This window comes from Lasioglossum baleicum, unplaced genomic scaffold, assembly GCF_051020765.1.
Source record: "Lasioglossum baleicum unplaced genomic scaffold, iyLasBale1 scaffold0046, whole genome shotgun sequence".
NCBI lineage: Eukaryota > Metazoa > Arthropoda > Insecta > Hymenoptera > Halictidae > Lasioglossum > Lasioglossum baleicum.
In genome coordinates, this window is record NW_027469106.1 from 866,015 (window position 1) to 937,332 (window position 71,318).

The following is a 71,318-nucleotide window of genomic DNA, read 5'->3' on the forward strand; positions in this document are numbered from 1 at the left end:
GGTTTTTTGGGATGCGCATGGCTAGTCGAGCAAAAACACGTGCGAGAGGATGCATCCCGCAGGCTAGTCGAGCAAAAACACGTGCGAGAGGATGCATCCCGCAGGCTAGTCGAGTAAAAACACGTGCGAGAGGATGCATCCCGCAGGCTAGTCGAGCACAAACACGTGCGAGGTTTTGTGGGATGCGCATGCGCAGGTTTTGTGGGATGCGCATGCGCAGGTTTTTTGGGATGCGCATGGCTAGTCGAGCAAAAACACGTGCGAGAGGATGCATCCCGCAGGCTAGTCGAGCAAAAACACGTGCGAGGTTTTGTGGGATGCGCATGCGCAGGTCTTGTGGGATGCGCATGCGCAGATTTTTTGGGATGCGCATGCGCAGGTTTTTTGGGATGCGCATGGCTAGTCGAGTAAAAACACGTGCGAGAGGATGCATCCCGCAGGCTAGTCGAGTAAAAACACGTGCGAGAGGATGCATCCCGCAGGCTAGTCGAGTAAAAACACGTGCGAGGTTTTGTGGGATGCGCATGCGCAGATTTTTTGGGATGCGCATGCGCAGGTTTTTTGGGATGCGCATGGCTAGTCGAGCAAAAACACGTGCGAGAGGATGCATCCCGCAGGCTAGCCGAGCAAAAACACGTGCGAGAGGATGCATCCCGCAGGCTAGTCGAGTAAAAACACGTGCGAGGTTTTGTGGGATGCGCATGCGCAGGTTTTGTGGGATGCGCATGCGCAGGTTTTTTGGGATGCGCATGTGCAGGTTTTTTGGGATGCGCATGGCTAGTCGAGCAAAAACACGTGCGAGAGGATGCATCCCGCAGGCTAGTCGAGCAAAAACACGTGCGAGAGGATGCATCCCGCAGGCTAGTCGAGTAAAAACACGTGCGAGAGGATGCATCCCGCAGGCTAGTCGAGCACAAACACGTGCGAGGTTTTGTGGGATGCGCATGCGCAGGTTTTGTGGGATGCGCATGCGCAGGTTTTGTGGGATGCGCATGCGCAGGTTTTTTGGGATGCGCATGGCTAGTCGAGCAAAAACACGTGCGAGAGGATGCATCCCGCAGGCTAGTCGAGCAAAAACACGTGCGAGAGGATGCATCCCGCAGGCTAGTCGAGCAAAAACACGTGCGAGAGGATGCATCCCGCAGGCTAGTCGAGTAAAAACACGTGCGAAAGGATGCATCCCGCAGGCTAGTCGAGCACAAACACGTGCGAAGTTTTGTGGGATGCGCATGCGCAGGTTTTTTGGGATGCGCATGGCTAGTCGAGCAAAAACACGTGCGAGAGCATGCATCCCGCAGGCTAGTCGAGTAAAAACACGTGCGAGACGATGCATCCCGCAGGCTAGTCGAGTAAAAACACGTGCGAGAGGATGCATCCCGCAGGCTAGTCGAGTAGAAACACGTGCGAGGTTTTGTGGGATGCGCATGCGCAGGTTTTGTGGGATGCGCATGGCTAGTCGAGCAAAAACACGTGCGAGAGGATGCATCCCGCAGGGTAGTCGAGTAAAAACACGTGCGAGAGGATGCATCCCGCAGGCTAGTCGAGTGAAAACACGTGCGAGAGGATGCATCCCGCAGGCTAGTCGAGCAAAAACACGTGCGAGAGGATGCATCCCGCAGGCTAGTCTAGCAAAAACACGTGCGAGAGGATGCATCCCGCAGGCTAGTCTAGCAAAAACACGTGCGAGAGGATGCATCCCGCAGGCTAGTCGAGCAAAAACACGTGCGAGAGGATGCATCCCGCAGGCTAGTCGAGTAAAAACACGTGCGAAAGGATGCATCCCGCAGTCTAGTCGAGCACAAACACGTGCGAGGTTTTGTGGGATGCGCATGCGCAGGTTTTGTGGGATGCGCATGCGCAGATTTTTTGGGATGCGCATGCGCAGGTTTTGTGGGATGCGCATGCGCAGGTTTTGTGGGATGCGCATGCGCAGGTTTTTTGGGATGCGCATGTGCAGGTTTTTTGGGATGCGCATGGCTAGTCGAGCAAAAACACGTGCGAGAGGATGCATCCCGCAGGCTAGTCGAGTAAAAACACGTTCGAGGTTTTGTGGGATGCGCATGCGCAGGTTTTGTGGGATGCGCATGCGCAGGTTTTTTGGGATGCGCATGCGCAGGTTTTTTTGGATGCGCATGGCTAGTCGAGCAAAAACACGTGCGAGAGGATGCATCCCGCAGGCTAGTCGAGTAAAAACACGTGCGAGAGGATGCATCCCGCAGGCTAGTCGAGTAAAAACACGTGCGAGAGGATGCATCCCGCAGGCTAGTCGAGCAAAAACACGTGCGAGGTTTTGTGGGATGCGCATGCGCAGGTCTTGTGGGATGCGCATGCGCAGATTTTTTGGGATGCGCATGCGCAGGTTTTTTGGGATGCGCATGGCTAGTCGAGCAAAAACACGTGCGAGAGGATGCATCCCGCAGGGTAGTCGAGTAAAAACACGTGCGAGAGGATGCATCCCGCAGGCTAGCCGAGTAAAAACACGTGCGGGAGGATGCATCCCGCAGGCTAGTCGAGCAAAAACACGTGCGAGAGGATGCATCCCGCAGGCTAGTCTAGCAAAAACACGTGCGAGAGGATGCATCCCGCAGGCTAGTCGAGCACAAACACGTGCGAGAGGATGCATCCCGCAGGCTAGTCGAGTAAAAACACGTGCGAGACGATGCATCCCGCAGGCTAGTCGAGTAAAAACACGTGCGAGAGGATGCATCCCGCAGGCTAGTCGAGTAAAAACACGTGCGAGAGGATGCATCCCGCAGGCTAGTCGAGTAAAAACACGTGCGAGGTTTTTTGGGATGCGCATGCGCAGGTTTTTTGGGATGCGCATGGCTAGTCGAGCAAAAACACGTGCGAGAGGATGCATCCCGCAGGCTAGCCGAGCAAAAACACGTGCGAGAGGATGCATCCCGCAGGCTAGTCGAGTGAAAACACGTGCGAGGTCTTGTGGGATGCGCATGCGCAGGTTTTGTGGGATGCGCATGCGCAGGTTTTTTGGGATGCGCAAGTGCAGGTTTTTTGGGATGCGCATGCGCAGGTTTTTTGGGATGCGCATGTGCAGGTTTTTTGGGATGCGCATGGCTAGTCGAGCAAAAACACGTGCGAGAGGATGCATCCCGCAGGCTAGTCGAGCAAAAACACGTGCGAGAGGATGCATCCCGCAGGCTAGTCGAGCACAAACACGTGCGAGGTTTTGTGGGATGCGCATGCGCAGGTTTTTTGGGATGCGCATGGCTAGTCGAGCAAAAACACGTGCGAGAGGATGCATCCCGCAGGCTAGTCGAGCAAAAACACGTGCGAGAGGATGCATCCCGCAGGCTAGTCGAGTAAAAACACGTGCGAAAGGATGCATCCCCCAGGCTAGTCGAGCACAAACACGTGCGAGGTTTTGTGGGATGCGCATGCGCAGGTTTTGTGGGATGCGCATGCGCAGATTTTTTGGGATGCGCATGCGCAGGTTTTTTGGGATGCGCATGGCTAGTCGAGCAAAAACACGTGCGAGAGCATGCATCCCGCAGGCTAGTCGAGTAAAAACACGTGCGAGACGATGCATCCCGCAGGCTAGTCGAGTAAAAACACGTGCGAGAGGATGCATCCCGCAGGCTAGTCGAGTAGAAACACGTGCGAGGTTTTGTGGGATGCGCATGCGCAGGTTTTGTGGGATGCGCATGGCTAGTCGAGCAAAAACACGTGCGAGAGGATGCATCCCGCAGGGTAGTCGAGTAAAAACACGTGCGAGAGGATGCATCCCGCAGGCTAGTCGAGTGAAAACACGTGCGAGAGGATGCATCCCGCAGGCTAGTCGAGCAAAAACACGTGCGAGAGGATGCATCCCGCAGGCTAGTCGAGTAAAAACACGTGCGAGAGGATGCATCCCGCAGGCTAGTCGAGTAAAAACACGTGCGAGAGGATGCATCCCGCAGGCTAGTCGAGCAAAAACACGTGCGAGGTTTTGTGGGATGCGCATGCGCAGGTCTTGTGGGATGCGCATGCGCAGATTTTTTGGGATGCGCATGCGCAGGTTTTTTGGGATGCGCATGGCTAGTCGAGCAAAAACACGTGCGAGAGGATGCATCCCGCAGGGTAGTCGAGTAAAAACACGTGCGAGAGGATGCATCCCGCAGGCTAGTCGAGTAAAAACACGTGCGAGAGGATGCATCCCGCAGGCTAGTCGAGCAAAAACACGTGCGAGAGGATGCATCCCGCAGGCTAGTCTAGCAAAAACACGTGCGAGAGGATGCATCCCGCAGGCTAGTCGAGCACAAACACGTGCGAGAGGATGCATCCCGCAGGCTAGTCGAGTAAAAACACGTGCGAGACGATGCATCCCGCAGGCTAGTCGAGTAAAAACACGTGCGAGAGGATGCATCCCGCAGGCTAGTCGAGTAAAAACACGTGCGAGAGGATGCATCCCGCAGGCTAGTCGAGTAAAAACACGTGCGAGGTTTTTTGGGATGCGCATGCGCAGGTTTTTTGGGATGCGCATGGCTAGTCGAGCAAAAACACGTGCGAGAGGATGCATCCCGCAGGCTAGCCGAGCAAAAACACGTGCGAGAGGATGCATCCCGCAGGCTAGTCGAGTGAAAACACGTGCGAGGTCTTGTGGGATGCGCATGCGCAGGTTTTGTGGGATGCGCATGCGCAGGTTTTTTGGGATGCGCATGTGCAGGTTTTTTGGGATGCGCATGCGCAGGTTTTTTGGGATGCGCATGTGCAGGTTTTTTGGGATGCGCATGGCTAGTCGAGCAAAAACACGTGCGAGAGGATGCATCCCGCAGGCTAGTCGAGCAAAAACACGTGCGAGAGGATGCATCCCGCAGGCTAGTCGAGCACAAACACGTGCGAGGTTTTGTGGGATGCGCATGCGCAGGTTTTTTGGGATGCGCATGGCTAGTCGAGCAAAAACACGTGCGAGAGGATGCATCCCGCAGGCTAGTCGAGCAAAAACACGTGCGAGAGGATGCATCCCGCAGGCTAGTCGAGTAAAAACACGTGCGAAAGGATGCATCCCGCAGGCTAGTCGAGCACAAACACGTGCGAGGTTTTGTGGGATGCGCATGCGCAGGTTTTGTGGGATGCGCATGCGCAGATTTTTTGGGATGCGCATGCGCAGGTTTTTTGGGATGCGCATGGCTAGTCGAGCAAAAACACGTGCGAGAGCATGCATCCCGCAGGCTAGTCGAGTAAAAACACGTGCGAGACGATGCATCCCGCAGGCTAGTCGAGTAAAAACACGTGCGAGAGGATGCATCCCGCAGGCTAGTCGAGTAGAAACACGTGCGAGGTTTTGTGGGATGCGCATGCGCAGGTTTTGTGGGATGCGCATGGCTAGTCGAGCAAAAACACGTGCGAGAGGATGCATCCCGCAGGGTAGTCGAGTAAAAACACGTGCGAGAGGATGCATCCCGCAGGCTAGTCGAGTGAAAACACGTGCGAGAGGATGCATCCCGCAGGCTAGTCTAGCAAAAACACGTGCGAGAGGATGCATCCCTCAGGCTAGTCGAGCAAAAACACGTGCGAGAGGATGCATCCCGCAGGCTAGTCGAGTAAAAACACGTGCGAAAGGATGCATCCCGCAGTCTAGTCGAGCACAAACACGTGCGAGGTTTTGTGGGATGCGCATGCGCAGGTTTTGTGGGATGCGCATGCGCAGATTTTTTGGGATGCGCATGCGCAGGTTTTGTGGGATGCGCATGCGCAGGTTTTGTGGGATGCGCATGCGCAGGTTTTTTGGGATGCGCATGTGCAGGTTTTTTGGGATGCGCATGGCTAGTCGAGCAAAAACACGTGCGAGAGGATGCATCCCGCAGGCTAGTCGAGTAAAAACACGTTCGAGGTTTTGTGGGATGCGCATGCGCAGGTTTTGTGGGATGCGCATGCGCAGGTTTTTTGGGATGCGCATGCGCAGGTTTTTTTGGATGCGCATGGCTAGTCGAGCAAAAACACGTGCGAGAGGATGCATCCCGCAGGGTAGTCGAGTAAAAACACGTGCGAGAGGATGCATCCCGCAGGCTAGTCGAGTAAAAACACGTGCGAGAGGATGCATCCCGCAGGCTAGTCGAGCAAAAACACGTGCGAGGTTTTGTGGGATGCGCATGCGCAGGTCTTGTGGGATGCGCATGTGCAGATTTTTTGGGATGCGCATGCGCAGGTTTTTTGGGATGCGCATGGCTAGTCGAGCAAAAACACGTGCGAGAGGATGCGTCCCGCAGGGTAGTCGAGTAAAAACACGTGCGAGAGGATGCATCCCGCAGGCTAGTCGAGTAAAAACACGTGCGAGAGGATGCATCCCGCAGGCTAGTCGAGCAAAAACACGTGCGAGAGGATGCATCCCGCAGGCTAGTCGAGTAAAAACACGTGCGAGAGGATGCATCCCGCAGGCTAGTCGAGTAAAAACACGTGCGAGAGGATGCATCCCGCAGGCTAGTCGAGCAAAAACACGTGCGAGGTTTTGTGGGATGCGCATGCGCAGGTCTTGTGGGATGCGCATGCGCAGATTTTTTGGGATGCGCATGCGCAGGTTTTTTGGGATGCGCATGGCTAGTCGAGCAAAAACACGTGCGAGAGGATGCATCCCGCAGGGTAGTCGAGTAAAAACACGTGCGAGAGGATGCATCCCGCAGGCTAGTCGAGTAAAAACACGTGCGAGAGGATGCATCCCGCAGGCTAGTCGAGCAAAAACACGTGCGAGAGGATGCATCCCGCAGGCTAGTCTAGCAAAAACACGTGCGAGAGGATGCATCCCGCAGGCTAGTCGAGCACAAACACGTGCGAGAGGATGCATCCCGCAGGCTAGTCGAGTAAAAACACGTGCGAGACGATGCATCCCGCAGGCTAGTCGAGTAAAAACACGTGCGAGAGGATGCATCCCGCAGGCTAGTCGAGTAAAAACACGTGCGAGAGGATGCATCCCGCAGGCTAGTCGAGTAAAAACACGTGCGAGGTTTTTTGGGATGCGCATGCGCAGGTTTTTTGGGATGCGCATGGCTAGTCGAGCAAAAACACGTGCGAGAGGATGCATCCCGCAGGCTAGCCGAGCAAAAACACGTGCGAGAGGATGCATCCCGCAGGCTAGTCGAGTGAAAACACGTGCGAGGTCTTGTGGGATGCGCATGCGCAGGTTTTGTGGGATGCGCATGCGCAGGTTTTTTGGGATGCGCATGTGCAGGTTTTTTGGGATGCGCATGCGCAGGTTTTTTGGGATGCGCATGTGCAGGTTTTTTGGGATGCGCATGGCTAGTCGAGCAAAAACACGTGCGAGAGGATGCATCCCGCAGGCTAGTCGAGCAAAAACACGTGCGAGAGGATGCATCCCGCAGGCTAGTCGAGCACAAACACGTGCGAGGTTTTGTGGGATGCGCATGCGCAGGTTTTTTGGGATGCGCATGGCTAGTCGAGCAAAAACACGTGCGAGAGGATGCATCCCGCAGGCTAGTCGAGCAAAAACACGTGCGAGAGGATGCATCCCGCAGGCTAGTCGAGTAAAAACACGTGCGAAAGGATGCATCCCGCAGGCTAGTCGAGCACAAACACGTGCGAGGTTTTGTGGGATGCGCATGCGCAGGTTTTGTGGGATGCGCATGCGCAGATTTTTTGGGATGCGCATGCGCAGGTTTTTTGGGATGCGCATGGCTAGTCGAGCAAAAACACGTGCGAGAGCATGCATCCCGCAGGCTAGTCGAGTAAAAACACGTGCGAGACGATGCATCCCGCAGGCTAGTCGAGTAAAAACACGTGCGAGAGGATGCATCCCGCAGGCTAGTCGAGTAGAAACACGTGCGAGGTTTTGTGGGATGCGCATGCGCAGGTTTTGTGGGATGCGCATGGCTAGTCGAGCAAAAACACGTGCGAGAGGATGCATCCCGCAGGGTAGTCGAGTAAAAACACGTGCGAGAGGATGCATCCCGCAGGCTAGTCGAGTGAAAACACGTGCGAGAGGATGCATCCCGCAGGCTAGTCTAGCAAAAACACGTGCGAGAGGATGCATCCCGCAGGCTAGTCGAGCAAAAACACGTGCGAGAGGATGCATCCCGCAGGCTAGTCGAGTAAAAACACGTGCGAAAGGATGCATCCCGCAGTCTAGTCGAGCACAAACACGTGCGAGGTTTTGTGGGATGCGCATGCGCAGGTTTTGTGGGATGCGCATGCGCAGATTTTTTGGGATGCGCATGCGCAGGTTTTGTGGGATGCGCATGCGCAGGTTTTGTGGGATGCGCATGCGCAGGTTTTTTGGGATGCGCATGTGCAGGTTTTTTGGGATGCGCATGGCTAGTCGAGCAAAAACACGTGCGAGAGGATGCATCCCGCAGGCTAGTCGAGTAAAAACACGTTCGAGGTTTTGTGGGATGCGCATGCGCAGGTTTTGTGGGATGCGCATGCGCAGGTTTTTTGGGATGCGCATGCGCAGGTTTTTTTGGATGCGCATGGCTAGTCGAGCAAAAACACGTGCGAGAGGATGCATCCCGCAGGGTAGTCGAGTAAAAACACGTGCGAGAGGATGCATCCCGCAGGCTAGTCGAGTAAAAACACGTGCGAGAGGATGCATCCCGCAGGCTAGTCGAGCAAAAACACGTGCGAGGTTTTGTGGGATGCGCATGCGCAGGTCTTGTGGGATGCGCATGTGCAGATTTTTTGGGATGCGCATGCGCAGGTTTTTTGGGATGCGCATGGCTAGTCGAGCAAAAACACGTGCGAGAGGATGCGTCCCGCAGGGTAGTCGAGTAAAAACACGTGCGAGAGGATGCATCCCGCAGGCTAGTCGAGTAAAAACACGTGCGAGAGGATGCATCCCGCAGGCTAGTCGAGCAAAAACACGTGCGAGAGGATGCATCCCGCAGGCTAGTCTAGCAAAAACACGTGCGAGAGGATGCATCCCGCAGGCTAGTCGAGCACAAACACGTGCGAGAGGATGCATCCCGCAGGCTAGTCGAGTAAAAACACGTGCGAGACGATGCATCCCGCAGGCTAGTCGAGTAAAAACACGTGCGAGAGGATGCATCCCGCAGGCTAGTCGAGTAAAAACACGTGCGAGAGGATGCATCCCGCAGGCTAGTCGAGTAAAAACACGTGCGAGGTTTTTTGGGATGCGCATGCGCAGGTTTTTTGGGATGCGCATGGCTAGTCGAGCAAAAACACGTGCGAGAGGATGCATCCCGCAGGCTAGCCGAGCAAAAACACGTGCGAGAGGATGCATCCCGCAGGCTAGTCGAGTAAAAACACGTGCGAGGTCTTGTGGGATGCGCATGCGCAGGTTTTGTGGGATGCGCATGCGCAGGTTTTTTGGGATGCGCATGTGCAGGTTTTTTGGGATGCGCATGGCTAGTCGAGCAAAAACACGTGCGAGAGGATGCATCCCGCAGGCTAGTCGAGCAAAAACACGTGCGAGAGGATGCATCCCGCAGGCTAGTCGAGTAAAAACACGTGCGAGAGGATGCATCCCGCAGGCTAGTCGAGCACAAACACGTGCGAGGTTTTGTGGGATGCGCATGCGCAGGTTTTTTGGGATGCGCATGGCTAGTCGAGCAAAAACACGTGCGAGAGGATGCATCCCGCAGGCTAGTCGAGCAAAAACACGTGCGAGAGGATGCATCCCGCAGGCTAGTCGAGTAAAAACACGTGCGAAAGGATGCATCCCGCAGGCTAGTCGAGCACAAACACGTGCGAGGTTTTGTGGGATGCGCATGCGCAGGTTTTGTGGGATGCGCATGCGCAGATTTTTTGGGATGCGCATGCGCAGGTTTTTTGGGATGCGCATGCGCAGGTTTTTTGGGATGCGCATGGCTAGTCGAGCAAAAACACGTGCGAGAGGATGCATCCCGCAGGCTAGTCGAGTAAAAACACGTGCGAGAGGATGCATCCCGCAGGCTAGTCGAGTAAAAACACGTGCGAGGTTTTTTGGGATGCGCATGCGCAGGTTTTTTGGGATGCGCATGGCTAGTCGAGCAAAAACACGTGCGAGAGGATGCATCCCGCAGGCTAGCCGAGCAAAAACACGTGCGAGAGGATGCATCCCGCAGGCTAGTCGAGTGAAAACACGTGCGAGGTCTTGTGGGATGCGCATGCGCAGGTTTTGTGGGATGCGCATGCGCAGGTTTTTTGGGATGCGCATGTGCAGGTTTTTTGGGATGCGCATGCGCAGGTTTTTTGGGATGCGCATGTGCAGGTTTTTTGGGATGCGCATGGCTAGTCGAGCAAAAACACGTGCGAGAGGATGCATCCCGCAGGCTAGTCGAGCAAAAACACGTGCGAGAGGATGCATCCCGCAGGCTAGTCGAGCACAAACACGTGCGAGGTTTTGTGGGATGCGCATGCGCAGGTTTTTTGGGATGCGCATGGCTAGTCGAGCAAAAACACGTGCGAGAGGATGCATCCCGCAGGCTAGTCGAGCAAAAACACGTGCGAGAGGATGCATCCCGCAGGCTAGTCGAGTAAAAACACGTGCGAAAGGATGCATCCCGCAGGCTAGTCGAGCACAAACACGTGCGAGGTTTTGTGGGATGCGCATGCGCAGGTTTTGTGGGATGCGCATGCGCAGATTTTTTGGGATGCGCATGCGCAGGTTTTTTGGGATGCGCATGGCTAGTCGAGCAAAAACACGTGCGAGAGCATGCATCCCGCAGGCTAGTCGAGTAAAAACACGTGCGAGACGATGCATCCCGCAGGCTAGTCGAGTAAAAACACGTGCGAGAGGATGCATCCCGCAGGCTAGTCGAGTAGAAACACGTGCGAGGTTTTGTGGGATGCGCATGCGCAGGTTTTGTGGGATGCGCATGGCTAGTCGAGCAAAAACACGTGCGAGAGGATGCATCCCGCAGGGTAGTCGAGTAAAAACACGTGCGAGAGGATGCATCCCGCAGGCTAGTCGAGTGAAAACACGTGCGAGAGGATGCATCCCGCAGGCTAGTCTAGCAAAAACACGTGCGAGAGGATGCATCCCGCAGGCTAGTCGAGCAAAAACACGTGCGAGAGGATGCATCCCGCAGGCTAGTCGAGTAAAAACACGTGCGAAAGGATGCATCCCGCAGTCTAGTCGAGCACAAACACGTGCGAGGTTTTGTGGGATGCGCATGCGCAGGTTTTGTGGGATGCGCATGCGCAGATTTTTTGGGATGCGCATGCGCAGGTTTTGTGGGATGCGCATGCGCAGGTTTTGTGGGATGCGCATGCGCAGGTTTTTTGGGATGCGCATGTGCAGGTTTTTTGGGATGCGCATGGCTAGTCGAGCAAAAACACGTGCGAGAGGATGCATCCCGCAGGCTAGTCGAGTAAAAACACGTTCGAGGTTTTGTGGGATGCGCATGCGCAGGTTTTGTGGGATGCGCATGCGCAGGTTTTTTGGGATGCGCATGCGCAGGTTTTTTTGGATGCGCATGGCTAGTCGAGCAAAAACACGTGCGAGAGGATGCATCCCGCAGGGTAGTCGAGTAAAAACACGTGCGAGAGGATGCATCCCGCAGGCTAGTCGAGTAAAAACACGTGCGAGAGGATGCATCCCGCAGGCTAGTCGAGCAAAAACACGTGCGAGGTTTTGTGGGATGCGCATGCGCAGGTCTTGTGGGATGCGCATGTGCAGATTTTTTGGGATGCGCATGCGCAGGTTTTTTGGGATGCGCATGGCTAGTCGAGCAAAAACACGTGCGAGAGGATGCGTCCCGCAGGGTAGTCGAGTAAAAACACGTGCGAGAGGATGCATCCCGCAGGCTAGTCGAGTAAAAACACGTGCGAGAGGATGCATCCCGCAGGCTAGTCGAGCAAAAACACGTGCGAGAGGATGCATCCCGCAGGCTAGTCTAGCAAAAACACGTGCGAGAGGATGCATCCCGCAGGCTAGTCGAGCACAAACACGTGCGAGAGGATGCATCCCGCAGGCTAGTCGAGTAAAAACACGTGCGAGACGATGCATCCCGCAGGCTAGTCGAGTAAAAACACGTGCGAGAGGATGCATCCCGCAGGCTAGTCGAGTAAAAACACGTGCGAGAGGATGCATCCCGCAGGCTAGTCGAGTAAAAACACGTGCGAGGTTTTTTGGGATGCGCATGCGCAGGTTTTTTGGGATGCGCATGGCTAGTCGAGCAAAAACACGTGCGAGAGGATGCATCCCGCAGGCTAGCCGAGCAAAAACACGTGCGAGAGGATGCATCCCGCAGGCTAGTCGAGTAAAAACACGTGCGAGGTCTTGTGGGATGCGCATGCGCAGGTTTTGTGGGATGCGCATGCGCAGGTTTTTTGGGATGCGCATGTGCAGGTTTTTTGGGATGCGCATGGCTAGTCGAGCAAAAACACGTGCGAGAGGATGCATCCCGCAGGCTAGTCGAGCAAAAACACGTGCGAGAGGATGCATCCCGCAGGCTAGTCGAGTAAAAACACGTGCGAGAGGATGCATCCCGCAGGCTAGTCGAGCACAAACACGTGCGAGGTTTTGTGGGATGCGCATGCGCAGGTTTTTTGGGATGCGCATGGCTAGTCGAGCAAAAACACGTGCGAGAGGATGCATCCCGCAGGCTAGTCGAGCAAAAACACGTGCGAGAGGATGCATCCCGCAGGCTAGTCGAGTAAAAACACGTGCGAAAGGATGCATCCCGCAGGCTAGTCGAGCACAAACACGTGCGAGGTTTTGTGGGATGCGCATGCGCAGGTTTTGTGGGATGCGCATGCGCAGATTTTTTGGGATGCGCATGCGCAGGTTTTTTGGGATGCGCATGCGCAGGTTTTTTGGGATGCGCATGGCTAGTCGAGCAAAAACACGTGCGAGAGCATGCATCCCGCAGGCTAGTCGAGTAAAAACACGTGCGAGACGATGCATCCCGCAGGCTAGTCGAGTAAAAACACGTGCGAGAGGATGCATCCCGCAGGCTAGTCGAGTAGAAACACGTGCGAGGTTTTGTGGGATGCGCATGCGCAGGTTTTGTGGGATGCGCATGGCTAGTCGAGCAAAAACACGTGCGAGAGGATGCATCCCGCAGGGTAGTCGAGTAAAAACACGTGCGAGAGGATGCATCCCGCAGGCTAGTCGAGTGAAAACACGTGCGAGAGGATGCATCCCGCAGGCTAGTCGAGCAAAAGCACGTGCGAGAGGATGCATCCCGCAGGCTAGTCTAGCAAAAACACGTGCGAGAGGATGCATCCCGCAGGCTAGTCTAGCTAAAACACGTGCGAGAGGATGCATCCCGCAGGCTAGTCGAGCAAAAACACGTGCGAGAGGATGCATCCCGCAGGCTAGTCGAGTAAAAACACGTGCGAAAGGATGCATCCCGCAGTCTAGTCGAGCACAAACACGTGCGAGGTTTTGTGGGATGCGCATGCGCAGATTTTTTGGGATGCGCATGCGCAGGTTTTGTGGGATGCGCATGCGCAGGTTTTGTGGGATGCGCATGCGCAGGTTTTTTGGGATGCGCATGTGCAGGTTTTTTGGGATGCGCATGGCTAGTCGAGCAAAAACACGTGCGAGAGGATGCATCCCGCAGGCTAGTGGAGCAAAAACACGTGCGAGAGGATGCATCCCGCAGGCTAGTCGAGCAAAAACACGTGCGAGAGGATGCATCCCGCAGGCTAGTCTAGCAAAAACACGTGCGAGACGATGCATCCCGCAGGCTAGTCGAGTAAAAACACGTGCGAGAGGATGCATCCCGCAGGCTAGTCGAGTAGAAACACGTGCGAGGTTTTGTGGGATGGGCATGCGCAGGTTTTGTGGGATGCGCATGGCTAGTCGAGCAAAAACACGTGCGAGAGGATGCATCCCGCAGGGTAGTCGAGTAAAAACACGTGCGAGAGGATGCATCCCGCAGGCTAGTCGAGTGAAAACACGTGCGAGAGGATGCATCCCGCAGGCTAGTCGAGCAAAAACACGTGCGAGAGGATGCATCCCGCAGGCTAGTCGAGCAAAAACACGTGCGAGAGGATGCATCCCGCAGGCTAGTCGAGTAAAAACACGTGCGAAAGGATGCATCCCGCAGTCTAGTCGAGCACAAACACGTGCGAGGTTTTGTGGGATGCGCATGCGCAGATTTTTTGGGATGCGCATGCGCAGGTTTTGTGGGATGCGCATGCGCAGGTTTTGTGGGATGCGCATGCGCAGGTTTTTTGGGATGCGCATGTGCAGGTTTTTTGGGATGCGCATGGCTAGTCGAGCAAAAACACGTGCGAGAGGATGCATCCCGCAGGCTAGTCGAGCAAAAACACGTGCGAGGTTTTGTGGGATGCGCATGCGCAGGTTTTGTGGGATGCGCATGCGCAGGTTTTGTGGGATGCGCATGCGCAGGTTTTTTGGGATGCGCATGGCTAGTCGAGCAAAAACACGTGCGAGAGGATGCATCCCGCAGGCTAGTCGAGTAAAAACACGTGCGAGACGATGCATCCCGCAGGCTAGTCGAGTAAAAACACGTGCGAGAGGATCATCCCGCAGGCTAGTCGAGTAAAAACACGTGCGAGGTTTTGTGGGATGCGCATGCGCAGGTTTTTTGGGATGCGCATGCGCAGGTTTTTTGAGATGCGCATGCGCAGGTTTTTTGGGATGCGCATGGCTAGTCGAGCAAAAACACGTGCGAGAGGATGCATCCCGCAGGCTAGCCGAGCAAAAACACGTGCGAGAGGATGCATCCCGCAGGCTAGTCGAGTAAAAACACGTGCGAGGTTTTGTGGGATGCGCATGTGCAGGTTTTTTGGGATGCGCATGGCTAGTCGAGCAAAAACACGTGCGAGAGGATGCATCCCGCAGGCTAGTCGAGCAAAAACACGTGCGAGAGGATGCATCCCGCAGGCTAGTCGAGTAAAAACACGTGCGAGAGGATGCATCCCGCAGGCTAGTCTAGCAAAAACACGTGCGAGAGGATGCATCCCGCAGGCTAGTCTAGCAAAAACACGTGCGAGAGGATGCATCCCGCAGGCTAGTGGAGCAAAAACACGTGCGAGAGGATGCATCCCGCAGGCTAGTCGAGCAAAAACACGTGCGAGAGGATGCATCCCGCAGGCTAGTCGAGTAAAAACACGTGCGAGAGGATGCATCCCGCAGGCTAGTCGAGTAAAAACACGTGCGAGGTTTTGTGGGATGCGCATGCGCAGGTTTTGTGGGATGCGCATGCGCAGGTTTTTTGGGATGCAGATGCGCAGGTTTTTTGGGATGCGCATGGCTAGTCGAGCAAAAACACGTGCGAGAGGATGCATCCCGCAGGCTAGTCGAGCAAAAACACGTGCGAGGTTTTGTGGGATGCGCATGCGCAGGTCTTGTGGGATGCGCATGCGCAGATTTTTTGAGATGCGCATGCGCAGGTTTTTTGGGATGCGCATGGCTAGTCGAGCAAAAACACGTGCGAGAGGATGCATCCCGCAGGCTAGCCGAGCAAAAACACGTGCGAGAGGATGCATCCCGCAGGCTAGTCAAGTAAAAACACGTGCGAGGTTTTGTGGGATGCGCATGCGCAGGTTTTGTGGGATGCGCATGTGCAGGTTTTTTGGGATGCGCATGGCTAGTCGAGCAAAAACACGTGCGAGAGGATGCATCCCGCAGGCTAGTCGAGCAAAAACACGTGCGAGAGGATGCATCCCGCAGGCTAGTCGAGTAAAAACACGTGCGAGAGGATGCATCCCGCAGGCTAGTCTAGCAAAAACACGTGCGAGAGGATGCATCCCGCAGGCTAGTCTAGCAAAAACACGTGCGAGAGGATGCATCCCGCAGGCTAGTCGAGCAAAAACACGTGCGAGAGGATGCATCCCGCAGGCTAGTCGAGTAAAAACACGTGCGAAAGGATGCATCCCGCAGTCTAGTCGAGCACAAACACGTGCGAGGTTTTGTGGGATGCGCATGCGCAGATTTTTTGGGATGCGCATGCGCAGGTTTTGTGGGATGCGCATGCGCAGGTTTTGTGGGATGCGCATGCGCAGGTTTTTTGGGATGCGCATGTGCAGGTTTTTTGGGATGCGCATGGCTAGTCGAGCAAAAACACGTGCGAGACGATGCATCCCGCAGGCTAGTGGAGCAAAAACACGTGCGAGAGGATGCATCCCGCAGGCTAGTCGAGCAAAAACACGTGCGAGAGGATGCATCCCGCAGGCTAGTCTAGCAAAAACACGTGCGAGAGGATGCATCCCGCAGGCTAGTCTAGCAAAAACACGTGCGAGAGGATGGATCCCGCAGGCTAGTCGAGCAAAAACACGTGCGAGAGGATGCATCCCGCAGGCTAGTCGAGTAAAAACACGTGCGAAAGGATGCATCCCGCAGTCTAGTCGAGCACAAACACGTGCGAGGTTTTGTGGGATGCGCATGCGCAGGTTTTGTGGGATGCGCATGCGCAGATTTTTTGGGATGCGCATGCGCAGGTTTTGTGGGATGCGCATGCGCAGGTTTTGTGGGATGCGCATGCACAGGTTTTTTGGGATGCGCATGGCTAGTCGAGCAAAAACACGTGCGAGAGGATGCATCCCGCAGGCTAGTGGAGCAAAAACACGTGCGAGAGGATGCATCCCGCAGGCTAGTCGAGCAAAAACACGTGCGAGAGGATGCATCCCGCAGGCTAGTCGAGTAAAAACACGTGCGAGAGGATGCATCCCGCAGGCTAGTCGAGCACAAACACGTGCGAGAGGATGCATCCCGCAGGCTAGTCGAGCAAAAACACGTGCGAGAGGATGCATCCCGCAGGCTAGTCGAGTAAAAACACGTGCGAAAGGATGCATCCCGCAGTCTAGTCGAGCACAAACACGTGCGAGGTTTTGTGGGATGCGCATGCGCAGGTTTTGTGGGATGCGCATGCGCAGATTTTTTGGGATGCGCATGCGCAGGTTTTTGGGATGCGCATGGCTAGTCGAGCAAAAACACGTGCGAGAGGATGCATCCCGCAGGCTAGTCGAGCAAAAACACGTGCGAGGTTTTGTGGGATGCGCATGCGCAGGTCTTGTGGGATGCGCATGCGCAGGTCTTGTGGGATGCGCATGCGCAGATTTTTTGAGATGCGCATGCGCAGGTTTTTTGGGATGCGCATGGCTAGTCGAGCAAAAACACGTGCGAGAGGATGCATCCCGCAGGCTAGTCGAGTAAAAACACGTGCGAGACGATGCATCCCGCAGGCTAGTCGAGTAAAAACACGTGCGAGAGGATCATCCCGCAGGCTAGTCGAGTAAAAACACGTGCGAGGTTTTGTGGGATGCGCATGCGCAGGTTTTTTGGGATGCGCATGGCTAGTCGAGCAAAAACACGTGCGAGAGGATGCATCCCGCAGGCTAGTCGAGTAAAAACACGTGCGAGGTTTTGTGGGATGCGCATGCGCAGGTTTTGTGGGATGCGCATGCGCAGGTTTTTTGGGATGCAGATGCGCAGGTTTTTTGGGATGCGCATGGCTAGTCGAGCAAAAACACGTGCGAGAGGATGCATCCCGCAGGCTAGTCGAGCAAAAACACGTGCGAGGTTTTGTGGGATGCGCATGCGCAGGTCTTGTGGGATGCGCATGCGCAGATTTTTTGAGATGCGCATGCGCAGGTTTTTTGGGATGCGCATGGCTAGTCGAGCAAAAACACGTGCGAGAGGATGCATCCCGCAGGCTAGCCGAGCAAAAACACGTGCGAGAGGATGCATCCCGCAGGCTAGTCGAGTAAAAACACGTGCGAGGTTTTGTGGGATGCGCATGCGCAGGTTTTGTGGGATGCGCATGTGCAGGTTTTTTGGGATGCGCATGGCTAGTCGAGCAAAAACACGTGCGAGAGGATGCATCCCGCAGGCTAGTCGAGCAAAAACACGTGCGAGAGGATGCATCCCGCAGGCTAGTCGAGTAAAAACACGTGCGAGAGGATGCATCCCGCAGGCTAGTCGAGCACAAACACGTGCGAGGTTTTGTGGGATGCGCATGCGCAGGTTTTGTGGGATGTGCATGCGCAGATTTTTTGGGATGCGCATGCGCAGGTTTTTTGGGATGCGCATGGCTAGACGAGCAAAAACACGTGCGAGAGGATGCATCCCGCAGGCTAGTCGAGCAAAAACACGTGCGAGAGGATGCATCCCGCATGCTAGTCGAGTAAAAACACGTGCGAGGTTTTGTGGGATGCGCATACGCAGGTTTTGTGGGATGCGCATGCGCAGGTTTTTTGGGATGCGCATGCGCAGGTTTTTTGGGATGCGCATGGCAAGTCGAGCAAAAACACGTGCGAGAGGATGCATCCCGCAGGGTAGTCGAGTAAAAACACGTGCGAGAGGATGCATCCCGCAGGCTAGTCGAGTAAAAACACGTGCGAGAGGATGCATCCCGCAGGCTAGTCGAGTAAAAACACGTTCGAGGTTTTGTGGGATGCGCATGCGCAGGTTTTGTGGGATGCGCATGTGCAGGTTTTTTGGGATGCGCATGGCTAGTCGAGCAAAAACACGTGCGAGAGGATGCATCCCGCAGGCTAGTCGAGCAAAAACACGTGCGAGAGGATGCATCCCGCAGGCTAGTCGAGTAAAAACGCGTGCGAGAGGATGCATCCCGCAGGCTAGTCGAGCACAAACACGTGCGAGGTTTTGTGGGATGCGCATGCGCAGGTTTTGTGGGATGTGCATGCGCAGATTTTTTGGGATGCGCATGCGCAGGTTTTTTGGGATGCGCATGGCTAGACGAGCAAAAACACGTGCGAGAGGATGCATCCCGCAGGCTAGTCGAGCAAAAACACGTGCGAGAGGATGCATCCCGCATGCTAGTCGAGTAAAAACACGTGCGAGGTTTTGTGGGATGCGCATACGCAGGTTTTGTGGGATGCGCATGCGCAGGTTTTTTGGGATGCGCATGCGCAGGTTTTTTTGGATGCGCATGGCTAGTCGAGCAAAAACACGTGCGAGAGGATGCATCCCGCAGGGTAGTCGAGTAAAAACACGTGCGAGAGAATGCATCCCGCAGGCTAGTCGAGTAAATACACGTTCGAGGTTTTGTGGGATGCGCATGCGCAGGTTTTGTGGGATGCGCATGCGCAGGTTTTTTGGGATGCGCATGCGCAGGTTTTTTTTGGATGCGCATGACTAGTCGAGCAAAAACACGTGCGAGAGGATGCATCCCGCAGGGTAGTCGAGTAAAAACACGTGCGAGAGGATGCATCCCGCAGGCTAGTCGAGTAAAAACACGTGCGAGAGGATGCATCCCGCAGGCTAGTCGATCAAAAACACGTGCGAGAGGATGCATCCCGCAGGCTAGTCGAGCAAAAACACGTGCGAGAGGATGCATCCCGCAGGCTAGTCGAGTAAAAACACGTGCGAGAGGATGCATCCCACAGGCTAGTCGAGCACAAACACGTGCGAGAGAATGCATCCCGCAGGCTAGTCGAGCAAAAACACGTGCGAGAGGATGCATCCCGCAGGCTAGTCGAGTAAAAACACGTGCGAGAGGATGCATCCCGCAGGCTAGTCGAGTAAAAACACGTGCGAGGTTTTGTGGGATGCGCATGCGCAGGTTTTGTGGGATGCGCATGTGCAGGTTTTTTGGGATGCGCATGGCTAGTCGAGCAAAAACACGTGCGAGAGGATGCATCCCGCAGGCTAGTCGAGCAAAAACACGTGCGAGAGGATGCATCCCGCAGGCTAGTCGAGTAAAAACACGTGCGAGAGGATGCATCCCGCAGGCTAGTCTAGCAAAAACACGTGCGAGAGGATGCATCCCGCAGGCTAGTCTAGCAAAAACACGTGCGAGAGGATGCATCCCGCAGGCTAGTCGAGCAAAAACACGTGCGAGAGGATGCATCCCGCAGGCTAGTCGAGTAAAAACACGTGCGAAAGGATGCATCCCGCAGTCTAGTCGAGCACAAACACGTGCGAGGTTTTGTGGGATGCGCATGCGCAGATTTTTTGGGATGCGCATGCGCAGGTTTTGTGGGATGCGCATGCGCAGGTTTTGTGGGATGCGCATGCGCAGGTTTTTTGGGATGCGCATGTGCAGGTTTTTTGGGATGCGCATGGCTAGTCGAGCAAAAACACGTGCGAGACGATGCATCCCGCAGGCTAGTGGAGCAAAAACACGTGCGAGAGGATGCATCCCGCAGGCTAGTCGAGCAAAAACACGTGCGAGAGGATGCATCCCGCAGGCTAGTCTAGCAAAAACACGTGCGAGAGGATGCATCCCGCAGGCTAGTCTAGCAAAAACACGTGCGAGAGGATGCATCCCGCAGGCTAGTCGAGCAAAAACACGTGCGAGAGGATGCATCCCGCAGGCTAGTCGAGTAAAAACACGTGCGAAAGGATGCATCCCGCAGTCTAGTCGAGCACAAACACGTGCGAGGTTTTGTGGGATGCGCATGCGCAGGTTTTGTGGGATGCGCATGCGCAGATTTTTTGGGATGCGCATGCGCAGGTTTTGTGGGATGCGCATGCGCAGGTTTTGTGGGATGCGCATGCGCAGGTTTTTTGGGATGCGCATGGCTAGTCGAGCAAAAACACGTGCGAGAGGATGCATCCCGCAGGCTAGTGGAGCAAAAACACGTGCGAGAGGATGCATCCCGCAGGCTAGTCGAGCAAAAACACGTGCGAGAGGATGCATCCCGCAGGCTAGTCGAGTAAAAACACGTGCGAGAGGATGCATCCCGCAGGCTAGTCGAGCACAAACACGTGCGAGAGGATGCATCCCGCAGGCTAGTCGAGCAAAAACACGTGCGAGAGGATGCATCCCGCAGGCTAGTCGAGTAAAAACACGTGCGAAAGGATGCATCCCGCAGTCTAGTCGAGCACAAACACGTGCGAGGTTTTGTGGGATGCGCATGCGCAGGTTTTGTGGGATGCGCATGCGCAGATTTTTTGGGATGCGCATGCGCAGGTTTTTGGGATGCGCATGGCTAGTCGAGCAAAAACACGTGCGAGAGGATGCATCCCGCAGGCTAGTCGAGCAAAAACACGTGCGAGGTTTTGTGGCATGCGCATGCGCAGGTCTTGTGGGATGCGCATGCGCAGATTTTTTGAGATGCGCATGCGCAGATTTTTTGAGATGCGCATGCGCAGGTTTTTTGGGATGCGCATGGCTAGTCGAGCAAAAACACGTGCGAGAGGATGCATCCCGCAGGCTAGTCGAGTAAAAACACGTGCGAGACGATGCATCCCGCAGGCTAGTCGAGTAAAAACACGTACGAGAGGATCATCCCGCAGGCTAGTCGAGTAAAAACACGTGCGAGGTTTTGTGGGATGCGCATGCGCAGGTTTTTTGGGATGCGCATGGCTAGTCGAGCAAAAACACGTGCGAGAGGATGCATCCCGCAGGCTAGTCGAGTAAAAACACGTGCGAGGTTTTGTGGGATGCGCATGCGCAGGTTTTGTGGGATGCGCATGCGCAGGTTTTTTGGGATGCAGATGCGCAGGTTTTTTGGGATGCGCATGGCTAGTCGAGCAAAAACACGTGCGAGAGGATGCATCCCGCAGGCTAGTCGAGCAAAAACACGTGCGAGGTTTTGTGGGATGCGCATGCGCAGGTCTTGTGGGATGCGCATGCGCAGATTTTTTGAGATGCGCATGCGCAGGTTTTTTGGGATGCGCATGGCTAGTCGAGCAAAAACACGTGCGAGAGGATGCATCCCGCAGGCTAGCCGAGCAAAAACACGTGCGAGAGGATGCATCCCGCAGGCTAGTCGAGTAAAAACACGTGCGAGGTTTTGTGGGATGCGCATGCGCAGGTTTTGTGGGATGCGCATGTGCAGGTTTTTTGGGATGCGCATGGCTAGTCGAGCAAAAACACGTGCGAGAGGATGCATCCCGCAGGCTAGTCGAGCAAAAACACGTGCGAGAGGATGCATCCCGCAGGCTAGTCGAGTAAAAACACGTGCGAGAGGATGCATCCCGCAGGCTAGTCGAGCACAAACACGTGCGAGGTTTTGTGGGATGCGCATGCGCAGGTTTTGTGGGATGTGCATGCGCAGATTTTTTGGGATGCGCATGCGCAGGTTTTTTGGGATGCGCATGGCTAGACGAGCAAAAACACGTGCGAGAGGATGCATCCCGCAGGCTAGTCGAGCAAAAACACGTGCGAGAGGATGCATCCCGCATGCTAGTCGAGTAAAAACACGTGCGAGGTTTTGTGGGATGCGCATACGCAGGTTTTGTGGGATGCGCATGCGCAGGTTTTTTGGGATGCGCATGCGCAGGTTTTTTTGGATGCGCATGGCTAGTCGAGCAAAAACACGTGCGAGAGGATGCATCCCGCAGGGTAGTCGAGTAAAAACACGTGCGAGAGAATGCATCCCGCAGGCTAGTCGAGTAAATACACGTTCGAGGTTTTGTGGGATGCGCATGCGCAGGTTTTGTGGGATGCGCATGCATAGGTTTTTTGGGATGCGCATGCGCAGGTTTTTTTTGGATGCGCATGACTAGTCGAGCAAAAACACGTGCGAGAGGATGCATCCCGCAGGGTAGTCGAGTAAAAACACGTGCGAGAGGATGCATCCCGCAGGCTAGTCGAGTAAAAACACGTGCGAGAGGATGCATCCCGCAGGCTAGTCGATCAAAAACACGTGCGAGAGGATGCATCCCGCAGGCTAGTCGAGCAAAAACACGTGCGAGAGGATGCATCCCGCAGGCTAGTCGAGTAAAAACACGTGCGAGAGGATGCATCCCGCAGGCTAGTCGAGCACAAACACGTGCGAGAGAATGCATCCCGCAGGCTAGTCGAGCAAAAACACGTGCGAGAGGATGCATCCCGCAGGCTAGTCGAGTAAAAACACGTGCGAGAGGATGCATCCCGCAGGCTAGTCGAGTAAAAACACGTTCGAGGTTTTGTGGGATGCGCATGCGCAGGTTTTGTGGGATGCGCATGCGCAGGTTTTGTGGGATGCGCATGCGCAGGTTTTTTGGGATGCGCATGCGCAGGTTTTTTTGGATGCGCATGGCTAGTCGAGCAAAAACACGTGCGAGAGGATGCATCCCGCAGGGTAGTCGAGTAAAAACACGTGCGAGAGGATGCATCCCGCAGGCTAGTCGAGTAAAAACACGTTCGAGGTTTTGTGGGATGCGCATGCGCAGGTTTTGTGGGATGCGCATGCGCAGGTTTTTTGGGATGCGCATGCGCAGGTTTTTTTGGATGCGCATGGCTAGTCGAGCAAAAACACGTGCGAGAGGATGCATCCCGCAGGGTAGTCGAGTAAAAACACGTGCGAGAGGATGCATCCCGCAGGCTAGTCGAGTAAAAACACGTGCGAGAGGATGCATCCCGCAGGCTAGTCGATCAAAAACACGTGCGAGAGGATGCATCCCGCAGGCTAGTCGAGCAAAAACACGTGCGAGAGGATGCATCCCGCAGGCTAGTCGAGTAAAAACACGTGCGAGAGGATGCATCCCGCAGGCTAGTCGAGCTCAAACACGTGCGAGAGGATGCATCCCGCAGGCTAGTCGAGCAAAAACACGTGCGAGAGGATGCATCACGCAGGATAGTCGAGTAAAAACACGTGCGAAAGGATGCATCCCGTAGTCTAGTCGAGCACAAACACGTGCGAGGTTTTGTGGGATGCGCATGCGCAGGTTTTGTGGGATGCGCATGCGCAGATTTTTTGGGATGCGCATGCGCAGGTTTTTTGGGATGCGCATGGCTAGTCGAGCAAAAACACGTGCGAGAGGATGCATCCCGCAGGCTAGTCGAGCAAAAACACGTGCGAGGTTTTGTGGGATGCGCATGCGCAGGTCTTGTGGGATGCGCATGCGCAGATTTTTTGGGATGCGCATGCGCAGGTTTTTTGGGATGCGCATGCGCAGGTTTTTTGGGATGCGCATGGCTAGTCGAGCAAAAACACGTGCGAGAGGATGCATCCCGCAGGCTAGCCGAGCAAAAACACGTGCGAGAGGATGCATCCCGCAGGCTAGTCGAGTAAAAACACGTGCGAGGTTTTGTGGGATGCGCATGCGCAGGTTTTGTGGGATGCGCATGCGCAGGTTTTTTGGGATGCGCATGTGCAGGTTTTTTGGGATGCGCATGGCTAGTCGAGCAAAAACACGTGCGAGAGGATGCATCCCGCAGGCTAGTCGAGCAAAAACACGTGCGAGAGGATGCATCCCGCAGGCTAGTCGAGTAAAAAAACGTGCGAGAGGATGCATCCCGCAGGCTAGTCGAGCACAAACACGTGCGAGGTTTTGTGGGATGCGCATGCGCAGGTTTTGTGGGATGCGCATGCGCAGGTTTTGTGGGATGCGCATGCGCAGGTTTTGTGGGATGCGCATGCGCAGATTTTTTGGGATGCGCATGCGCAGGTTTTTTGGGATGCGCATGGCTAGTCGAGCAAAAACACGTGCGAGAGCATGCATCCCGCAGGCTAGTCGAGTAAAAACACGTGCGAGACGATGCATCCCGCAGGCTAGTCGAGTAAAAACACGTGCGAGAGGATGCATCCCGCAGGCTAGTCGAGTAGAAACACTTGCGAGGTTTTGTGGGATGCGCATGCGCAGGTTTTGTGGGATGCGCATGGCTAGTCGAGCAAAAACACGTGCGAGAGGATGCATCCCGCAGGGTAGTCGAGTAAAAACACGTGCGAGAGGATGCATCCCGCAGGCTAGTCGAGTGAAAACACGTGCGAGAGGATGCATCCCGCAGGCTAGTCGAGCAAAAACACGTGCGAGAGGATGCATCCCGCAGGCTAGTCGAGTAAAAACACGTTCGAGGTTTTGTGGGATGCGCATGCGCAGGTTTTGTGGGATGCGCATGCGCAGGTTTTTTGGGATGCGCATGCGCAGTTTTTTTTGGATGCGCATGGCTAGTCGAGCAAAAACACGTGCGAGAGGATGCATCCCGCAGGGTAGTCGAGTAAAAACACGTGCGAGAGGATGCATCCCGCAGGCTAGTCGAGTAAAAACACGTTCGAGGTTTTGTGGGATGCGCATGCGCAGGTTTTGTGGGATGCGCATGCGCAGGTTTTTTGGGATGCGCATGCGCAGGTTTTTTTGGATGCGCATGGCTAGTCGAGCAAAAACACGTGCGAGAGGATGCATCCCGCAGGGTAGTCGAGTAAAAACACGTGCGAGAGGATGCATCCCGCAGGCTAGTCGAGTAAAAACACGTGCGAGAGGATGCATCCCGCAGGCTAGTCGATCAAAAACACGTGCGAGAGGATGCATCCCGCAGGCTAGTCGAGCAAAAACACGTGCGAGAGGATGCATCCCGCAGGCTAGTCGAGTAAAAACACGTGCGAGAGGATGCATCCCGCAGGCTAGTCGAGCACAAACACGTGCGAGAGGATGCATCCCGCAGGCTAGTCGAGCAAAAACACGTGCGAGAGGATGCATCCCGCAGGCTAGTCGAGTAAAAACACGTGCGAAAGGATGCATCCCGTAGTCTAGTCGAGCACAAACACGAGCGAGGTTTTGTGGGATGCGCATGCGCAGGTTTTGTGGGATGCGCATGCGCAGATTTTTTGGGATGCGCATGCGCAGGTTTTTTGGGATGCGCATGGCTAGTCGAGCAAAAACACGTGCGAGAGGATGCATCCCGCAGGCTAGTCGAGCAAAAACACGTGCGAGGTTTTGTGGGATGCGCATGCGCAGGTCTTGTGGGATGCGCATGCGCAGATTTTTTGGGATGCGCATGCGCAGGTTTTTTGGGATGCGCATGCGCAGGTTTTTTGGGATGCGCATGCGCAGGTTTTTTGGGATGCGCATGGCTAGTCGAGCAAAAACACGTGCGAGAGGATGCATCCCGCAGGCTAGCCGAGCAAAAACACGTGCGAGAGGATGCATCCCGCAGGCTAGTCGAGTAAAAACACGTGCGAGGTTTTGTGGGATGCGCATGCGCAGGTTTTTTGGGATGCGCATGTGCAGGTTTTTTGGGATGCGCATGGCTAGTCGAGCAAAAACACGTGCGAGAGGATGCATCCCGCAGGCTAGTCGAGCAAAAACACGTGCGACAGGATGCATCCCGCAGGCTAGTCGAGTAAAAACACGTGCGAGGTTTTGTGGGATGCGCATACGCAGGTTTTGTGGGATGCGCATGCGCAGGTTTTTTGGGATGCGCATGCGCAGGTTTTTTGGGATGCGCATGGCAAGTCGAGCAAAAACACGTGCGAGAGGATGCATCCCGCAGGGTAGTCGAGTAAAAACACGTGCGAGAGGATGCATCCCGCAGGCTCGTCGAGTAAAAACACGTGCGAGACGATGCATCCCGCAGGCTAGTCGAGTAAAAACACGTGCGAGAGGATGCATCCCGCAGGCTAGTCGAGTAGAAACACGTGCGAGGTTTTGTGGGATGCGCATGCGCAGGTTTTGTGGGATGCGCATGCGCAGATTTTTTGGGATGCGCATGCGCAGGTTTTTTGGGATGCGCATGGCTAGTCGAGCAAAAACACGTGCGAGAGCATGCATCCCGCAGGCTCGTCGAGTAAAAACACGTGCGAGACGATGCATCCCGCAGGCTAGTCGAGTAAAAACACGTGCGAGAGGATGCATCCCGCAGGCTAGTCGAGTAGAAACACGTGCGAGGTTTTGTGGGATGCGCATGCGCAGGTTTTGTGGGATGCGCATGGCTAGTCGAGCAAAAACACGTGCGAGAGGATGCATCCCGCAGGGTAGTCGAGTAAAAACACGTGCGAGAGGATGCATCCCGCAGGCTAGTCGAGTGAAAACACGTGCGAGAGGATGCATCCCGCAGGCTAGTCGAGCAAAAACACGTGCGAGAGGATGCATCCCGCAGGCTAGTCTAGCAAAAACACGTGCGAGAGGATGCATCCCGCAGGCTAGTCTAGCAAAAACACGTGCGAGAGGATGCATCCCGCAGGCTAGTCGAGCAAAAACACGTGCGAGAGGATGCATCCCGCAGGCTAGTCGAGTAAAAACACGTGCGAAAGGATGCATCCCGCAGTCTAGTCGAGCACAAACACGTGCGAGGTTTTGTGGGATGCGCATGCGCAGGTTTTGTGGGATGCGCATGCGCAGGTTTTGTGGGATGCGCATGCGCAGGTTTTTTGGGATGCGCATGTGCAGGTTTTTTGGGATGCGCATGGCTAGTCGAGCAAAAACACGTGCGAGAGGATGCATCCCGCAGGGTAGTCGAGTAAAAACACGTGCGAGAGGATGCATCCCGCAGGCTAGTCGAGTGAAAACACGTGCGAGAGGATGCATCCCGCAGGCTAGTCGAGCAAAAACACGTGCGAGAGGATGCATCCCGCAGGCTAGTCTAGCAAAAACACGTGCGAGAGGATGCATCCCGCAGGCTAGTCTAGCAAAAACACGTGCGAGAGGATGCATCCCGCAGGCTAGTCGAGCAAAAACACGTGCGAGAGGATGCATCCCGCAGGCTAGTCGAGTAAAAACACGTGCGAAAGGATGCATCCCGCAGTCTAGTCGAGCACAAACACGTGCGAGGTTTTGTGGGATGCGCATGCGCAGGTTTTGTGGGATGCGCATGCGCAGGTTTTTTGGGATGCGCATGTGCAGGTTTTTTGGGATGCGCATGGCTAGTCGAGCAAAAACACGTGCGAGAGGATGCATCCCGCAGGCTAGTCGAGTAAAAACACGTGCGAGAGGATGCATCCCGCAGGCTAGTCGAGTAAAAACACGTGCGAGGTTTTGTGGGATGCGCATGCGCAGGTTTTTTGGGATGCGCATGTGCAGGATTTTTGGGATGCGCATGGCTAGTCGAGCAAAAACACGTGCGAGAGGATGCATCCCGCAGGCTAGTCGAGTAAAAACACGTGCGAGAGAATGCATCCCGCAGGCTAGTCGAGTAAAAACACGTGCGAGGATTTGTGGGATGCGCATGCGCAGGTTTTGTGGGATGCGCATGCGCAGGTTTTGTGGGATGCGCATGCGCAGGTTTTTTGGGATGCGCATGGCTAGTCGAGCAAAAACACGTGCGAGAGGATGCATCCCGCAGGCTAGTCGAGCACAAACACGTGCGAGAGGATGCATCCCGCAGGCTAGTCGAGCAAAAATACGTGCGAGAGGATGCATCCCGCAGGCTAGTCGAGTAAAAACACGTGCGAGACGATGCATCCCGCAGCCTAGTCGAGTAAAAACACGTGCGAGAGGATGCATCCCGCAGGCTAGTCGAGTAAAAACACGTGCGAGAGGATGCATCCCGCAGGCTAGTCGAGTAAAAACACGTGCGAGAGGATGCATCCCGCAGGCTAGTCGAGTAAAAACACGTGCGAGGTTTTGTGGGATGCGCATACGCAGGTTTTGTGGGATGCGCATGCGCAGGTTTTTTGGGATGCGCATGCGCAGGTTTTTTGGGATGCGCATGGCAAGTCGAGCAAAAACACGTGCGAGAGGATGCATGCCGCAGGGTAGTCGAGTAAAAACACGTGCGAGAGGATGCATCCCGCAGGCTAGTCGAGTAAAAACACGTGCGAGTGGATGCATCCCGCAGGCTAGTCGAGTAAAAACACGTTCGAGGTTTTGTGGGATGCGCATGCGCAGGTTTTGTGGGATGCGCATGCGCAGATTTTTTGGGATGCGCATGCGCAGGTTTTGTGGGATGCGCATGCGCAGGTTTTGTGGGATGCGCATGCGCAGGTTTTTTGGGATGCGCATGGCTAGTCGAGCAAAAACACGTGCGAGAGGATGCATCCCGCAGGCTAGTGGAGCAAAAACACGTGCGAGAGGATGCATCCCGCAGGCTAGTCGAGCAAAAACACGTGCGAGAGGATGCATCCCGCAGGCTAGTCGAGTAAAAACACGTGCGAGAGGATGCATCCCGCAGGCTAGTCGAGCACAAACACGTGCGAGAGGATGCATCCCGCAGGCTAGTCGAGCAAAAACACGTGCGAGAGGATGCATCCCGCAGGCTAGTCGAGTAAAAACACGTGCGAAAGGATGCATCCCGCAGTCTAGTCGAGCACAAACACGTGCGAGGTTTTGTGGGATGCGCATGCGCAGGTTTTGTGGGATGCGCATGCGCAGATTTTTTGGGATGCGCATGCGCAGGTTTTTGGGATGCGCATGGCTAGTCGAGCAAAAACACGTGCGAGAGGATGCATCCCGCAGGCTAGTCGAGTAAAAACACGTGCGAGACGATGCATCCCGCAGGCTAGTCGAGTAAAAACACGTGCGAGAGGATCATCCCGCAGGCTAGTCGAGTAAAAACACGTGCGAGGTTTTGTGGGATGCGCATGCGCAGGTTTTTTGGGATGCGCATGCGCAGGTTTTTTGGGATGCGCATGGCTAGTCGAGCAAAAACACGTGCGAGAGGATGCATCCCGCAGGCTAGCCGAGCAAAAATACGTGCGAGAGGATGCATCCCGCAGGCTAGTCGAGTAAAAACACGTGCTAGGTTTTGTGGGATGCGCATGCGCAGGTTTTGTGGGATGCGCATGCGCAGGTTTTTTGGGATGCAGATGCGCAGGTTTTTTGGGATGCGCATGGCTAGTCGAGCAAAAATACGTGCGAGAGGATGCATCCCGCAGGCTAGTGGAGCAAAAACACGTGCGAGAGGATGCATCCCGCAGGCTAGTCGAGCAAAAACACGTGCGAGAGGATGCATCCCGCAGGCTAGTCTAGCAAAAACACGTGCGAGAGGATGCATCCCGCAGGCTAGTCTAGCAAAAACACGTGCGAGAGGATGCATCCCGCAGGCAAGTCGAGCAAAAACACGTGCGAGAGGATGCATCAAGCAGGCTAGTCGAGTAAAAACACGTGCGAAAGGATGCATCCCGCAGTCTAGTCGAGCACAAACACGTGCGAGGTTTTGTGGGATGCGCATGCGCAGGTTTTGTGGGATGCGCATGCGCAGATTTTTTGGGATGCGCATGCGCAGGTTTTGTGGGATGCGCATGCGCAGGTTTTGTGGGATGCGCATGCGCAGGTTTTGTGGGATGCGCATGCGCAGGTTTTTTGGGATGCGCATGGCTAGTCGAGCAAAAACACGTGCGAGAGGATGCATCCCGCAGGCTAGTGGAGCAAAAACACGTGCGAGAGGATGCATCCCGCAGGCTAGTCGAGCAAAAACACGTGCGAGAGGATGCATCCCGCAGGCTAGTCGAGTAAAAACACGTGCGAGAGGATGCATCCCGCAGGCTAGTCGAGTAAAAACACGTGCGAGGTTTTGTGGGATGCGCATGCGCAGGTTTTGTGGGATGCGCATGCGCAGGTTTTTTGGGATGCAGATGCGCAGGTTTTTTGGGATGCGCATGGCTAGTCGAGCAAAAACACGTGCGAGAGGATGCATCCCGCAGGCTAGTCGAGCAAAAACACGTGCGAGGTTTTGTGGGATGCGCATGCGCAGATTTTTTGAGATGCGCATGCGCAGGTTTTTTGGGATGCGCATGGCTAGTCGAGCAAAAACACGTGCGAGAGGATGCATCCCGCAGGCTAGCCGAGCAAAAACACGTGCGAGAGGATGCATCCCGCAGGCTAGTCGAGTAAAAACACGTGCGAGGTTTTGTGGGATGCGCATGTGCAGGTTTTGTGGGATGCGCATGTGCAGGTTTTTTGGGATGCGCATGGCTAGTCGAGCAAAAACACGTGCGAGAGGATGCATCCCGCAGGCTAGTCGAGCAAAAACACGTGCGAGAGGATGCATCCCGCAGGCTAGTCGAGTAAAAACACGTGCGAGAGGATGCATCCCGCAGGCTAGTCTAGCAAAAACACGTGCGAGAGGATGCATCCCGCAGGCTAGTCTAGCAAAAACACGTGCGAGAGGATGCATCCCGCAGGCTAGTCGAGCAAAAACACGTGCGAGAGGATGCATCCCGCAGGCTAGTCGAGTAAAAACACGTGCGAAAGGATGCATCCCGCAGTCTAGTCGAGCACAAACACGTGCGAGGTTTTGTGGGATGCGCATGCGCAGATTTTTTGGGATGCGCATGCGCAGGTTTTGTGGGATGCGCATGCGCAGGTTTTGTGGGATGCGCATGCGCAGGTTTTTTGGGATGCGCATGTGCAGGTTTTTTGGGATGCGCATGGCTAGTCGAGCAAAAACACGTGCGAGACGATGCATCCCGCAGGCTAGTGGAGCAAAAACACGTGCGAGAGGATGCATCCCGCAGGCTAGTCGAGCAAAAACACGTGCGAGAGGATGCATCCCGCAGGCTAGTCTAGCAAAAACACGTGCGAGAGGATGCATCCCGCAGGCTAGTCTAGCAAAAACACGTGCGAGAGGATGCATCCCGCAGGCTAGTCGAGCAAAAACACGTGCGAGAGGATGCATCCCGCAGGCTAGTCGAGTAAAAACACGTGCGAAAGGATGCATCCCGCAGTCTAGTCGAGCACAAACACGTGCGAGGTTTTGTGGGATGCGCATGCGCAGGTTTTGTGGGATGCGCATGCGCAGATTTTTTGGGATGCGCATGCGCAGGTTTTGTGGGATGCGCATGCGCAGGTTTTGTGGGATGCGCATGCGCAGGTTTTTTGGGATGCGCATGGCTAGTCGAGCAAAAACACGTGCGAGAGGATGCATCCCGCAGGCTAGTGGAGCAAAAACACGTGCGAGAGGATGCATCCCGCAGGCTAGTCGAGTAAAAACACGTGCGAGAGGATGCATCCCGCAGGCTAGTCGAGTAAAAACACGTGCGAGAGGATGCATCCCGCAGGCTAGTCGAGCACAAACACGTGCGAGAGGATGCATCCCGCAGGCTAGTCGAGCAAAAACACGTGCGAGAGGATGCATCCCGCAGGCTAGTCGAGTAAAAACACGTGCGAAAGGATGCATCCCGCAGTCTAGTCGAGCACAAACACGTGCGAGGTTTTGTGGGATGCGCATGCGCAGGTTTTGTGGGATGCGCATGCGCAGATTTTTTGGGATGCGCATGCGCAGGTTTTTGGGATGCGCATGGCTAGTCGAGCAAAAACACGTGCGAGAGGATGCATCCCGCAGGCTAGTCGAGCAAAAACACGTGCGAGGTTTTGTCGGATGCGCATGCGCAGGTCTTGTGGGATGCGCATGCGCAGATTTTTTGAGATGCGCATGCGCAGGTTTTTTGGGATGCGCATGGCTAGTCGAGCAAAAACACGTGCGAGAGGATGCATCCCGCAGGCTAGTCGAGTAAAAACACGTGCGAGACGATGCATCCCGCAGGCTAGTCGAGTAAAAACACGTGCGAGAGGATCATCCCGCAGGCTAGTCGAGTAAAAACACGTGCGAGGTTTTGTGGGATGCGCATGCGCAGGTTTTTTGGGATGCGCATGGCTAGTCGAGCAAAAACACGTGCGAGAGGATGCATCCCGCAGGCTAGTCGAGTAAAAACACGTGCGAGGTTTTGTGGGATGCGCATGCGCAGGTTTTGTGGGATGCGCATGCGCAGGTTTTTTGGGATGCAGATGCGCAGGTTTTTTGGGATGCGCATGGCTAGTCGAGCAAAAACACGTGCGAGAGGATGCATCCCGCAGGCTAGTCGAGCAAAAACACGTGCGAGGTTTTGTGGGATGCGCATGCGCAGGTCTTGTGGGATGCGCATGCGCAGATTTTTTGAGATGCGCATGCGCAGGTTTTTTGGGATGCGCATGGCTAGTCGAGCAAAAACACGTGCGAGAGGATGCATCCCGCAGGCTAGCCGAGCAAAAACACGTGCGAGAGGATGCATCCCGCAGGCTAGTCGAGTAAAAACACGTGCGAGGTTTTGTGGGATGCGCATGCGCAGGTTTTGTGGGATGCGCATGTGCAGGTTTTTTGGGATGCGCATGGCTAGTCGAGCAAAAACACGTGCGAGAGGATGCATCCCGCAGGCTAGTCGAGCAAAAACACGTGCGAGAGGATGCATCCCGCAGGCTAGTCGAGTAAAAACACGTGCGAGAGGATGCATCCCGCAGGCTAGTCGAGCACAAACACGTGCGAGGTTTTGTGGGATGCGCATGCGCAGGTTTTGTGGGATGTGCATGCGCAGGTTTTTTGGGATGCGCATGGCTAGACGAGCAAAAACACGTGCGAGAGGATGCATCCCGCAGGCTAGTCGAGTAAAAACACGTGCGAGTGGATGCATCCCGCAGGCTAGTCGAGTAAAAACACGTTCGAGGTTTTGTGGGATGCGCATGCGCAGGTTTTGTGGGATGCGCATGCGCAGATTTTTTGGGATGCGCATGCGCAGGTTTTGTGGGATGCGCATGCGCAGGTTTTTTGGGATGCGCATGGCTAGTCGAGCAAAAACACGTGCGAGAGGATGCATCCCGCAGGCTAGTGGAGCAAAAACACGTGCGAGAGGATGCATCCCGCAGGCTAGTCGAGCAAAAACACGTGCGAGAGGATGCATCCCGCAGGCTAGTCGAGTAAAAACACGTGCGAGAGGATGCATCCCGCAGGCTAGTCGAGCACAAACACGTGCGAGAGGATGCATCCCGCAGGCTAGTCGAGCAAAAACACGTGCGAGAGGATGCATCCCGCAGGCTAGTCGAGTAAAAACACGTGCGAAAGGATGCATCCCGCAGTCTAGTCGAGCACAAACACGTGCGAGGTTTTGTGGGATGCGCATGCGCAGGTTTTGTGGGATGCGCATGCGCAGATTTTTTGGGATGCGCATGCGCAGGTTTTTGGGATGCGCATGGCTAGTCGAGCAAAAACACGTGCGAGAGGATGCATCCCGCAGGCTAGTCGAGCAAAAACACGTGCGAGGTTTTGTGGGATGCGCATGCGCAGGTTTTGTGGGATGCGCATGCGCAGATTTTTTGAGATGCGCATGCGCAGGTTTTTTGGGATGCGCATGGCTAGTCGAGCAAAAACACGTGCGAGAGGATGCATCCCGCAGGCTAGTCGAGTAAAAACACGTGCGAGACGATGCATCCCGCAGGCTAGTCGAGTAAAAACACGTGCGAGAGGATCATCCCGCAGGCTAGTCGAGTAAAAACACGTGCGAGGTTTTGTGGGATGCGCATGCGCAGGTTTTTTGGGATGCGCATGCGCAGGTTTTTTGGGATGCGCATGGCTAGTCGAGCAAAAACACGTGCGAGAGGATGCATCCCGCAGGCTAGCCGAGCAAAAATACGTGCGAGAGGATGCATCCCGCAGGCTAGTCGAGTAAAAACACGTGCTAGGTTTTGTGGGATGCGCATGCGCAGGTTTTGTGGGATGCGCATGCGCAGGTTTTTTGGGATGCAGATGCGCAGGTTTTTTGGGATGCGCATGGCTAGTCGAGCAAAAATACGTGCGAGAGGATGCATCCCGCAGCCTAGTGGAGCAAAAACACGTGCGAGAGGATGCATCCCGCAGGCTAGTCTAGCAAAAACACGTGCGAGAGGATGCATCCCGCAGGCTAGTCTAGCAAAAACACGTGCGAGAGGATGCATCCCGCAGGCTAGTCGAGCAAAAACACGTGCGAGAGGATGCATCCCGCAGGCTAGTCGAGTAAAAACACGTGCGAAAGGATGCATCCCGCAGTCTAGTCGAGCACAAACACGTGCGAGGTTTTGTGGGATGCGCATGCGCAGGTTTTGTGGGATGCGCATGCGCAGATTTTTTGGGATGCGCATGCGCAGGTTTTGTGGGATGCGCATGCGCAGGTTTTGTGGGATGCGCATGCGCAGGTTTTGTGGGATGCGCATGCGCAGGTTTTTTGGGATGCGCATGGCTAGTCGAGCAAAAACACGTGCGAGAGGATGCATCCCGCAGGCTAGTGGAGCAAAAACACGTGCGAGAGGATGCATCCCGCAGGCTAGTCGAGCAAAAACACGTGCGAGAGGATGCATCCCGCAGGCTAGTCGAGTAAAAACACGTGCGAGAGGATGCATCCCGCAGGCTAGTCGAGTAAAAACACGTGCGAGGTTTTGTGGGATGCGCATGCGCAGGTTTTGTGGGATGCGCATGCGCAGGTTTTTTGGGATGCAGATGCGCAGGTTTTTTGGGATGCGCATGGCTAGTCGAGCAAAAACACGTGCGAGAGGATGCATCCCGCAGGCTAGTCGAGCAAAAACACGTGCGAGGTTTTGTGGGATGCGCATGCGCAGGTCTTGTGGGATGCGCATGCGCAGATTTTTTGAGATGCGCATGCGCAGGTTTTTTGGGATGCGCATGGCTAGTCGAGCAAAAACACGTGCGAGAGGATGCATCCCGCAGGCTAGCCGAGCAAAAACACGTGCGAGAGGATGCATCCCGCAGGCTAGTCGAGTAAAAACACGTGCGAGGTTTTGTGGGATGCGCATGCGCAGGTTTTGTGGGATGCGCATGTGCAGGTTTTTTGGGATGCGCATGGCTAGTCGAGCAAAAACACGTGCGAGAGGATGCATCCCGCAGGCTAGTCGAGCAAAAACACGTGCGAGAGGATGCATCCCGCAGGCTAGTCGAGTAAAAACACGTGCGAGAGGATGCATCCCGCAGGCTAGTCTAGCAAAAACACGTGCGAGAGGATGCATCCCGCAGGCTAGTCTAGCAAAAACACGTGCGAGAGGATGCATCCCGCAGGCTAGTCGAGCAAAAACACGTGCGAGAGGATGCATCCCGCAGGCTAGTCGAGTAAAAACACGTGCGAAAGGATGCATCCCGCAGTCTAGTCGAGCACAAACACGTGCGAGGTTTTGTGGGATGCGCATGCGCAGATTTTTTGGGATGCGCATGCGCAGGTTTTGTGGGATGCGCATGCGCAGGTTTTGTGGGATGCGCATGCGCAGGTTTTTTGGGATGCGCATGTGCAGGTTTTTTGGGATGCGCATGGCTAGTCGAGCAAAAACACGTGCGAGACGATGCATCCCGCAGGCTAGTGGAGCAAAAACACGTGCGAGAGGATGCATCCCGCAGGCTAGTCGAGCAAAAACACGTGCGAGAGGATGCATCCCGCAGGCTAGTCTAGCAAAAACACGTGCGAGAGGATGCATCCCGCAGGCTAGTCTAGCAAAAACACGTGCGAGAGGATGCATCCCGCAGGCTAGTCGAGCAAAAACACGTGCGAGAGGATGCATCCCGCAGGCTAGTCGAGTAAAAACACGTGCGAAAGGATGCATCCCGCAGTCTAGTCGAGCACAAACACGTGCGAGGTTTTGTGGGATGCGCATGCGCAGGTTTTGTGGGATGCGCATGCGCAGATTTTTTGGGATGCGCATGCGCAGGTTTTGTGGGATGCGCATGCGCAGGTTTTGTGGGATGCGCATGCGCAGGTTTTTTGGGATGCGCATGGCTAGTCGAGCAAAAACGCGTGCGAGAGGATGCATCCCGCAGGCTAGTGGAGCAAAAACATGTGCGAGAGGATGCATCCCGCAGGCTAGTCGAGCAAAAACACGTGCGAGGTTTTGTGGGATGCGCATGCGCAGGTCTTGTGGGATGCGCATGCGCAGATTTTTTGAGATGCGCATGCGCAGGTTTTTTGGGATGCGCATGGCTAGTCGAGCAAAAACACGTGCGAGAGGATGCATCCCGCAGGCTAGTCGAGTAAAAACACGTGCGAGACGATGCATCCCGCAGGCTAGTCGAGTAAGAACACGTGCGAGAGGATCATCCCGCAGGCTAGTCGAGTAAAAACACGTGCGAGGTTTTGTGGGATGCGCATGCGCAGGTTTTTTGGGATGCGCATGGCTAGTCGAGCAAAAACACGTGCGAGAGGATGCATCCCGCAGGCTAGTCGAGTAAAAACACGTGCGAGGTTTTGTGGGATGCGCATGCGCAGGTTTTGTGGGATGCGCATGCGCAGGTTTTTTGGGATGCAGATGCGCAGGTTTTTTGGGATGCGCATGGCTAGTCGAGCAAAAACACGTGCGAGAGGATGCATCCCGCAGGCTAGTCGAGCAAAAACACGTGCGAGGTTTTGTGGGATGCGCATGCGCAGGTCTTGTGGGATGCGCATGCGCAGATTTTTTGAGATGCGCATGCGCAGGTTTTTTGGGATGCGCATGGCTAGTCGAGCAAAAACACGTGCGAGAGGATGCATCCCGCAGGCTAGCCGAGCAAAAACACGTGCGAGAGGATGCATCCCGCAGGCTAGTCGAGTAAAAACACGTGCGAGGTTTTGTGGGATGCGCATGCGCAGGTTTTGTGGATGCGCATGTGCAGGTTTTTTGGGATGCGCATGGCTAGTCGAGCAAAAACACGTGCGAGAGGATGCATCCCGCAGGCTAGTCGAGCAAAAACACGTGCGAGAGGATGCATCCCGCAGGCTAGTCGAGTAAAAACACGTGCGAGAGGATGCATCCCGCAGGCTAGTCGAGCACAAACACGTGCGAGGTTTTGTGGGATGCGCATGCGCAGGTTTTGTGGGATGTGCATGCGCAGATTTTTTGGGATGCGCATGCGCAGGTTTTTTGGGATGCGCATGGCTAGACGAGCAAAAACACGTGCGAGAGGATGCATCCCGCAGGCTAGTCGAGCAAAAACACGTGCGAGAGGATGCATCCCGCATGCTAGTCGAGTAAAAACACGTGCGAGGTTTTGTGGGATGCGCATACGCAGGTTTTGTGGGATGCGCATGCGCAGGTTTTTTGGGATGCGCATGCGCAGGTTTTTTGGGATGCGCATGGCAAGTCGAGCAAAAACACGTGCGAGAGGATGCATCCCGCAGGGTAGTCGAGTAAAAACACGTGCGAGAGGATGCATCCCGCAGGCTAGTCGAGTAAAAACACGTGCGAGAGGATGCATCCCGCAGGCTAGTCGAGTAAAAACACGTTCGAGGTTTTGTGGGATGCGCATGCGCAGGTTTTGTGGGATGCGCATGTGCAGGTTTTTTGGGATGCGCATGGCTAGTCGAGCAAAAACACGTGCGAGAGGATGCATCCCGCAGGCTAGTCGAGCAAAAACACGTGCGAGAGGATGCATCCCGCAGGCTAGTCGAGTAAAAACACGTGCGAGAGGATGCATCCCGCAGGCTAGTCGAGCACAAACACGTGCGAGGTTTTGTGGGATGCGCATGCGCAGGTTTTGTGGGATGTGCATGCGCAGATTTTTTGGGATGCGCATGCGCAGGTTTTTTGGGATGCGCATGGCTAGACGAGCAAAAACACGTGCGAGAGGATGCATCCCGCAGGCTAGTCGAGCAAAAACACGTGCGAGAGGATGCATCCCGCATGCTAGTCGAGTAAAAACACGTGCGAGGTTTTGTGGGATGCGCATACGCAGGTTTTGTGGGATGCGCATGCGCAGGTTTTTTGGGATGCGCATGCGCAGGTTTTTTTGGATGCGCATGGCTAGTCGAGCAAAAACACGTGCGAGAGGATGCATCCCGCAGGGTAGTCGAGTAAAAACACGTGCGAGAGAATGCATCCCGCAGGCTAGTCGAGTAAATACACGTTCGAGGTTTTGTGGGATGCGCATGCGCAGGTTTTGTGGGATGCGCATGCGCAGGTTTTTTGGGATGCGCATGCGCAGGTTTTTTTTGGATGCGCATGACTAGTCGAGCAAAAACACGTGCGAGAGGATGCATCCCGCAGGGTAGTCGAGTAAAAACACGTGCGAGAGGATGCATCCCGCAGGCTAGTCGAGTAAAAACACGTGCGAGAGGATGCATCCCGCAGGCTAGTCGATCAAAAACACGTGCGAGAGGATGCATCCCGCAGGCTAGTCGAGCAAAAACACGTGCGAGAGGATGCATCCCGCAGGCTAGTCGAGTAAAAACACGTGCGAGAGGATGCATCCCGCAGGCTAGTCGAGCACAAACACGTGCGAGAGAATGCATCCCGCAGGCTAGTCGAGCAAAAACACGTGCGAGAGGATGCATCCCGCAGGCTAGTCGAGTAAAAACACGTGCGAGAGGATGCATCCCGCAGGCTAGTCGAGTAAAAACACGTTCGAGGTTTTGTGGGATGCGCATGCGCAGGTTTTGTGGGATGCGCATGCGCAGGTTTTGTGGGATGCGCATGCGCAGGTTTTTTGGGATGCGCATGCGCAGGTTTTTTTGGATGCGCATGGCTAGTCGAGCAAAAACACGTGCGAGAGGATGCATCCCGCAGGGTAGTCGAGTAAAAACACGTGCGAGAGGATGCATCCCGCAGGCTAGTCGAGTAAAAACACGTTCGAGGTTTTGTGGGATGCGCATGCGCAGGTTTTGTGGGATGCGCATGCGCAGGTTTTTTGGGATGCGCATGCGCAGGTTTTTTTGGATGCGCATGGCTAGTCGAGCAAAAACACGTGCGAGAGGATGCATCCCGCAGGGTAGTCGAGTAAAAACACGTGCGAGAGGATGCATCCCGCAGGCTAGTCGAGTAAAAACACGTGCGAGAGGATGCATCCCGCAGGCTAGTCGATCAAAAACACGTGCGAGAGGATGCATCCCGCAGGCTAGTCGAGCAAAAACACGTGCGAGAGGATGCATCCCGCAGGCTAGTCGAGTAAAAACACGTGCGAGAGGATGCATCCCGCAGGCTAGTCGAGCACAAACACGTGCGAGAGGATGCATCCCGCAGGCTAGTCGAGCAAAAACACGTGCGAGAGGATGCATCACGCAGGATAGTCGAGTAAAAACACGTGCGAAAGGATGCATCCCGTAGTCTAGTCGAGCACAAACACGTGCGAGGTTTTGTGGGATGCGCATGCGCAGGTTTTGTGGGATGCGCATGCGCAGATTTTTTGGGATGCGCATGCGCAGGTTTTTTGGGATGCGCATGGCTAGTCGAGCAAAAACACGTGCGAGAGGATGCATCCCGCAGGCTAGTCGAGCAAAAACACGTGCGAGGTTTTGTGGGATGCGCATGCGCAGGTCTTGTGGGATGCGCATGCGCAGATTTTTTGGGATGCGCATGCGCAGGTTTTTTGGGATGCGCATGCGCAGGTTTTTTGGGATGCGCATGGCTAGTCGAGCAAAAACACGTGCGAGAGGATGCATCCCGCAGGCTAGCCGAGCAAAAACACGTGCGAGAGGATGCATCCCGCAGGCTAGTCGAGTAAAAACACGTGCGAGAGGATGCATCCCGCAGGCTAGTCGAGCACAAACACGTGCGAGAGGATGCATCCCGCAGGCTAGTCGAGCAAAAACACGTGCGAGAGGATGCATCACGCAGGATAGTCGAGTAAAAACACGTGCGAAAGGATGCATCCCGTAGTCTAGTCGAGCACAAACACGTGCGAGGTTTTGTGGGATGCGCATGCGCAGGTTTTGTGGGATGCGCATGCGCAGATTTTTTGGGATGCGCATGCGCAGGTTTTTTGGGATGCGCATGGCTAGTCGAGAAAAACACGTGCGAGAGGATGCATCCCGCAGGCTAGTCGAGCAAAAACACGTGCGAGGTTTTGTGGGATGCGCATGCGCAGGTCTTGTGGGATGCGCATGCGCAGATTTTTTGGGATGCGCATGCGCAGGTTTTTTGGGATGCGCATGCGCAGGTTTTTTGGGATGCGCATGGCTAGTCGAGCAAAAACACGTGCGAGAGGATGCATCCCGCAGGCTAGCCGAGCAAAAACACGTGCGAGAGGATGCATCCCGCAGGCTAGTCGAGTAAAAACACGTGCGAGGTTTTGTGGGATGCGCATGCGCAGGTTTTGTGGGATGCGCATGCGCAGGTTTTTTGGGATGCGCATGTGCAGGTTTTTTGGGATGCGCATGGCTAGTCGAGCAAAAACACGTGCGAGAGGATGCATCCCGCAGGCTAGTCGAGCAAAAACACGTGCGAGAGGATGCATCCCGCAGGCTAGTCGAGTAAAAAAACGTGCGAGAGGATGCATCCCGCAGGCTAGTCGAGCACAAACACGTGCGAGGTTTTGTGGGATGCGCATGCGCAGGTTTTGTGGGATGCGCATGCGCAGGTTTTGTGGGATGCGCATGCGCAGGTTTTGTGGGATGCGCATGCGCAGATTTTTTGGGATGCGCATGCGCAGGTTTTTTGGGATGCGCATGGCTAGTCGAGCAAAAACACGTGCGAGAGCATGCATCCCGCAGGCTAGTCGAGTAAAAACACGTGCGAGACGATGCATCCCGCAGGCTAGTCGAGTAAAAACACGTGCGAGAGGATGCATCCCGCAGGCTAGTCGAGTAGAAACACTTGCGAGGTTTTGTGGGATGCGCATGCGCAGGTTTTGTGGGATGCGCATGGCTAGTCGAGCAAAAACACGTGCGAGAGGATGCATCCCGCAGGGTAGTCGAGTAAAAACACGTGCGAGAGGATGCATCCCGCAGGCTAGTCGAGTGAAAACACGTGCGAGAGGATGCATCCCGCAGGCTAGTCGAGCAAAAACACGTGCGAGAGGATGCATCCCGCAGGCTAGTCGAGTAAAAACACGTTCGAGGTTTTGTGGGATGCGCATGCGCAGGTTTTGTGGGATGCGCATGCGCAGGTTTTTTTGGATGCGCATGGCTAGTCGAGCAAAAACACGTGCGAGAGGATGCATCCCGCAGGGTAGTCGAGTAAAAACACGTGCGAGAGGATGCATCCCGCAGGCTAGTCGAGTAAAAACACGTTCGAGGTTTTGTGGGATGCGCATGCGCAGGTTTTGTGGGATGCGCATGCGCAGGTTTTTTGGGATGCGCATGCGCAGGTTTTTTTGGATGCGCATGGCTAGTCGAGCAAAAACACGTGCGAGAGGATGCATCCCGCAGGGTAGTCGAGTAAAAACACGTGCGAGAGGATGCATCCCGCAGGCTAGTCGAGTAAAAACACGTGCGAGAGGATGCATCCCGCAGGCTAGTCGATCAAAAACACGTGCGAGAGGATGCATCCCGCAGGCTAGTCGAGCAAAAACACGTGCGAGAGGATGCATCCCGCAGGCTAGTCGAGTAAAAACACGTGCGAGAGGATGCATCCCGCAGGCTAGTCGAGCACAAACACGTGCGAGAGGATGCATCCCGCAGGCTAGTCGAGCAAAAACACGTGCGAGAGGATGCAACCCGCAGGCTAGTCGAGTAAAAACACGTGCGAAAGGATGCATCCCGTAGTCTAGTCGAGCACAAACACGAGCGAGGTTTTGTGGGATGCGCATGCGCAGGTTTTGTGGGATGCGCATGCGCAGATTTTTTGGGATGCGCATGCGCAGGTTTTTTGGGATGCGCATGGCTAGTCGAGCAAAAACACGTGCGAGAGGATGCATCCCGCAGGCTAGTCGAGTAAAAACACGTGCGAGACGATGCATCCCGCAGGCTAGTCGAGTAAGAACACGTGCGAGAGGATCATCCCGCAGGCTAGTCGAGTAAAAACACGTGCGAGGTTTTGTGGGATGCGCATGCGCAGGTTTTTTGGGATGCGCATGGCTAGTCGAGCAAAAACACGTGCGAGAGGATGCATCCCGCAGGCTAGTCGAGTAAAAACACGTGCGAGGTTTTGTGGGATGCGCATGCGCAGGTTTTGTGGGATGCGCATGCGCAGGTTTTTTGGGATGCAGATGCGCAGGTTTTTTGGGATGCGCATGGCTAGTCGAGCAAAAACACGTGCGAGAGGATGCATCCCGCAGGCTAGTCGAGCAAAAACACGTGCGAGGTTTTGTGGGATGCGCATGCGCAGGTCTTGTGGGATGCGCATGCGCAGATTTTTTGAGATGCGCATGCGCAGGTTTTTTGGGATGCGCATGGCTAGTCGAGCAAAAACACGTGCGAGAGGATGCATCCCGCAGGCTAGCCGAGCAAAAACACGTGCGAGAGGATGCATCCCGCAGGCTAGTCGAGTAAAAACACGTGCGAGGTTTTGTGGGATGCGCATGCGCAGGTTTTGTGGATGCGCATGTGCAGGTTTTTTGGGATGCGCATGGCTAGTCGAGCAAAAACACGTGCGAGAGGATGCATCCCGCAGGCTAGTCGAGCAAAAACACGTGCGAGAGGATGCATCCCGCAGGCTAGTCGAGTAAAAACACGTGCGAGAGGATGCATCCCGCAGGCTAGTCGAGCACAAACACGTGCGAGGTTTTGTGGGATGCGCATGCGCAGGTTTTGTGGGATGTGCATGCGCAGATTTTTTGGGATGCGCATGCGCAGGTTTTTTGGGATGCGCATGGCTAGACGAGCAAAAACACGTGCGAGAGGATGCATCCCGCAGGCTAGTCGAGCAAAAACACGTGCGAGAGGATGCATCCCGCATGCTAGTCGAGTAAAAACACGTGCGAGGTTTTGTGGGATGCGCATACGCAGGTTTTGTGGGATGCGCATGCGCAGGTTTTTTGGGATGCGCATGCGCAGGTTTTTTGGGATGCGCATGGCAAGTCGAGCAAAAACACGTGCGAGAGGATGCATCCCGCAGGGTAGTCGAGTAAAAACACGTGCGAGAGGATGCATCCCGCAGGCTAGTCGAGTAAAAACACGTGCGAGAGGATGCATCCCGCAGGCTAGTCGAGTAAAAACACGTTCGAGGTTTTGTGGGATGCGCATGCGCAGGTTTTGTGGGATGCGCATGTGCAGGTTTTTTGGGATGCGCATGGCTAGTCGAGCAAAAACACGTGCGAGAGGATGCATCCCGCAGGCTAGTCGAGCAAAAACACGTGCGAGAGGATGCATCCCGCAGGCTAGTCGAGTAAAAACACGTGCGAGAGGATGCATCCCGCAGGCTAGTCGAGCACAAACACGTGCGAGGTTTTGTGGGATGCGCATGCGCAGGTTTTGTGGGATGTGCATGCGCAGATTTTTTGGGATGCGCATGCGCAGGTTTTTTGGGATGCGCATGGCTAGACGAGCAAAAACACGTGCGAGAGGATGCATCCCGCAGGCTAGTCGAGCAAAAACACGTGCGAGAGGATGCATCCCGCATGCTAGTCGAGTAAAAACACGTGCGAGGTTTTGTGGGATGCGCATACGCAGGTTTTGTGGGATGCGCATGCGCAGGTTTTTGGGATGCGCATGCGCAGGTTTTTTTGGATGCGCATGGCTAGTCGAGCAAAAACACGTGCGAGAGGATGCATCCCGCAGGGTAGTCGAGTAAAAACACGTGCGAGAGAATGCATCCCGCAGGCTAGTCGAGTAAATACACGTTCGAGGTTTTGTGGGATGCGCATGCGCAGGTTTTGTGGGATGCGCATGCGCAGGTTTTTTGGGATGCGCATGCGCAGGTTTTTTTTGGATGCGCATGACTAGTCGAGCAAAAACACGTGCGAGAGGATGCATCCCGCAGGGTAGTCGAGTAAAAACACGTGCGAGAGGATGCATCCCGCAGGCTAGTCGAGTAAAAACACGTGCGAGAGGATGCATCCCGCAGGCTAGTCGATCAAAAACACGTGCGAGAGGATGCATCCCGCAGGCTAGTCGAGCAAAAACACGTGCGAGAGGATGCATCCCGCAGGCTAGTCGAGTAAAAACACGTGCGAGAGGATGCATCCCGCAGGCTAGTCGAGCACAAACACGTGCGAGAGAATGCATCCCGCAGGCTAGTCGAGCAAAAACACGTGCGAGAGGATGCATCCCGCAGGCTAGTCGAGTAAAAACACGTGCGAGAGGATGCATCCCGCAGGCTAGTCGAGTAAAAACACGTTCGAGGTTTTGTGGGATGCGCATGCGCAGGTTTTGTGGGATGCGCATGCGCAGGTTTTGTGGGATGCGCATGCGCAGGTTTTTTGGGATGCGCATGCGCAGGTTTTTTTGGATGCGCATGGCTAGTCGAGCAAAAACACGTGCGAGAGGATGCATCCCGCAGGGTAGTCGAGTAAAAACACGTGCGAGAGGATGCATCCCGCAGGCTAGTCGAGTAAAAACACGTTCGAGGTTTTGTGGGATGCGCATGCGCAGGTTTTGTGGGATGCGCATGCGCAGGTTTTTTGGGATGCGCATGCGCAGGTTTTTTTGGATGCGCATGGCTAGTCGAGCAAAAACACGTGCGAGAGGATGCATCCCGCAGGGTAGTCGAGTAAAAACACGTGCGAGAGGATGCATCCCGCAGGCTAGTCGAGTAAAAACACGTGCGAGAGGATGCATCCCGCAGGCTAGTCGATCAAAAACACGTGCGAGAGGATGCATCCCGCAGGCTAGTCGAGCAAAAACACGTGCGAGAGGATGCATCCCGCAGGCTAGTCGAGTAAAAACACGTGCGAGAGGATGCATCCCGCAGGCTAGTCGAGCACAAACACGTGCGAGAGGATGCATCCCGCAGGCTAGTCGAGCAAAAACACGTGCGAGAGGATGCATCACGCAGGATAGTCGAGTAAAAACACGTGCGAAAGGATGCATCCCGTAGTCTAGTCGAGCACAAACACGTGCGAGGTTTTGTGGGATGCGCATGCGCAGGTTTTGTGGGATGCGCATGCGCAGATTTTTTGGGATGCGCATGCGCAGGTTTTTTGGGATGCGCATGGCTAGTCGAGCAAAAACACGTGCGAGAGGATGCATCCCGCAGGCTAGTCGAGCAAAAACACGTGCGAGGTTTTGTGGGATGCGCATGCGCAGGTCTTGTGGGATGCGCATGCGCAGATTTTTTGGGATGCGCATGCGCAGGTTTTTTGGGATGCGCATGCGCAGGTTTTTTGGGATGCGCATGGCTAGTCGAGCAAAAACACGTGCGAGAGGATGCATCCCGCAGGCTAGCCGAGCAAAAACACGTGCGAGAGGATGCATCCCGCAGGCTAGTCGAGTAAAAACACGTGCGAGAGGATGCATCCCGCAGGCTAGTCGAGCACAAACACGTGCGAGAGGATGCATCCCGCAGGCTAGTCGAGCAAAAACACGTGCGAGAGGATGCATCACGCAGGATAGTCGAGTAAAAACACGTGCGAAAGGATGCATCCCGTAGTCTAGTCGAGCACAAACACGTGCGAGGTTTTGTGGGATGCGCATGCGCAGGTTTTGTGGGATGCGCATGCGCAGATTTTTTGGGATGCGCATGCGCAGGTTTTTTGGGATGCGCATGGCTAGTCGAGAAAAACACGTGCGAGAGGATGCATCCCGCAGGCTAGTCGAGCAAAAACACGTGCGAGGTTTTGTGGGATGCGCATGCGCAGGTCTTGTGGGATGCGCATGCGCAGATTTTTTGGGATGCGCATGCGCAGGTTTTTTGGGATGCGCATGCGCAGGTTTTTTGGGATGCGCATGGCTAGTCGAGCAAAAACACGTGCGAGAGGATGCATCCCGCAGGCTAGCCGAGCAAAAACACGTGCGAGAGGATGCATCCCGCAGGCTAGTCGAGTAAAAACACGTGCGAGGTTTTGTGGGATGCGCATGCGCAGGTTTTGTGGGATGCGCATGCGCAGGTTTTTTGGGATGCGCATGTGCAGGTTTTTTGGGATGCGCATGGCTAGTCGAGCAAAAACACGTGCGAGAGGATGCATCCCGCAGGCTAGTCGAGCAAAAACACGTGCGAGAGGATGCATCCCGCAGGCTAGTCGAGTAAAAAAAACGTGCGAGAGGATGCATCCCGCAGGCTAGTCGAGCACAAACACGTGCGAGGTTTTGTGGGATGCGCATGCGCAGGTTTTGTGGGATGCGCATGCGCAGGTTTTGTGGGATGCGCATGCGCAGGTTTTGTGGGATGCGCATGCGCAGATTTTTTGGGATGCGCATGCGCAGGTTTTTTGGGATGCGCATGGCTAGTCGAGCAAAAACACGTGCGAGAGCATGCATCCCGCAGGCTAGTCGAGTAAAAACACGTGCGAGACGATGCATCCCGCAGGCTAGTCGAGTAAAAACACGTGCGAGAGGATGCATCCCGCAGGCTAGTCGAGTAGAAACACTTGCGAGGTTTTGTGGGATGCGCATGCGCAGGTTTTGTGGGATGCGCATGGCTAGTCGAGCAAAAACACGTGCGAGAGGATGCATCCCGCAGGGTAGTCGAGTAAAAACACGTGCGAGAGGATGCATCCCGCAGGCTAGTCGAGTGAAAACACGTGCGAGAGGATGCATCCCGCAGGCTAGTCGAGCAAAAACACGTGCGAGAGGATGCATCCCGCAGGCTAGTCGAGTAAAAACACGTTCGAGGTTTTGTGGGATGCGCATGCGCAGGTTTTGTGGGATGCGCATGCGCAGGTTTTGTGGGATGCGCATGCGCAGGTTTTTTGGGATGCGCATGCGCAGGTTTTTTTGGATGCGCATGGCTAGTCGAGCAAAAACACGTGCGAGAGGATGCATCCCGCAGGGTAGTCGAGTAAAAACACGTGCGAGAGGATGCATCCCGCAGGCTAGTCGAGTAAAAACACGTTCGAGGTTTTGTGGGATGCGCATGCGCAGGTTTTGTGGGATGCGCATGCGCAGGTTTTTTGGGATGCGCATGCGCAGGTTTTTTTGGATGCGCATGGCTAGTCGAGCAAAAACACGTGCGAGAGGATGCATCCCGCAGGGTAGTCGAGTAAAAACACGTGCGAGAGGATGCATCCCGCAGGCTAGTCGAGTAAAAACACGTGCGAGAGGATGCATCCCGCAGGCTAGTCGATCAAAAACACGTGCGAGAGGATGCATCCCGCAGGCTAGTCGAGCAAAAACACGTGCGAGAGGATGCATCCCGCAGGCTAGTCGAGTAAAAACACGTGCGAGAGGATGCATCCCGCAGGCTAGTCGAGCACAAACACGTGCGAGAGGATGCATCCCGCAGGCTAGTCGAGCAAAAACACGTGCGAGAGGATGCAACCCGCAGGCTAGTCGAGTAAAAACACGTGCGAAAGGATGCATCCCGTAGTCTAGTCGAGCACAAACACGAGCGAGGTTTTGTGGGATGCGCATGCGCAGGTTTTGTGGGATGCGCATGCGCAGATTTTTTGGGATGCGCATGCGCAGGTTTTTTGGGATGCGCATGGCTAGTCGAGCAAAAACACGTGCGAGAGGATGCATCCCGCAGGCTAGTCGAGCAAAAACACGTGCGAGGTTTTGTGGGATGCGCATGCGCAGGTCTTGTGGGATGCGCATGCGCAGATTTTTTGGGATGCGCATGCGCAGGTTTTTTGGGATGCGCATGCGCAGGTTTTTTGGGATGCGCATGCGCAGGTTTTTTGGGATGCGCATGGCTAGTCGAGCAAAAACACGTGCGAGAGGATGCATCCCGCAGGCTAGCCGAGCAAAAACACGTGCGAGAGGATGCATCCCGCAGGCTAGTCGAGTAAAAACACGTGCGAGGTTTTGTGGGATGCGCATGCGCAGGTTTTTTGGGATGCGCATGTGCAGGTTTTTTGGGATGCGCATGGCTAGTCGAGCAAAAACACGTGCGAGAGGATGCATCCCGCAGGCTAGTCGAGCAAAAACACGTGCGACAGGATGCATCCCGCAGGCTAGTCGAGTAAAAACACGTGCGAGGTTTTGTGGGATGCGCATACGCAGGTTTTGTGGGATGCGCATGCGCAGGTTTTTTGGGATGCGCATGCGCAGGTTTTTTGGGATGCGCATGGCAAGTCGAGCAAAAACACGTGCGAGAGGATGCATCCCGCAGGGTAGTCGAGTAAAAACACGTGCGAGAGGATGCATCCCGCAGGCTCGTCGAGTAAAAACACGTGCGAGACGATGCATCCCGCAGGCTAGTCGAGTAAAAACACGTGCGAGAGGATGCATCCCGCAGGCTAGTCGAGTAGAAACACGTGCGAGGTTTTGTGGGATGCGCATGCGCAGGTTTTGTGGGATGCGCATGCGCAGATTTTTTGGGATGCGCATGCGCAGGTTTTTTGGGATGCGCATGGCTAGTCGAGCAAAAACACGTGCGAGAGCATGCATCCCGCAGGCTCGTCGAGTAAAAACACGTGCGAGACGATGCATCCCGCAGGCTAGTCGAGTAAAAACACGTGCGGGAGGATGCATCCCGCAGGCTAGTCGAGTAGAAACACGTGCGAGGTTTTGTGGGATGCGCATGCGCAGGTTTTGTGGGATGCGCATGGCTAGTCGAGCAAAAACACGTGCGAGAGGATGCATCCCGCAGGGTAGTCGAGTAAAAACACGTGCGAGAGGATGCATCCCGCAGGCTAGTCGAGTGAAAACACGTGCGAGAGGATGCATCCCGCAGGCTAGTCGAGCAAAAACACGTGCGAGAGGATGCATCCCGCAGGCTAGTCTAGCAAAAACACGTGCGAGAGGATGCATCCCGCAGGCTAGTCTAGCAAAAACACGTGCGAGAGGATGCATCCCGCAGGCTAGTCGAGCAAAAACACGTGCGAGAGGATGCATCCCGCAGGCTAGTCGAGTAAAAACACGTGCGAAAGGATGCATCCCGCAGTCTAGTCGAGCACAAACACGTGCGAGGTTTTGTGGGATGCGCATGCGCAGGTTTTGTGGGATGCGCATGCGCAGGTTTTGTGGGATGCGCATGCGCAGGTTTTTTGGGATGCGCATGTGCAGGTTTTTTGGGATGCGCATGGCTAGTCGAGCAAAAACACGTGCGAGAGGATGCATCCCGCAGGGTAGTCGAGTAAAAACACGTGCGAGAGGATGCATCCCGCAGGCTAGTCGAGTGAAAACACGTGCGAGAGGATGCATCCCGCAGGCTAGTCGAGCAAAAACACGTGCGAGAGGATGCATCCCGCAGGCTAGTCTAGCAAAAACACGTGCGAGAGGATGCATCCCGCAGGCTAGTCTAGCAAAAACACGTGCGAGAGGATGCATCCCGCAGGCTAGTCGAGCAAAAACACGTGCGAGAGGATGCATCCCGCAGGCTAGTCGAGTAAAAACACGTGCGAAAGGATGCATCCCGCAGTCTAGTCGAGCACAAACACGTGCGAGGTTTTGTGGGATGCGCATGCGCAGGTTTTGTGGGATGCGCATGCGCAGGTTTTTTGGGATGCGCATGTGCAGGTTTTTTGGGATGCGCATGGCTAGTCGAGCAAAAACACGTGCGAGAGGATGCATCCCGCAGGCTAGTCGAGTAAAAACACGTGCGAGAGGATGCATCCCGCAGGCTAGTCGAGTAAAAACACGTGCGAGGTTTTGTGGGATGCGCATGCGCAGGTTTTTTGGGATGCGCATGTGCAGGATTTTTGGGATGCGCATGGCTAGTCGAGCAAAAACACGTGCGAGAGGATGCATCCCGCAGGCTAGTCGAGTAAAAACACGTGCGAGAGAATGCATCCCGCAGGCTAGTCGAGTAAAAACACGTGCGAGGATTTGTGGGATGCGCATGCGCAGGTTTTGTGGGATGCGCATGCGCAGGTTTTTTGGGATGCGCATGCGCAGGTTTTTTGGGATGCGCATGGCTAGTCGAGCAAAAACACGTGCGAGAGGATGCATCCCGCAGGCTAGTCGAGCACAAACACGTGCGAGAGGATGCATCCCGCAGGCTAGTCGAGCAAAAATACGTGCGAGAGGATGCATCCCGCAGGCTAGTCGAGTAAAAACACGTGCGAGACGATGCATCCCGCAGCCTAGTCGAGTAAAAACACGTGCGAGAGGATGCATCCCGCAGGCTAGTCGAGTAAAAACACGTGCGAGAGGATGCATCCCGCAGGCTAGTCGAGTAAAAACACGTGCGAGAGGATGCATCCCGCAGGCTAGTCGAGTAAAAACACGTGCGAGGTTTTGTGGGATGCGCATACGCAGGTTTTGTGGGATGCGCATGCGCAGGTTTTTTGGGATGCGCATGCGCAGGTTTTTTGGGATGCGCATGGCAAGTCGAGCAAAAACACGTGCGAGAGGATGCATGCCGCAGGGTAGTCGAGTAAAAACACGTGCGAGAGGATGCATCCCGCAGGCTAGTCGAGTAAAAACACGTGCGAGTGGATGCATCCCGCAGGCTAGTCGAGTAAAAACACGTTCGAGGTTTTGTGGGATGCGCATGCGCAGGTTTTGTGGGATGCGCATGCGCAGATTTTTTGGGATGCGCATGCGCAGGTTTTGTGGGATGCGCATGCGCAGGTTTTGTGGGATGCGCATGCGCAGGTTTTTTGGGATGCGCATGGCTAGTCGAGCAAAAACACGTGCGAGAGGATGCATCCCGCAGGCTAGTGGAGCAAAAACACGTGCGAGAGGATGCATCCCGCAGGCTAGTCGAGCAAAAACACGTGCGAGAGGATGCATCCCGCAGGCTAGTCGAGTAAAAACACGTGCGAGAGGATGCATCCCGCAGGCTAGTCGAGCACAAACACGTGCGAGAGGATGCATCCCGCAGGCTAGTCGAGCAAAAACACGTGCGAGAGGATGCATCCCGCAGGCTAGTCGAGTAAAAACACGTGCGAAAGGATGCATCCCGCAGTCTAGTCGAGCACAAACACGTGCGAGGTTTTGTGGGATGCGCATGCGCAGGTTTTGTGGGATGCGCATGCGCAGATTTTTTGGGATGCCCATGCGCAGGTTTTTGGGATGCGCATGGCTAGTCGAGCAAAAACACGTGCGAGAGGATGCATCCCGCAGGCTAGTCGAGCAAAAACACGTGCGAGGTTTTGTGGGATGCGCATGCGCAGGTTTTGTGGGATGCGCATGCGCAGATTTTTTGAGATGCGCATGCGCAGGTTTTTTGGGATGCGCATGGCTAGTCGAGCAAAAACACGTGCGAGAGGATGCATCCCGCAGGCTAGTCGAGTAAAAACACGTGCGAGACGATGCATCCCGCAGGCTAGTCGAGTAAAAACACGTGCGAGAGGATCATCCCGCAGGCTAGTCGAGTAAAAACACGTGCGAGGTTTTGTGGGATGCGCATGCGCAGGTTTTTTGGGATGCGCATGCGCAGGTTTTTTGGGATGCGCATGGCTAGTCGAGCAAAAACACGTGCGAGAGGATGCATCCCGCAGGCTAGCCGAGCAAAAATACGTGCGAGAGGATGCATCCCGCAGGCTAGTCGAGTAAAAACACGTGCTAGGTTTTGTGGGATGCGCATGCGCAGGTTTTGTGGGATGCGCATGCGCAGGTTTTTTGGGATGCAGATGCGCAGGTTTTTTGGGATGCGCATGGCTAGTCGAGCAAAAATACGTGCGAGAGGATGCATCCCGCAGGCTAGTCGAGCAAAAACACGTGCGAGGTTTTGTGGGATGCGCATGCGCAGGTCTTGTGGGATGCGCATGCGCAGATTTTTTGAGATGCGCATGCGCAGGTTTTTTGGGATGCGCATGGCTAGTCGAGCAAAAACACGTGCGAGAGGATGCATCCCGCAGGCTAGCCGAGCAAAAACACGTGCGAGAGGATGCATCCCGCAGGCTAGTCGAGTAAAAACACGTGCGAGGTTTTGTGGGATGCGCATGCGCAGGTTTTGTGGGATGCGCATGCGCAGGTTTTTTGGGATGCGCATGTGCAGGTTTTTTGGGATGCGCATGGCTAGTCGAGCAAAAACACGTGCGAGAGGATGCATCCCGCAGGCTAGTCGAGCAAAAACACGTGCGAGAGGATGCATCCCGCAGGCTAGTCGAGTAAAAACACGTGCGAGGTTTTGTGGGATGCGCATGCGCAGGTTTTGTGGGATGTGCATGCGCAGATTTTTTGGGATGCGCATGCGCAGGTTTTTTGGGATGCGCATGGCTAGACGAGCAAAAACACGTGCGAGAGGATGCATCCCGCAGGCTAGTCGAGCAAAAACACGTGCGAGAGGATGCATCCCGCAGGCTAGTCGAGCAAAAACACGTGCGAGAGGATGCATCCCGCAGGCTAGTCGAGTAAAAACACGTGCGAGAGGATGCATCCCGCAGGCTAGTCGAGCAAAAACACGTGCGAGACGATGCATCCCGCAGGCTAGTCGAGTAAAAACACGTGCGGGAGGATGCATCCCGCAGGCTAGTCGAGTAGAAACACGTGCGAGGTTTTGTGGGATGCGCATGCGCAGGTTTTGTGGGATGCGCATGGCTAGTCGAGCAAAAACACGTGCGAGAGGATGCATCCCGCAGGGTAGTCGAGTAAAAACACGTGCGAGAGGATGCATCCCGCAGGCTAGTCGAGTGAAAACACGTGCGAGAGGATGCATCCCGCAGGCTAGTCGAGCAAAAACACGTGCGAGAGGATGCATCCCGCAGGCTAGTCTAGCAAAAACACGTGCGAGAGGATGCATCCCGCAGGCTAGTCGAGCAAAAACACGTGCGAGAGGATGCATCCCGCAGGCTAGTCGAGTAAAAACACGTGCGAGAGGATGCATCCCGCAGGCTAGTCGAGCACAAACACGTGCGAGAGGATGCATCCCGCAGGCTAGTCGAGCAAAAACACGTGCGAGAGGATGCATCCCGCAGGCTAGTCGAGTAAAAACACGTGCGAAAGGATGCATCCCGCAGTCTAGTCGAGCACAAACACGTGCGAGGTTTTGTGGGATGCGCATGCGCAGGTTTTGTGGGATGCGCATGCGCAGATTTTTTGGGATGCGCATGCGCAGGTTTTTTGGGATGCGCATGGCTAGTCGAGCAAAAACACGTGCGAGAGGATGCATCCCGCAGGCTAGTCGAGTAAAAACACGTGCGAGACGATGCATCCCGCAGGCTAGTCGAGTAAAAACACGTGCGAGAGGATCATCCCGCAGGCTAGTCGAGTAAAAACACGTGCGAGGTTTTGTGGGATGCGCATGCGCAGGTTTTTTGGGATGCGCATGCGCAGGTTTTTTGGGATGCGCATGGCTAGTCGAGCAAAAACACGTGCGAGAGGATGCATCCCGCAGGCTAGCCGAGCAAAAATACGTGCGAGAGGATGCATCCCGCAGGCTAGTCGAGTAAAAACACGTGCTAGGTTTTGTGGGATGCGCATGCGCAGGTTTTGTGGGATGCGCATGCGCAGGTTTTTTGGGATGCAGATGCGCAGGTTTTTTGGGATGCGCATGGCTAGTCGAGCAAAAATACGTGCGAGAGGATGCATCCCGCAGGCTAGTCGAGCAAAAACACGTGCGAGGTTTTGTGGGATGCGCATGCGCAGGTCTTGTGGGATGCGCATGCGCAGATTTTTTGAGATGCGCATGCGCAGGTTTTTTGGGATGCGCATGGCTAGTCGAGCAAAAACACGTGCGAGAGGATGCATCCCGCAGGCTAGCCGAGCAAAAACACGTGCGAGAGGATGCATCCCGCAGGCTAGTCGAGTAAAAACACGTGCGAGGTTTTGTGGGATGCGCATGCGCAGGTTTTGTGGGATGCGCATGCGCAGGTTTTTTGGGATGCGCATGTGCAGGTTTTTTGGGATGCGCATGGCTAGTCGAGCAAAAACACGTGCGAGAGGATGCATCCCGCAGGCTAGTCGAGCAAAAACACGTGCGAGAGGATGCATCCCGCAGGCTAGTCGAGTAAAAACACGTGCGAGAGGATGCATCCCGCAGGCTAGTCGAGCACAAACACGTGCGAGGTTTTGTGGGATGCGCATGCGCAGGTTTTGTGGGATGTGCATGCGCAGATTTTTTGGGATGCGCATGCGCAGGTTTTTTGGGATGCGCATGGCTAGACGAGCAAAAACACGTGCGAGAGGATGCATCCCGCAGGCTAGTCGAGCAAAAACACGTGCGAGAGGATGCATCCCGCAGGCTAGTCGAGCAAAAACACGTGCGAGAGGATGCATCCCGCAGGCTAGTCGAGTAAAAACACGTGCGAGAGGATGCATCCCGCAGGCTAGTCGAGCAAAAACACGTGCGAGACGATGCATCCCGCAGGCTAGTCGAGTAAAAACACGTGCGGGAGGATGCATCCCGCAGGCTAGTCGAGTAGAAACACGTGCGAGGTTTTGTGGGATGCGCATGCGCAGGTTTTGTGGGATGCGCATGGCTAGTCGAGCAAAAACACGTGCGAGAGGATGCATCCCGCAGGGTAGTCGAGTAAAAACACGTGCGAGAGGATGCATCCCGCAGGCTAGTCGAGTGAAAACACGTGCGAGAGGATGCATCCCGCAGGCTAGTCGAGCAAAAACACGTGCGAGAGGATGCATCCCGCAGGCTAGTCTAGCAAAAACACGTGCGAGAGGATGCATCCCGCAGGCTAGTCTAGCAAAAACACGTGCGAGAGGATGCATCCCGCAGGCTAGTCGAGCAAAAACACGTGCGAGAGGATGCATCCCGCAGGCTAGTCGAGTAAAAACACGTGCGAAAGGATGCATCCCGCAGTCTAGTCGAGCACAAACACGTGCGAGGTTTTGTGGGATGCGCATGCGCAGGTTTTGTGGGATGCGCATGCGCAGGTTTTGTGGGATGCGCATGCGCAGGTTTTTTGGGATGCGCATGTGCAGGTTTTTTGGGATGCGCATGGCTAGTCGAGCAAAAACACGTGCGAGAGGATGCATCCCGCAGGGTAGTCGAGTAAAAACACGTGCGAGAGGATGCATCCCGCAGGCTAGTCGAGTGAAAACACGTGCGAGAGGATGCATCCCGCAGGCTAGTCGAGCAAAAACACGTGCGAGAGGATGCATCCCGCAGGCTAGTCTAGCAAAAACACGTGCGAGAGGATGCATCCCGCAGGCTAGTCTAGCAAAAACACGTGCGAGAGGATGCATCCCGCAGGCTAGTCGAGCAAAAACACGTGCGAGAGGATGCATCCCGCAGGCTAGTCGAGTAAAAACACGTGCGAAAGGATGCATCCCGCAGTCTAGTCGAGCACAAACACGTGCGAGGTTTTGTGGGATGCGCATGCGCAGGTTTTGTGGGATGCGCATGCGCAGGTTTTTTGGGATGCGCATGTGCAGGTTTTTTGGGATGCGCATGGCTAGTCGAGCAAAAACACGTGCGAGAGGATGCATCCCGCAGGCTAGTCGAGTAAAAACACGTGCGAGAGGATGCATCCCGCAGGCTAGTCGAGTAAAAACACGTGCGAGGTTTTGTGGGATGCGCATGCGCAGGTTTTTTGGGATGCGCATGTGCAGGATTTTTGGGATGCGCATGGCTAGTCGAGCAAAAACACGTGCGAGAGGATGCATCCCGCAGGCTAGTCGAGTAAAAACACGTGCGAGAGAATGCATCCCGCAGGCTAGTCGAGTAAAAACACGTGCGAGGATTTGTGGGATGCGCATGCGCAGGTTTTGTGGGATGCGCATGCGCAGGTTTTTTGGGATGCGCATGCGCAGGTTTTTTGGGATGCGCATGGCTAGTCGAGCAAAAACACGTGCGAGAGGATGCATCCCGCAGGCTAGTCGAGCACAAACACGTGCGAGAGGATGCATCCCGCAGGCTAGTCGAGCAAAAATACGTGCGAGAGGATGCATCCCGCAGGCTAGTCGAGTAAAAACACGTGCGAGACGATGCATCCCGCAGCCTAGTCGAGTAAAAACACGTGCGAGAGGATGCATCCCGCAGGCTAGTCGAGTAAAAACACGTGCGAGAGGATGCATCCCGCAGGCTAGTCGAGTAAAAACACGTGCGAGAGGATGCATCCCGCAGGCTAGTCGAGTAAAAACACGTGCGAGGTTTTGTGGGATGCGCATACGCAGGTTTTGTGGGATGCGCATGCGCAGGTTTTTTGGGATGCGCATGCGCAGGTTTTTTGGGATGCGCATGGCAAGTCGAGCAAAAACACGTGCGAGAGGATGCATGCCGCAGGGTAGTCGAGTAAAAACACGTGCGAGAGGATGCATCCCGCAGGCTAGTCGAGTAAAAACACGTGCGAGTGGATGCATCCCGCAGGCTAGTCGAGTAAAAACACGTTCGAGGTTTTGTGGGATGCGCATGCGCAGGTTTTGTGGGATGCGCATGCGCAGATTTTTTGGGATGCGCATGCGCAGGTTTTGTGGGATGCGCATGCGCAGGTTTTGTGGGATGCGCATGCGCAGGTTTTTTGGGATGCGCATGGCTAGTCGAGCAAAAACACGTGCGAGAGGATGCATCCCGCAGGCTAGTGGAGCAAAAACACGTGCGAGAGGATGCATCCCGCAGGCTAGTCGAGCAAAAACACGTGCGAGAGGATGCATCCCGCAGGCTAGTCGAGTAAAAACACGTGCGAGAGGATGCATCCCGCAGGCTAGTCGAGCACAAACACGTGCGAGAGGATGCATCCCGCAGGCTAGTCGAGCAAAAACACGTGCGAGAGGATGCATCCCGCAGGCTAGTCGAGTAAAAACACGTGCGAAAGGATGCATCCCGCAGTCTAGTCGAGCACAAACACGTGCGAGGTTTTGTGGGATGCGCATGCGCAGGTTTTGTGGGATGCGCATGCGCAGATTTTTTGGGATGCGCATGCGCAGGTTTTTGGGATGCGCATGGCTAGTCGAGCAAAAACACGTGCGAGAGGATGCATCCCGCAGGCTAGTCGAGCAAAAACACGTGCGAGGTTTTGTGGGATGCGCATGCGCAGGTTTTGTGGGATGCGCATGCGCAGATTTTTTGAGATGCGCATGCGCAGGTTTTTTGGGATGCGCATGGCTAGTCGAGCAAAAACACGTGCGAGAGGATGCATCCCGCAGGCTAGTCGAGTAAAAACACGTGCGAGACGATGCATCCCGCAGGCTAGTCGAGTAAAAACACGTGCGAGAGGATCATCCCGCAGGCTAGTCGAGTAAAAACACGTGCGAGGTTTTGTGGGATGCGCATGCGCAGGTTTTTTGGGATGCGCATGCGCAGGTTTTTTGGGATGCGCATGGCTAGTCGAGCAAAAACACGTGCGAGAGGATGCATCCCGCAGGCTAGCCGAGCAAAAATACGTGCGAGAGGATGCATCCCGCAGGCTAGTCGAGTAAAAACACGTGCTAGGTTTTGTGGGATGCGCATGCGCAGGTTTTGTGGGATGCGCATGCGCAGGTTTTTTGGGATGCAGATGCGCAGGTTTTTTGGGATGCGCATGGCTAGTCGAGCAAAAATACGTGCGAGAGGATGCATCCCGCAGGCTAGTCGAGCAAAAACACGTGCGAGGTTTTGTGGGATGCGCATGCGCAGGTCTTGTGGGATGCGCATGCGCAGATTTTTTGAGATGCGCATGCGCAGGTTTTTTGGGATGCGCATGGCTAGTCGAGCAAAAACACGTGCGAGAGGATGCATCCCGCAGGCTAGCCGAGCAAAAACACGTGCGAGAGGATGCATCCCGCAGGCTAGTCGAGTAAAAACACGTGCGAGGTTTTGTGGGATGCGCATGCGCAGGTTTTGTGGGATGCGCATGCGCAGGTTTTTTGGGATGCGCATGTGCAGGTTTTTTGGGATGCGCATGGCTAGTCGAGCAAAAACACGTGCGAGAGGATGCATCCCGCAGGCTAGTCGAGCAAAAACACGTGCGAGAGGATGCATCCCGCAGGCTAGTCGAGTAAAAACACGTGCGAGAGGATGCATCCCGCAGGCTAGTCGAGCACAAACACGTGCGAGGTTTTGTGGGATGCGCATGCGCAGGTTTTGTGGGATGTGCATGCGCAGATTTTTTGGGATGCGCATGCGCAGGTTTTTTGGGATGCGCATGGCTAGACGAGCAAAAACACGTGCGAGAGGATGCATCCCGCAGGCTAGTCGAGCAAAAACACGTGCGAGAGGATGCATCCCGCAGGCTAGTCGAGTAAAAACACGTGCGAAAGGATGCATCCCGCAGGCTAGTCGAGCACAAACACGTGCGAGGTTTTGTGGGATGCGCATGCGCAGGTTTTTTGGGATGCGCATGGCTAGTCGAGCAAAAACACGTGCGAGAGGATGCATCCCGCAGGCTAGTCGAGCAAAAACACGTGCGAGAGGATGCATCCCGCAGGCTAGTCGAGCAAAAACACGTGCGAGAGGATGCATCCCGCAGGCTAGTCGAGCAAAAACACGTGCGAGAGGATGCATCCCGCAGGCTAGTCGAGTAAAAACACGTGCGAGGTTTTGTGGGATGCGCATACGCAGGTTTTGTGGGATGCGCATGCGCAGGTTTTTTGGGATGCGCATGCGCAGGTTTTTTGGGATGCGCATGCGCAGGTTTTTTGGGATGCGCATGGCTAGTCGAGCAAAAACACGTGCGAGAGGATGCATCCCGCAGGGTAGTCGAGTAAAAACACGTGCGAGAGGATGCATCCCGCAGGCTAGTCGAGTAAAAACGCGTGCGAGAGGATGCATCCCGCAGGCTAGTCGAGTAAAAACACGTGCGAGGTTTTGTGGGATGCGCATGCGCAGGTTTTGTGGGATGCGCATGCGCAGGTTTTTTGGGATGCGCATGCGCAGGTTTTTTGGGATGCGCATGGCTAGTCGAGCAAAAACACGTGCGAGAGGATGCATCCCGCAGGGTAGTCGAGTAAAAACACGTGCGAGAGGATGCATCCCGCAGGCTAGTCGAGTAAAAACACGTGCGAGAGGATGCATCCCGCAGGATAGTCGAGCAAAAACACGTGCGAGAGGATGCATCCCGCAGGCTAGTCGAGCAAAAACACGTGCGAGAGGATGCATCCCGCAGGCTAGTCGAGTAAAAACACGTGCGAGAGGATGCATCCCGCAGGCTAGTCGAGCACAAACACGTGCGAGAGGATGCATCCCGCAGGCTAGTCGAGCAAAAACACGTGCGAGAGGATGCATCCCGCAGGCTAGTCGAGTAAAAACACGTGCGAAAGGATGCATCCCACAGTCTAGTCGACCAAAAACACGTGCGAGGTTTTGTGGGATGCGCATGTGCAGGTCTTGTGGGATGCGCATGCGCAGATTTTTTGAGATGCGCATGCGCAGGTTTTTTGGGATGCGCATGGCTAGTCAAGCAAAAACACGTGCGAGAGGATGCATCCCGCAGGCTAGTCGAGTAAAAACACGTGCGAGACGATGCATCCCGCAGGCTAGTCGAGTAAAAACACGTGCGAGAGGATGCATCCCGCAGGCTAGTCGAGTAAAAACACGTGCGAGAGGATGCATCCCGCAGGCTAGTCGAGTAAAAACACGTGCGAGGTTTTGTGGGATGCGCATGCGCAGGTTTTTTGGGATGCGCATGGCTAGTCGAGCAAAAACACGTGCGAGAGGATGCATCCCGCAGGCTAGCCGAGCAAAAACACGTGCGAGAGGATGCATCCCGCAGGCTAGTCGAGTAAAAACACGTGCGAGGTTTTGTGGGATGCGCATGCGCAGGTTTTGTGGGATGCGCATGCGCAGGTTTTTTGGGATGCGCATGTGCAGGTTTTTTGGGATGCGCATGGCTAGTCGAGCAAAAACACGTGCGAGAGGATGCATCCCGCAGGCTAGTCGAGCAAAAACACGTGCGAGAGGATGCATCCCGCAGGCTAGTCGAGTAAAAACACGTGCGAGAGGATGCATCCCGCAGGCTAGTCGAGCACAAACACGTGCGAGGTTTTGTGGGATGCGCATGCGCAGGTTTTGTGGGATGCGCATGCGCAGATTTTTTGGGATGCGCATGCGCAGGTTTTTTGGGATGCGCATGGCTAGTCGAGCAAAAACACGTGCGAGAGGATACATCCCGCAGGCTAGTCGAGCAAAAACACGTGCGAGAGGATGCATCCCGCAGGCTAGTCGAGTAAAAACACGTGCGAAAGGATGCATCCCGCAGGCTAGTCGAGTAAAAACACGTGCGAGGTTTTGTGGGATGCGCATGCGCAGGTTTTTTGGGATGCGCATGCGCAGGTTTTTTGGGATGCGCATGGCTAGTCGAGCAAAAACACGTGCGAGAGGATGCATCCCGCAGGCTAGCCGAGCAAAAATACGTGCGAGAGGATGCATCCCGCAGGCTAGTCGAGTAAAAACACGTGCTAGGTTTTGTGGGATGCGCATGCGCAGGTTTTGTTGGATGCGCATGCGCAGGTTTTGTGGGATGCGCATGCGCAGGTTTTTTGGGATGCAGATGCGCAGGTTTTTTGGGATGCGCATGGCTAGTCGAGCAAAAACACGTGCGAGAGGATGCATCCCGCAGGCTAGTCGAGCAAAAACACGTGCGAGGTTTTGTGGGATGCGCATGCGCAGGTCTTGTGGGATGCGCATGCGCAGATTTTTTGAGATGCGCATGCGCAGGTTTTTTGGGATGCGCATGGCTAGTCGAGCAAAAACACGTGCGAGAGGATGCATCCCGCAGGCTAGTCGAGCAAAAACACGTGCGAGAGGATGCATCCCGCAGGCTAGTCGAGTAAAAACACGTGCGAAAGGATGCATCCCGCAGGCTAGTCGAGCACAAACACGTGCGAGGTTTTGTGGAATGCGCATGCGCAGGTTTTTTGGGATGCGCATGGCTAGTCGAGCAAAAACACGTGCGAGAGGATGCATCCCGCAGGCTAGTCGAGCAAAAACACGTGCGAGAGGATGCATCCCGCAGGCTAGTCGAGCAAAAACACGTGCGAGAGGATGCATCCCGCAGGCTAGTCGAGCAAAAACACGTGCGAGAGGATGCATCCCGCAGGCTAGTCGAGTAAAAACACGTGCGAAAGGATGCATCCCGCAGGCTAGTCGAGCACAACCACGTGCGAGGTTTTGTGGGATGCGCATGCGCAGATTTTTTGTGATGCGCATGCGCAGGTTTTTTGGGATGCGCATGGCTAGTCGAGCAAAAACACGTGCGAGAGGATGCATCCCGCAGGCTAGTCGAGTAAAAACACGTGCGAGGTTTTGTGGGATGCGCATACGCAGGTTTTGTGGGATGCGCATGCGCAGGTTTTTTGGGATGCGCATGCGCAGGTTTTTTGGGATGCGCATGGCTAGTCGAGCAAAAACACGTGCGAGAGGATGCATCCCGCAGGGTAGTCGAGTAAAAACACGTGCGAGAGGATGCATCCCGCAGGCTAGTCGAGTAAAAACACGTGCGAGAGGATGCATCCCGCAGGCTAGTCGAGTAAAAACACGTGCGAGGTTTTGTGGGATGCGCATGCGCAGGTTTTTTGGGATGCGCATGGCTAGTCGAGCAAAAACACGTGCGAGAGGATGCATCCCGCAGGCTAGTCGAGTAAAAACACGTGCGAAAGGATGCATCCCGCAGGCTAGTCGAGCACAAACACGTGCGAGGTTTTGTGGGATGCGCATGCGCAGGTTTTTTGGGATGCGCATGGCTAGTCGAGCAAAAACACGTGCGAGAGGATGCATCCCGCAGGCTAGTCGAGCAAAAACACGTGCGAGAGGATGCATCCCGCAGGCTAGTCGAGCAAAAACACGTGCGAGAGGATGCATCCCGCAGGCTAGTCGAGCAAAAACACGTGCGAGAGGATGCATCCCGCAGGCTAGTCGAGTAAAAACACGTGCGAGGTTTTGTGGGATGCGCATACGCAGGTTTTGTGGGATGCGCATGCGCAGGTTTTTTGGGATGCGCATGCGCAGGTTTTTTGGGATGCGCATGCGCAGGTTTTTTGGGATGCGCATGGCTAGTCGAGCAAAAACACGTGCGAGAGGATGCATCCCGCAGGGTAGTCGAGTAAAAACACGTGCGAGAGGATGCATCCCGCAGGCTAGTCGAGTAAAAACGCGTGCGAGAGGATGCATCCCGCAGGCTAGTCGAGTAAAAACACGTGCGAGGTTTTGTGGGATGCGCATGCGCAGGTTTTGTGGGATGCGCATGCGCAGGTTTTTTGGGATGCGCATGCGCAGGTTTTTTGGGATGCGCATGGCTAGTCGAGCAAAAACACGTGCGAGAGGATGCATCCCGCAGGGTAGTCGAGTAAAAACACGTGCGAGAGGATGCATCCCGCAGGCTAGTCGAGTAAAAACACGTGCGAGAGGATGCATCCCGCAGGATAGTCGAGCAAAAACACGTGCGAGAGGATGCATCCCGCAGGCTAGTCGAGCAAAAACACGTGCGAGAGGATGCATCCCGCAGGCTAGTCGAGTAAAAACACGTGCGAGAGGATGCATCCCGCAGGCTAGTCGAGCACAAACACGTGCGAGAGGATGCATCCCGCAGGCTAGTCGAGCAAAAACACGTGCGAGAGGATGCATCCCGCAGGCTAGTCGAGTAAAAACACGTGCGAAAGGATGCATCCCACAGTCTAGTCGACCAAAAACACGTGCGAGGTTTTGTGGGATGCGCATGTGCAGGTCTTGTGGGATGCGCATGCGCAGATTTTTTGAGATGCGCATGCGCAGGTTTTTTGGGATGCGCATGGCTAGTCAAGCAAAAACACGTGCGAGAGGATGCATCCCGCAGGCTAGTCGAGTAAAAACACGTGCGAGACGATGCATCCCGCAGGCTAGTCGAGTAAAAACACGTGCGAGAGGATGCATCCCGCAGGCTAGTCGAGTAAAAACACGTGCGAGAGGATGCATCCCGCAGGCTAGTCGAGTAAAAACACGTGCGAGGTTTTGTGGGATGCGCATGCGCAGGTTTTTTGGGATGCGCATGGCTAGTCGAGCAAAAACACGTGCGAGAGGATGCATCCCGCAGGCTAGCCGAGCAAAAACACGTGCGAGAGGATGCATCCCGCAGGCTAGTCGAGTAAAAACACGTGCGAGGTTTTGTGGGATGCGCATGCGCAGGTTTTGTGGGATGCGCATGCGCAGGTTTTTTGGGATGCGCATGTGCAGGTTTTTTGGGATGCGCATGGCTAGTCGAGCAAAAACACGTGCGAGAGGATGCATCCCGCAGGCTAGTCGAGCAAAAACACGTGCGAGAGGATGCATCCCGCAGGCTAGTCGAGTAAAAACACGTGCGAGAGGATGCATCCCGCAGGCTAGTCGAGCACAAACACGTGCGAGGTTTTGTGGGATGCGCATGCGCAGGTTTTGTGGGATGCGCATGCGCAGATTTTTTGGGATGCGCATGCGCAGGTTTTTTGGGATGCGCATGGCTAGTCGAGCAAAAACACGTGCGAGAGGATACATCCCGCAGGCTAGTCGAGCAAAAACACGTGCGAGAGGATGCATCCCGCAGGCTAGTCGAGTAAAAACACGTGCGAAAGGATGCATCCCGCAGGCTAGTCGAGTAAAAACACGTGCGAGGTTTTGTGGGATGCGCATGCGCAGGTTTTTTGGGATGCGCATGCGCAGGTTTTTTGGGATGCGCATGGCTAGTCGAGCAAAAACACGTGCGAGAGGATGCATCCCGCAGGCTAGCCGAGCAAAAATACGTGCGAGAGGATGCATCCCGCAGGCTAGTCGAGTAAAAACACGTGCTAGGTTTTGTGGGATGCGCATGCGCAGGTTTTGTTGGATGCGCATGCGCAGGTTTTGTGGGATGCGCATGCGCAGGTTTTTTGGGATGCAGATGCGCAGGTTTTTTGGGATGCGCATGGCTAGTCGAGCAAAAACACGTGCGAGAGGATGCATCCCGCAGGCTAGTCGAGCAAAAACACGTGCGAGGTTTTGTGGGATGCGCATGCGCAGGTCTTGTGGGATGCGCATGCGCAGATTTTTTGAGATGCGCATGCGCAGGTTTTTTGGGATGCGCATGGCTAGTCGAGCAAAAACACGTGCGAGAGGATGCATCCCGCAGGCTAGTCGAGCAAAAACACGTGCGAGAGGATGCATCCCGCAGGCTAGTCGAGTAAAAACACGTGCGAAAGGATGCATCCCGCAGGCTAGTCGAGCACAAACACGTGCGAGGTTTTGTGGAATGCGCATGCGCAGGTTTTTTGGGATGCGCATGGCTAGTCGAGCAAAAACACGTGCGAGAGGATGCATCCCGCAGGCTAGTCGAGCAAAAACACGTGCGAGAGGATGCATCCCGCAGGCTAGTCGAGCAAAAACACGTGCGAGAGGATGCATCCCGCAGGCTAGTCGAGCAAAAACACGTGCGAGAGGATGCATCCCGCAGGCTAGTCGAGTAAAAACACGTGCGAAAGGATGCATCCCGCAGGCTAGTCGAGCACAACCACGTGCGAGGTTTTGTGGGATGCGCATGCGCAGATTTTTTGTGATGCGCATGCGCAGGTTTTTTGGGATGCGCATGGCTAGTCGAGCAAAAACACGTGCGAGAGGATGCATCCCGCAGGCTAGTCGAGTAAAAACACGTGCGAGGTTTTGTGGGATGCGCATACGCAGGTTTTGTGGGATGCGCATGCGCAGGTTTTTTGGGATGCGCATGCGCAGGTTTTTTGGGATGCGCATGGCTAGTCGAGCAAAAACACGTGCGAGAGGATGCATCCCGCAGGGTAGTCGAGTAAAAACACGTGCGAGAGGATGCATCCCGCAGGCTAGTCGAGTAAAAACACGTGCGAGAGGATGCATCCCGCAGGCTAGTCGAGTAAAAACACGTGCGAGGTTTTGTGGGATGCGCATGCGCAGGTTTTTTGGGATGCGCATGGCTAGTCGAGCAAAAACACGTGCGAGAGGATGCATCCCGCAGGGTAGTCGAGTAAAAACACGTGCGAGAGGATGCATCCCGCAGGCTAGTCGAGTAAAAGCACGTGCGAGAGGATGCATCCCGCAGGCTAGTCGAGCAAAAACACGTGCGAGAGGATGCATCCCGCAGGCTAGTCGAGCAAAAACACGTGCGAGAGGATGCATCCCGCAGGCTAGTCGAGTAAAAACACGTGCGAGAGGATGCATCCCGCAGGCTAGTCGAGCACAAACACGTGCGAGAGGATGCATCCCGCAGGCTAGTCGAGCAAAAACACGTGCGAGAGGATGCATCCCGCAGGCTAGTCGAGTAAAAACACGTGCGAAAGGATGCATCCCGCAGTCTAGTCGACCAAAAACACGTGCGAGGTTTTGTGGGATGCGCATGTGCAGGTCTTGTGGGATGCGCATGCGCAGATTTTTTGAGATGCGCATGCGCAGGTTTTTTGGGATGCGCATGGCTAGTCAAGCAAAAACACGTGCGAGAGGATGCATCCCGCAGGCTAGTCGAGTAAAAACACGTGCGAGACGATGCATCCCGCAGGCTAGTCGAGTAAAAACACGTGCGAGTGGATGCATCCCGCAGGCTAGTCGAGTAAAAACACGTGCGAGAGGATGCATCCCGCAGGCTAGTCGAGTAAAAACACGTGCGAGGTTTTGTGGGATGCGCATGCGCAGGTTTTTTGGGATGCGCATGCGCAGGTTTTTTGGGATGCGCATGGCTAGTCGAGCAAAAACACGTGCGAGAGGATGCATCCCGCAGGCTAGCCGAGCAAAAACACGTGCGAGAGGATGCATCCCGCAGGCTAGTCGAGTAAAAACACGTGCGAGGTTTTGTGGGATGCGCATGCGCAGGTTTTGTGGGATGCGCATGCGCAGGTTTTTTGGGATGCGCATGTGCAGGTTTTTTGGGATGCGCATGGCTAGTCGAGCAAAAACACGTGCGAGAGGATGCATCCCGCAGGCTAGTCGAGCAAAAACACGTGCGAGAGGATGCATCCCGCAGGCTAGTCGAGTAAAAACACGTGCGAGAGGATGCATCCCGCAGGCTAGTCGAGCACAAACACGTGCGAGGTTTCGTGGGATGCGCATGCGCAGGTTTTGTGGGATGCGCATGCGCAGATTTTTTGGGATGCGCATGCGCAGGTTTTTTGGGATGCGCATGGCTAGTCGAGCAAAAACACGTGCGAGAGGATGCATCCCGCAGGCTAGTCGAGTAAAAAACACGTGCGAAAGGATGCATCCCGCAGGCTAGTCGAGCACAAACACGTGCGAGGTTTTGTGGGATGCGCATGCGCAGGTTTTTTGGGATGCGCATGGCTAGTCGAGCAAAAACACGTGCGAGGGGATGCATCCCGCAGGCTAGTCGAGTAAAAACACGTGCGAGACGATGCATCCCGCAGGCTAGTCGAGTAAAAACACGTGCGAGAGGATGCATCCCGCAGGCTAGTCGAGTAGAAACACGTGCGAGGTTTTGTGGGATGCGCATGCGCAGGTTTTTTGGGATGCGCATGCGCAGGTTTTTTGGGATGCGCATGGCTAGTCGAGCAAAAACACGTGCGAGAGGATGCATCCCGCAGGCTAGTCGAGTAAAAACACGTGCGAGAGGATGCATCCCGCAGGCTAGTCGAGCAAAAACACGTGCGAGAGGATGCATCCCGCAGGCTAGTCGAGCAAAAACACGTGCGAGAGGATGCATCCCGCAGGCTAGTCGAGTAAAAACACGTGCGAGAGGATGCATCCCGCAGGCTAGTCGAGTAAAAACACGTGCGAAAGGATGCATCCCGCAGTCTAGTCGAGCACAAACACGTGCGAGGTTTTGTGGGATGCGCATGCGCAGGTTTTGTGGGATGCGCATGCGCAGATTTTTTGGGATGCGCATGCGCAGGTTTTTTGGGATGCGCATGGCTAGTCGAGCAAAAACACGTGCGAGAGGATGCATCCCGCAGGCTAGTCGAGCAAAAACACGTGCGAGGTTTTGTGGGATGCGCATGCGCAGGTCTTGTGGGATGCGCATGCGCAGATTTTTTGAGATGCGCATGCGCAGGTTTTTTGGGATGCGCATGGCTAGTCGAGCAAAAACACGTGCGAGAGGATGCATCCCGCAGGCTAGTCGAGTAAAAACACGTGCGAGACGATGCATCCCGCAGGCTAGTCGAGTAAAAACACGTGCGAGACGATGCATCCCGCAGGCTAGTCGAGTAAAAACACGTGCGAGTGGATGCATCCCGCAGGCTAGTCGAGTAAAAACACGTGCGAGAGGATGCATCCCGCAGGCTAGTCGAGTAAAAACACGTGCGAGGTTTTGTGGGATGCGCATGCGCAGGTTTTTTGGGATGCGCATGCGCAGGTTTTTTGGGATGCGCATGGCTAGTCGAGCAAAAACACGTGCGAGAGGATGCATCCCGCAGGCTAGCCGAGCAAAAACACGTGCGAGAGGATGCATCCCGCAGGCTAGTCGAGTAAAAACACGTGCGAGGTTTTGTGGGATGCGCATGCGCAGGTTTTGTGGGATGCGCATGCGCAGATTTTTTGGGATGCGCATGCGCAGGTTTTTTGGGATGCGCATGGCTAGTCGAGCAAAAACACGTGCGAGAGGATGCATCCCGCAGGCTAGTCGAGTAAAAACACGTGCGAGACGATGCATCCCGCAGCCTAGTCGAGTAAAAACACGTGCGAGAGGATGCATCCCGCAGGCTAGTCGAGTAAAAACACGTGCGGGAGGATGCATCCCGCAGGCTAGTCGAGTAAAAACACGTGCGAGAGGATGCATCCCGCAGGCTAGTCGAGTAAAAACACGTGCGAGAGGATGCATCCCGCAGGCTAGTCGAGTAAAAACACGTGCGACGTTTTGTGGGATGCGCATACGCAGGTTTTGTGGGATGCGCATGCGCAGGTTTTTTGGGATGCGCATGCGCAGGTTTTTTGGGATGCGCATGGCTAGTCGAGCAAAAACACGTGCGAGAGGATGCATCCCGCAGGCTAGTCGAGTAAAAACACGTGCGAGACGATGCATCCCGCAGGCTAGTCGAGTAAAAACACGTGCGAGAGGATGCATCCCGCAGGCTAGTCGAGTAAAAACACGTGCGAGAGGATGCATCCCGCAGGCTAGTCGAGTAAAAACACGTGCGAGGTTTTGTGGAATGCGCATGCGCAGGTTTTTTGGGATGCGCATGGCTAGTCGAGCAAAAACACGTGCGAGAGGATGCATCCCGCAGGCTAGCCGAGCAAAAACACGTGCGAGAGGATGCATCCCGCAGGCTAGTCGAGTAAAAACACGTGCGACGTTTTGTGGGATGCGCATACGCAGGTTTTGTGGGATGCGCATGCGCAGGTTTTTTGGGATGCGCATGCGCAGGTTTTTTGGGATGCGCATGGCTAGTCGAGCAAAAACACGTGCGAGAGGATGCATCCCGCAGGCTAGTCGAGTAAAAACACGTGCGAGACGATGCATCCCGCAGGCTAGTCGAGTAAAAACACGTGCGAGAGGATGCATCCCGCAGGCTAGTCGAGTAAAAACACGTGCGAGAGGATGCATCCCGCAGGCTAGTCGAGTAAAAACACGTGCGAGGTTTTGTGGGATGCGCATGCGCAGGTTTTTTGGGATGCGCATGGCTAGTCGAGCAAAAACACGTGCGAGAGGATGCATCCCGCAGGCTAGCCGAGCAAAAACACGTGCGAGAGGATGCATCCCGCAGGCTAGTCGAGTAAAAACACGTGCGACGTTTTGTGGGATGCGCATACGCAGGTTTTGTGGGATGCGCATGCGCAGGTTTTTTGGGATGCGCATGCGCAGGTTTTTTGGGATGCGCATGGCTAGTCGAGCAAAAACACGTGCGAGAGGATGCATCCCGCAGGCTAGTCGAGTAAAAACACGTGCGAGACGATGCATCCCGCAGGCTAGTCGAGTAAAAACACGTGCGAGAGGATGCATCCCGCAGGCTAGTCGAGCAAAAACACGTGCGAGAGGATGCATCCCGCAGGCTAGTCGAGTAAAAACACGTGCGAGAGGATGCATCCCGCAGGCTAGTCGAGCACAAACACGTGCGAGAGGATGCATCCCGCAGGCTAGTCGAGCAAAAACACGTGCGAGGTTTTGTGGGATGCGCATGCGCAGGTTTTTTGGGATGCGCATGGCTAGTCGAGCAAAAACACGTGCGAGGTTTTGTGGGATGCGCATGAGCAGGTCTTGTGGGATGCGCATGCGCAGATTTTTTGAGATGCGCATGCGCAGGTTTTTTGGGATGCGCATGGCTAGTCGAGCAAAAACACGTGCGAGAGGATGCATCCCGCAGGCTAGTCGAGTAAAAACACGTGCGAGAGGATGCATCCCGCAGGCTAGTCGAGCACAAACACGTGCGAGAGGATGCATCCCGCAGGCTAGTCGAGCAAAAACACGTGCGAGAGGATGCATCCCGCAGGCTAGTCGAGTAAAAACACGTGCGAGAGGATGCATCCCGCAGGCTAGTCGAGTAAAAACACGTTCGAGGTTTTGTGGGATGCGCATGCGCAGGTTTTGTGGGATGCGCATGCGCAGGTTTTGTGGGATGCGCATGGCTAGTCGAGCAAAAACACGTGCGAGAGGATGCATCCCGCAGGCTAGTCGAGCAAAAACACGTGCGAGAGGATGCATCCCGCAGGCTAGTCGAGTAAAAACACGTGCGAGAGGATGCATCCCGCAGGCTAGTCGAGCACAAACACGTGCGAGGTTTTGTGGGATGCGCATGCGCAGGTTTTGTGGGATGTGCATGCGCAGATTTTTTGGGATGCGCATGCGCAGGTTTTTTGGGATGCGCATGGCTAGACGAGCAAAAACACGTGCGAGAGGATGCATCCCGCAGGCTAGTCGAGCAAAAACACGTGCGAGAGGATGCATCCCGCATGCTAGTCAAGTAAAAACACGTGCGAGGTTTTGTGGGATGCGCATACGCAGGTTTTGTGGGATGCGCATGCGCAGGTTTTTTGGGATGCGCATGCGCAGGTTTTTTTTGGATGCGCATGACTAGTCGAGCAAAAACACGTGCGAGAGGATGCATCCCGCAGGGTAGTCGAGTAAAAACACGTGCGAGAGGATGCATCCCGCAGGCTAGTCGAGTAAAAACACGTGCGAGAGGATGCATCCCGCAGGCTAGTCGATCAAAAACACGTGCGAGAGGATGCATCCCGCAGGCTAGTCGAGCAAAAACACGTGCGAGAGGATGCATCCCGCAGGCTAGTCGAGTAAAAACACGTGCGAGAGGATGCATCCCGCAGGCTAGTCGAGCACAAACACGTGCGAGAGGATGCATCCCGCAGGCTAGTCGAGCAAAAACACGTGCGAGAGGATGCATCCCGCAGGCTAGTCGAGTAAAAACACGTGCGAGAGGATGCATCCCGCAGGCTAGTCGAGTAAAAACACGTTCGAGGTTTTGTGGGATGCGCATGCGCAGGTTTTGTGGGATGCGCATGCGCAGGTTTTGTGGGATGCGCATGCGCAGGTTTTTTGGGATGCGCATGCGCAGGTTTTTTTGGATGCGCATGGCTAGTCGAGCAAAAACACGTGCGAGAGGATGCATCCCGCAGGGTAGTCGAGTAAAAACACGTGCGAGAGGATGCATCCCGCAGGCTAGTCGAGTAAAAACACGTTCGAGGTTTTGTGGGATGCGCATGCGCAGGTTTTTTGGGATGCGCATGCGCAGGTTTTTTTGGATGCGCATGGCTAGTCGAGCAAAAACACGTGCGAGAGGATGCATCCCGCAGGGTAGTCGAGTAAAAACACGTGCGAGAGGATGCATCCCGCAGGCTAGTCGAGTAAAAACACGTGCGAGAGGATGCATCCCGCAGGCTAGTCGATCAAAAACACGTGCGAGAGGATGCATCCCGCAGGCTAGTCGAGCAAAAACACGTGCGAGAGGATGCATCCCGCAGGCTAGTCGAGTAAAAACACGTGCGAGAGGATGCATCCCGCAGGCTAGTCGAGCACAAACACGTGCGAGAGGATGCATCCCGCAGGCTAGTCGAGCAAAAACACGTGCGAGAGGATGCATCCCGCAGGCTAGTCGAGTAAAAACACGTGCGAAAGGATGCATCCCGTAGTCTAGTCGAGCACAAACACGTGCGAGGTTTTGTGGGATGCGCATGCGCAGGTTTTGTGGGATGCGCATGCGCAGATTTTTTGGGATGCGCATGCGCAGGTTTTTTGGGATGCGCATGGCTAGTCGAGCAAAAACACGTGCGAGAGGATGCATCCCGCAGGCTAGTCGAGCAAAAACACGTGCGAGGTTTTGTGGGATGCGCATGCGCAGGTCTTGTGGGATGCGCATGCGCAGGTCTTGTGGGATGCGCATGCGCAGATTTTTTGGGATGCGCATGCGCAGGTTTTTTGGGATGCGCATGCGCAGGTTTTTTGGGATGCGCATGGCTAGTCGAGCAAAAACACGTGCGAGAGGATGCATCCCGCAGGCTAGCCGAGCAAAAACACGTGCGAGAGGATGCATCCCGCAGGCTAGTCGAGTAAAAACACGTGCGAGGTTTTGTGGGATGCGCATGCGCAGGTTTTGTGGGATGCGCATGCGCAGGTTTTTTGGGATGCGCATGTGCAGGTTTTTTGGGATGCGCATGGCTAGTCGAGCAAAAACACGTGCGAGAGGATGCATCCCGCAGGCTAGTCGAGCAAAAACACGTGCGAGAGGATGCATCCCGCAGGCTAGTCGAGTAAAAAAACGTGCGAGAGGATGCATCCCGCAGGCTAGTCGAGCACAAACACGTGCGAGGTTTTGTGGGATGCGCATGCGCAGGTTTTGTGGGATGCGCATGC